Genomic DNA, 71,464 nt, shown 5'->3' with positions numbered 1-71,464 from the left:
TGTGTTGATTATCGAGGACTCAATAAGATCACAATCAAGAACAGGTATCCATTACCTTTGATATCAGGACTCCTTGACCAGTTGAATCAAGCTAAGATCTATACAAAAATAGATCTAAGAGGAGCATATAATCTAGTACGGATCAAAGAAGGAGATGATTGGAAGACTGCGTTTCGAACCAGGTATGGATATTTCGAATATAATGTCATGCCCTTTGGACTCACGAATGCACCAGCTGCTTTTCAACATCTCATGAATGATGTATTTTGTAAATTCTTAGACAATTTTGTCGTCTGCTATCTAGACAATATCCTGATCTATTCTAAGAACGTCGAAGAACATGAAATACATGTTCGTCAAGTATTACAAAAACTTAGAGATGCAGGATTGTACGCCAAGATGGAAAAGTGTGTATTTCACACTACTCAAGTTGACTTTTTAGGATACATCATTTCAAATGATGGTCTCATGATGGATTCTAAGAAAGTCCAAACAATCATGGATTGGAAGATTCCAAGGACAGTAAGAGATGTCCAATGTTTCTTGGGATTTGTCAATTATTATCGGATCTTCATCAAAGATTTCTCACGAGTTGTAGCTCTACTTACAAGCTTGACTAGTAAAGATAAATTCCAATGGAATCAAGAAGCGGAAGCAGCATTTGAAGCCTTGAAGACATCGTTTGTCTCTGCACCAGTCTTATATCGTGTTGATTTTTCCAAGGCATTTTTTATGGAAACAGATGCATCAGATTTTGCCTTGGGTGCAGTTTTATCACAAATGGGAACAGATGACAAACTTCATCCGATAGCTTTTCATTCAAGAAAATTCTCAGCAGCCGAGATCAATTATGAGATCCACGATAAAGAACTTTCTTGCGATCGTGGATTCCTTTCAAGAATGGCGTCATTATCTAGAAGGCGCTTCTAGTCCAGTCACTGTGTATACAGATCACAAGAACCTCGAGTATTTCATGTCAGCACGCGTGTTGAATCGTCGTCAAGCTCGTTGGAGTATGTCTTTGTCAAGATTCGAGTTCATTATCACTTATCGGCCAGGAAAACAACAAGGTTTGTCTGATGCCCTATCTAGACGTTCTTATTTTGCACCAAAAGAAGGAGATGCAGCTTTTGAGCAACAAAGAACGGTCCTCTTGAAACCGGAGCAATTTCATCTCCGAGCAATGAAATCAACATTGACTGTTGATTCAACTTTTCTCAAGCAAATCCAGTCCAGTATGTCCTCAGACCCTCTTGTTTATGATATCGAGAATAATTCTTCCAAGTCTCATGATCCTTCTAAGTTTGAGTTCAAGAATAATCTATTATATTTTGAAGGACGCCTATATGTTCCAGAAGGAGAAGCACGTTTACGTGTTCTTCAAGCACGTCATGACTTTCCAGCAGCAGGGCACTTTGGATATAATAAGACTTTGGAACTCATATCAAGAGATTTTTGGTGGCCACAAATGTGAAAGACAGTCAAAGACTTTGTACAATCATGTGATATTTGTTCAAGATCAAAAATTCCTCGTCATCGACCTTACGGACTTCTTCAGCCATTACCTATACCAGAACAACCATGGTCTTCTGTTTCTATGGATTTCATCACAGATTTTCTAAGCTCAAGATCTTATGATTCTATATTTGTGATAGTAGATCGTTTCACCAAGATGGCACATTTTGTGCCATGTATAAAATCTATCACAGGTGAAGAAACAGCTAAGCTTTTCATTGATAATATCTATCGCTATCATGGATTACCTAAAGATATCATATCGGATAGGGGAACTCAATTTGTGTCAAGATTTTGGAGGACCCTTTTCAAGATTTTAAAAGTGGACATAAAGCTATCTTCGGATTTCCATCCTCAAACTGATGGACAAACAGAGCGCGTAAACTAAGTCTTGGAGCAATATTTAAGGTGTACTATCAACTACCAACAAGATGATTGGACAACCCTTCTGCTATTGGCAGAGTTTGCTTATAATAATACAGTACATTCTTCCACGCAACAAACACCTTTCTTTGCCAATTATGGCTATCATCCACGACTTGATACTTTTGATTTTTTAAAAGTTGATAATCCTGCAGCAGAAGATATGGCAAATCGGTTGTCAGAGTTACATGCAATAATGAAGACGCAATTGAAGGAAGCTCAAGAACGACAAAAGATAAACGCAGATCTATATCGTAAGGAGCAACCACAAATCAACGTGGATGATAAGGTATGGCTACTTCGTCGCAATATCAAGACTACTCGACCTTGTGACAAGTTGGACTATCGTAGGCTTGGCCCCTTTTCTGTTTCTGAACAGATCAACCCAGTTGCATATCGGTTACATCTACCGGAGTCAATGAAGATCCATCCTGTATTCCACGTATCTCTTCTTGAACCATATAAGACAGTAGATATACAAGGAAGAAGACAAATGCCACCGCCTCCTATAGAAGTAGATAATAATGAAGAATTTGAAGTGGAAGAGATATTAGACTCAAGGCGGCGCCGAAATAAGCTGGAATATCTTGTTCATTGGCGCGGATATGATATTAGTGAACGCACATGGGAGCCATCCAGGAATCTAGCAAATGCATCAGCTAAAGTCAAAGTTTTTCATCAATGACATCCATCAAAATCAAGATGAAAATCTCTCTTATAAAAGAGACAAGATTGAGGCAAGATAACATTCAATTTCCTATCCTTGTTTGTAACTTCTTTGCATTTGGGACGCTAATTAGATGGAGAGCCAACAACTAGCAGATTCAACTCAAGAACCTTCGTTTGCTGACCTGCCGGACGAGACATTACGATTGTCACAACCTTCAAGACGACGCAATCGAGATGAACATCTTCAAGAACGACATGTTCTTCCTCGAATAGATGGTGAGATACAACGCGTTTGGTATCACGATTTGGGAAGGGACTCCCGATGTTTGGTGATTTTGCTAGAGGTAGGAACAACTCCAGATGGTGTTCCAAATATTCTATTCGAAGGAAGTTACGAAGGCCTCAACAATGATCAAATAACTGGGTGGTCTTCCCGCCCTGGTATGGGACACTACCGATGGTTGAGAGGCCCTATCAATCATCTTCGAAGAGAACAGAGATCAGAGTATGAGGCGAATACAATTCGTCGCATCATAGATTTCTTCAACATATGATGACCGCTCCTCATGGAACTCGTCTCTAGAAGGGGGGGTAATGTCACGGCCATAATCATGTAAGCTAATAATTACATATAGGAATAGGTAGAAGTAAGTAAAAGTAGATAAAAGTAAGTTAATTCTATAATATTTAATATAGAAGCTTCCTAGAAACTTCCTAGACACTGCTTTGACTTCATAGGTGTCTTTAATTGACTTTTTGGATTAGAAACGTGGTCAACAAGTTGGCCATGTGCCACACATGTTGTTAGCTTGAAGATTAAGCTAACTATGTGGCCCACACGTAGAAAAACTTGCCTTGTAAGTCAAGGCATGTGTCCTACAAAGTCAACACATATTGGAGGTCCTATAGAACGTCACCACGTAGCCCCTAGTTAGATAGTATATATAGAGACAAGAGTGAAGGCTTCTTCACTCTTGTCAACTCCTTTCTTGCTTCTAGTCTAGTTTCAAGGGTCTCTAGTTTTCTTGTCTTTTGGCAATAGCCATTCTAGTTTCTCTTTTCAATATACATACTTATTATTCATATTTTGTTACTTTTCTTTGAGTGAAGGCTTACTTGTTTGAACTATTTTTTCATTGAGTTCTTGTCCTTGATAGAAGGCCACAAAGTCGAAAACTGTCCCAAAAAGCAAAATCGAAGCATAGTCAAGACTAGGAGAGTATTTGTTCAGGAAAACGAGGATGCCCAGCCACAGTATGAACCATGCGGCTGGACAATGAAATATCCCAACAACAATCAAGTTCCTTTCTTTCTGCCCAACCTGCACTTTGTTTTACAATCCCTCTGTTTATCGGCCCTCAAAAACTGAGAACCTTAGCACTACTAGACTCAGGAGCATCTGCTTGTTTTTTAGACGAAGAATTTGCAAAGCGTCATAAGATCCCTTTAGTATAAAAATCAAAACCTGTTCATGTTCAGGTCATAGATGGGTGTCCTTTATTGTCTGGTAGCATCACCCATGAATCAAAACCTATAGAAGTAACGTTTAAAGACCATAGTAGTCATATCATTTTTAATATTATTAGAACCCCATCAAATCCTATTATTCTTGGTCTATCTGGGTTGAAAAAACATAATCCATGGATAGATTGGAGGTTGCGGAAGATGACTTTTCCCACAAAACCACCCAAGAAAAAACCTAGTTAAAAACCTCGAAAAAAGAAATCCTTATTCATTGGAGCAAGAGCGTTTATAAGATCATCTAAGGAAGGCACTCCATTTGTCATTTATGTGGCTCCAACTACCGAGGAGAAGATCTCAACAGCAAGTATACTGGAGCAATATAAAGATTTTGAAGTCGTGTTTCAAAAGAAGAACGCCGACATACTACCGGAACACCGACCATATGATTGTGCCATAGACTTGCAAGAAGGAGCACAACCACCTTTTGGCCCAATCTACAATCTATCGCAAACGGAGTTCGCAGAGTTACGAAAGTACATCGACAAGAATCTAGCCAAGAACTTCATTCGTCATTCAAAATCATCAGCTGGAGCATCCATCTTATTTGTGAAGAAGAAAGATGGATCATTACGGATGTGTGTGGACTATCGAGGCCTCAACAAGGTAACAAAGAAAAATCGTTACCCATTACCCTTGATTTCTAGTCTCTTAGAACAACTTGGACGTGCGAAGATCTTTACAAAAATTGATCTAAGGGGAGCTTATAATCTCGTACGAATCAAGGAAGGAGATGAGTGGAAGACAGCATTCCGTACAAGGTATGGTCATTTTGAATATAATGTCATGCCTTTTGGTCTTACCAATGCTCCAGCGGTTTTCCAACATATGATGAATGACATCTTTCGAGAACACCTCGATGATTTTGTTGTCATCTACTTGGATGATATTCTAATATTCTCTAAAAACGAGGAAGAGCATGAGGAGCATGTTCATTTGGTCTTGGAGAAACTACGCAAGCGAGGAGTATATGTCAAATTAGAAAAGTGTTTATTTCACCAGACGGAGATGGAATTTTTGGGGTTCATTGCGACTACAGAAGGTTTGAAGATGGACCCCAAGAAAGTAGAAGCAATCATATCTTGGGAGGTTCCAAAGATGGTTAGAGACGTACAATACTTTCTTGGTTTTACTAACTTCTATCGGATCTTCATCAAGAATTATTCTCAAGTTGCTGCTCCTCTCACTCGATTAACATGCAAAGATAAGTTGGAATGGGGACCTTTGGCGGAGAAGGCGTTTCAAGATTTGAAGACAGCATTTACTACAGCTCCAATTTTGGTACATCGAGACTTTACAAAGGCCTTCTATTTAGAAACTGATGCTTTAGATTTTGCTTTGGGAGCTGTGCTTTCACAAATGAGTGAAGATAAGAAGCTCCATCCAGTTGCATTCTATTCTCGGAAGTTCTCTATTGCTGAAATCAATTATGAGATCCACGATAAGGAACTTCTTGCTATAGTGGATTCTTTCGAAGAATGGCGTCACTTTCTTGAAGGAGCTGCACATCCAGTAACCGTATATACGGATCACAAGAATTTGGAGTATTTCATGACGGTGTCGTGTTGTAACACGAGTATACAGTGAAAATAAAAAGAAAGGGGAATTTTATTAATAATCAGTTATCTCGAATATTGGGAGCATCGACCAACTCCAGTACAAATACTGAGTGGTCAGGTTCAGTGACTCCGTTACAGTCAGCCGGGGCATACTGGAATGCCCCGTTCGATTCCAATAACGGGAGTCAGCAGGAAGAGAAGGACCAATTCACACGACGGGTTCGAGGAGCCAATTGGATCCAATTTCGAGAATCCAATCCGGGTCCTCTTACCCAATATGAGACCTGTATTGGTGGGGCAACCCAATGCAGTCTAATTATGGGAACATCCAGGTTACTACGGGCATCTTTCCCAATATAGGACCTGAATTGGTCGGGCGACTCAATGTGGTCCCGATTACGGGGTTCGATTCTGTTTCAGGCTGTCCTGTTCTCTGTGCCGTCTCAGGGAACGTTGTTTTCGGTAAATGGATTTCTTAAAGGTAAAAATGGAGGAGAAAGCTTGAGGTGGGAGCCAATTTCGGATCCAAGCTTGAGGTGGGAGCCAATTCCGGATCTAAGACGGAAGATTGAAGAAATTCAGAGGATAAGGTTAGGGGGGATATAGTTTTGGAGTGGTGTGGATTTTTATTTTGGGGGAATGGGAGGTTTTTGAAGATCAAGGGAATTAGAGAGAGGAGCTTCATGCTTCGGGTCGGGGAAGGAAAGACATAGGATTTGGATTTTTCTTCTTCGTAGAGTTTTGGGGAAGACTGAGGCAATCGCTGCTGAAGTCAGTGTTGTAATGGTGAATCGGGATTTTTAAATGAAGTGGGTTTGAATACTCTTGACTGTTTTGTGAAATCGAGTTACGTCTGTGATTGAAGGATTAAAAGGGTGTCTATAGGATTGAGTATGCGGAGTGAATGAAATTTATTGGGTTAATCTAACAAGACAGTCAGTGGATACAAGATCGTAAGTACAAAGGAGTATTGAAGGTTAACAATTTGGGTTGTACGGGGTTCTCTGTAACGTCTAGAGACCTATCGGCTGGGGCAAAAAGGACTCCGACAAGCAGTCGAAGAGCACCCGTATAGATTTACGGTACATTGTTGCAGTCGTTTATATTCCAGCAGTCAAAAACTGATAGACTGCTTGACTATCGGCGAATCTCCATACTACCTTCTACAGCCAGACGCCCGGCGCGTTCTCGAGCAGGAAAGCACGTAATACGACATAAGTGGTGAACCCGACGTGAAAGCTTGAGGTAGAAGGTATTGGATTTCGGTTGATTTTATCTTTATTTTTTATGGAAAACGAAAATAAAAATTTTGAAGGATTTTTGGGAGAAATTTCTGGTGGGGAGTCTTCTAAAGGACAAGGTATGCACATGGATCCGTCTATTGCTAGTTTGTTTCAAGCCTTCTCATTGTCAATGCAGCAACAGCAAAGCAATGATCGAAAGGAAGCTTTGGCAACCAAAGTATTGCAAGCAGTGGTCAATAAAATTGATCAATTTGATGGGAGGAATATTTCAAGGTATTTAAGATGTTATGTTCGTGAAATGGAATTAAATCGGATTTCTGTGAAGAAAATGGTTGAATTATTTGGACTTGCTACGATACCGGAGATAAGAGACCACATTACATCGATTACGGATCGATATGGGAATTGATGGGAGGATTTTTCACATGCATTGAAAGACGAATATTTCTTGGAAGATGCTGATCGCGTTACTAAGAAGCTATTTCTGGGATGGATTGAATGGCCCAATAAGAATTTGCAAGCAACAGAGCTACTAAGGGAATTTGAGAGGCAGTACTCTCAATTATCGAAGGTAGAAAAATTGACATTGGAGCCGAACAAAGTTGATCTATTTCTTCAAGCTGCTGATGGAGAATTGCAATGGAAATTAGAACTTCTTCTTGAAGACAAAGAAGAAGATGAATGATTGACAACAAAGTGGAAGAACGTTGAAGATGCGGTGGGGTTGCTTACAAAAAGAGAAAGGAGGAAGGATAGGAGCAATATTCCGAAAACAATACAAGCACCCAAAGCTCCAGTACGTACAACACCACTAACAATACCTACAGTTCAACCTTCGACATCCTTGTCAAAGAAAGCAGATATGGAGATGGAAGAAATTATACGAGGAATGCGAGATCTTCAAATCAAATTGGCAAGACTTGAAGAGAATACTTCTATAAACAATTCGAAGAATGTTTCAAAACAAGGATATGTACAAAGATGCATTTGGTGTGATGATGCTTCACACACTAGAAAAGATTGCAATGAATTTAATAATATGATACGGCAGGGAATTATTTGTTGGAAAGATGGGAAGATAGCATTGAAAGATAGGGAGGATCTTCTTCAAACCAATTTTGGCAAGGGAGGAATGAGAGCATTGGTTCAAGATTACTTAAAATGGCATGAAACAGTAGCACGAGAAAGTGCAAGTTATGGTGCTAGAGTAGATGATGAAATTGGTGGAAGTACGGAAACTAGTGAGTTTTGGGCTTCTGCCGTTTCTACAATGCAAGAAGGGAAATTACCTCGAGAAGCGTTATTGAGAACTGCAGCTACAATACGAGGAAGAACAGGTTGGGAGGATCTTGTTGAGTGTCTTTCAGTTCATGCATATATTGCTAAGAGCCAACATGAAGCTTTGATGGAAGAGAAAAGACGAAGAAATTTTGATGATACTAGAGAAGGAAATTCTTTTAAGAGGCAAACTCGAGGAGACAAGGCTCGGGAGGCAGCTTCACAAGAATTACCTGTAAAGGATACCTCAGCATCATTGGAAGAAAAAACAACGGAGACAAAAGATAAGGGCAAATCAATTGCTTATAAGCTACTTTCTGACATTGAAGCAGCAACAAATTTGAAAGGGGTGTTGGAAGAACGTATATTAAACGCTAAGGTGGAATTCACATTGAAAGAAGTCTTGGGAATTGCAAAGAAGGAGTTTCATGATGTTATCATTGACAGCATTAAGCGAAAGAGGCAATTAATGAGCGAAACTGGAATGAGTCATGCTATTGACGCGAGAATATGTAGAGATGAAGAAGAGGTTGATATTGGTTACAAGCAACCAATAAATGAAAAGAATGGGTATAATCAGCGAGTACGTTTCGAAGATTCTAGTGACAAGGAAATGGAAACTTTGAGCCATTATACTCGAAAGCATTGGGCAAGGGCAACTACTGAGGTATTGGTGAAGGTAGGAGATATAGAAGAACCAATAGTTGCTTTGGTGGACCATGGTTCTGAAATAAATCTCATGTCTAAAGATCTTTATAAGAAGCAAAAATGGCCAATTGATATGGAACATGGATGGGCAATACGAGCAGCTAATAACACACGAGGCGAATTATATGGAGCTTGTCCAGATGTCAAAATTCGGATTGGGGATGTTGCTACGGAGCAACATTTCTTCGTTCAAGATACAACGTCTTATCCGTTGATTTTAGGACAACCTTATATCACGGCAACACGGATGGAAACAAAGGTACTTGACGATGGTTCTGCTTATGCAAGGGTACGGAGCGAAGATGGGAGGAAAGCTGTACAATTTCTAATAGTACCTCCTAACCATGAACGGAATCGAGATAGGTTGAGGGAGAAACCATTGCCAAAGATTGTTGAAGGATTTAAGGATTTTGGGGAGGTACCACTGTAAAGCGAGATTATGGAGGTACAAAAGAGGAGGTACTCTCGCGAGATGAAGGTGTCTTTGATGCGAGTTTTATTGATATATTGGAGAATGGAAATATTATGTATAAGAAAGTTGAAGATTTTAAAAGAAAAGAAAGAAAAAGATTATATGATATTATATGAACTGTTACGCAAGGATTACCGATTTGAATGGGAAGAAAGGCATATTCAGGCAATGCAAAGATTGAAGAAATTTTTGATGTCACCTCCAATATTGAGGAAGGTTGATTGTAAGTGCAATAGACCAGTGATTCTTACTGTAGACGCTAGTCCAATTGCCGTTGGATGGGCTGTGGGTCAAGATGATTCGAATGGGAGTAGATTTGCAGTTCGATTTGGAGCTAAAGTTTTAAGTATTCGTCAGCGTGCATATTCGCAAGTCAAAAGAGAACTTTGGGGAGTCGTTTCGGCTATGAAAGCTGAAAAGAACTATTTGATTGGGGCTGTAGTAGTAATTGAAACAGATTGCTTGCCATTGCTTGGAATGATTATTAACTGTTCAACGCCAGATATTGCAATGTTGAGATGGATTGCTTATATTAAGTCACTAAATCCAGAATTTAAGCATATCACTGGAAAGGACAATTTAGTAGCAGACATGCTATCTCGAGCAAGATACGAGAGGGAGGACGAAATGGTTGAAGACATTGATGATGTCGGATTGAAATTCTATTCAATATCAAATCTCAACAGAGAAGACAAGCTATTTCTTGAAGAAACTTATGAAGGAGAATTATTGGATATTGGTCATTATTTGAATACCTTGTCTAAGCAGGGGAATTGGTCTACAGAAAAATTCAAACAAATAAGAAAAAAAGCATATGGATTTTTACTTCGAGATGGATTCTTATGGAAGAGACCGAAGAAAGGAATTGGGATGCCACAACGAGTGATAGGCAAAAGGAAAGAAAAACTAAAATTATTAAAGGAGTTTCATGATAGTTTATGGGCAGGCCATAGAGGAATCTGGGCTACTTTTGCTAAACTCAAGGAACGATATTGGTGGAAAAATATGTATCGAGATGTGCTCTCATTTGTAGAGTCATGTGAAATCTGTCAATCGTATTCTAATATCCGACATCGAGATGGTCTTCATCCTACGTATCCTCTGGCTATTCATTTTAAATGGGTTGTTGATTTGGTTATTATGCCGGTTGGGTTATGGCAGATGAGATATTTGGTTTTAGCTCGTGAAGATTTATCAAATCAAGTAGAAGGAAGAGCATTGAGGACAAAATCTACAAAAGGGATTTGTAGGTTTTTGCTTGAAGATGTCATTTGCCGTTACGGGTGCGTAGGAAAAATCACTGCAGATCGTGGAGAATTAAATGCACAAGAAGCTCGTAAGTTCTTTGAAAAATGTGGAGTTAAACTATCACTTACTACTGCTTATAATCCGGAAGGGAATGCGAAAAGCGAACGTGGTCACCCGCCGATTGTGAAAGCATTGGTTAAAGCTTGTAATGGGAAGGTTAAAGAGTGGCCACGGCTTTTGTCATTTGCATTATGGGCTGATCGAACAACACATAGTTCGGTGACAGGATATATGCCAGTAGAACTTATGACAGGTCAAAAACCAATTATGCCGATTGAAGAAAAGGTACTTACTTGGAGTATGCTACCATGGGAAGATGGATTGACAAGAGAAGAACTTCTGGCTATTAGGATTCGACAATTGGAGCAAAGAACGGAAGATGTCCAGATAGCATTGGAAAGGTTAAAAAGAGCAAGGTTACAAAACAAGGCGCGATTTGATAAGCAACATCGATTGAGACCAAAAGCAATCGAGGAAGGTGACTGGGTACTTGTTTATGACAATAGTCTGGATAATCAACATAGTACTTTGCGGAAATTTTCAAAACGTTGGTTTGGACCATATGTTGTAACAACTGTTCATGATAATGCGACTTACTCATTACGGGAGTTAGATGGTACAAAATTGAAAATACCAATTGCTGGGAAGAGAGTAAAAATATTTAAACGAAGACACGCAGAGATGAATATGGAAGACCTTAATGAAGGTACAGAGATTCCGCAGCAAGAAGATGAAAGTGATATGGATAATGAAGGTGACGAAGACGAACTGGACAAAGACGTAGGGGATATATTCTGAATCAAACAGCAATTGGGTAAATTGGTGCATACCGGAGGATGCACAGGTTCAGAGGGGGTGGATGTCGTGTTGTAACACGAGTATACAGTGAAAATAAAAAGAAAGGGGAATTTTATTAATAATCAGCTATCTCGAATATTGGGAGCATCGACCAACTCCAGTACAAATACTGAGTGGTCAGGTTCAGTGACTCCGTTACAGTCAGCCGGGGCATACTGGAATGCCCCGTTCGATTCCAATAACGGGAGTCAGCAGGAAGAGAAGGACCAATTCACACGACGGGTTCGAGGAGCCAATTGGATCCAATTTCGAGAATCCAATCCGGGTCCTCTTACCCAATATGAGACCTGTATTGGTGGGGCAACCCAATGCAGTCTAATTATGGGAACATCCAGGTTACTACGGGCATCTTTCCCAATATAGGACCTGAATTGGTCGGGCGACTCAATGTGGTCCCGATTACGGGGTTCGATTCTGTTTCAGGCTGTCCTGTTCTCTGTGCCGTCTCAGGGAACGTTGTTTTCGGTAAATGGATTTCTTAAAGGTAAAAACGGAGGAGAAAGCTTGAGGTGGGAGCCAATTCCGGATCTAAGACGGAAGATTGAAGAAATTCAGAGGATAAGGTTAGGGGGGATATAGTTTTGGAGTGGTGTGGATTTTTATTTTGGGGGAATGGGAGGTTTTTGAAGATCAAGGGAATTAGAGAGAGGAGCTTCATGCTTCGGGTCGGGGAAGGAAAGACATAGGATTTGGATTTTTCTTCTTCGTAGAGTTTTGGGGAAGACTGAGGCAATCGCTGCTGAAGTCAGTGTTGTAATGGTGAATCGGGATTTTTAAATGAAGTGGGTTTGAATACTCTTGACTGTTTTGTGAAATCGAGTTACGTCTGTGATTGAAGGATTAAAAGGGTGTCTATAGGATTGAGTATGCGGAGTGAATGAAATTTATTGGGTTAATCTAACAAGACAGTCAGTGGATACAAGATCGTAAGTACAAAGGAGTATTGAAGGTTAACAGTTTGGGTTGTACGGGGTTCTCTGTAACGTCTAGAGACCTACCGGCTGGGGCAAAAAGGACTCCGACAAGCAGTCGAAGAGCACCCGTATAGATTTACGGTACATTGTTGCAGTCGTTTATATTCCAGCAGTCAAAAACTGATAGACTGCTTGACTATCGGTGAATCTCCATACTACCTTCTACAGCCAGACGCCCGGCGCGTTCTCGAGCAGGAAAGCACGTAATACGACAACGTGGGAGCCAGCTGAAAATCTTGCAAATATGCCACAAAAGGTACAGGAGTTTCATCAACGACATCCCGATAAACCTAAATCAATTCGATGATAGCTTCTTTCTGAAGCTTGTTCTCACAACAATATAAGAAAAGGGGAAAGCACCAGCAAAATTCATAGTTGATGTAGTTATTTTCTCCAAGATAGATCGTAGTTTGGTCTTTTGATATGGATAGCCAAGAGATAGATACTATGCCAGTCAGAGTATCGCAACTGAGTAGCTCACGAAGGCGACTCCGAGATGAAGAACTACATGTACCACGATGACGACGGAGGATACCAAGTAACCGATCACTAGTGATCGTATTTGAGATCGAGCCTGCTTACGATGGTCAACCAGAAGGCATGTTTGCAGGACAATTTCACAATGAGGACACGGAAGTTCATGCTTGGTCAGAAGTCGAAGGCGTGGGCCACTACCGTTGGCTTCAAGGGTCGATGAACCACTTGCCTCGTGAACAACAGTTGGAGTTCATAGCATAAGTTATGCGACAGATCTTCATTTTCTTGCGTTGGTACTGATCAACAACATTGCTTCTCAGAGACCTCGAAGCCAAAGGAGGGGGTGATGTTAGGGACATATTCCTTAGAACTTTCTAGAGAGAAGTTTCTAGAACCTTCTAGAAAACAAGCCTCTGGAACCTTCTAGAAGAGAAGCCTCTGGAACCTTTTAGAGAAGTTTCTAGAAGCTTCTAGAAAGGAAGTCTCTGGAACCTTCTAGAAGAGAAGTTTCTAGAAGCTTCTAGAAAGGAATCCCCTGGAACTTTCTAGAAGCTTCCTAGTTAATAGAAGTAGCTCGAGAAGTTTCTAGAACCTTCTAGAAAGGAAGCCTCTGAAACCTTCTAGAAGCTTCTTAGTTAATAGAAGTAGCTCGAGAAGCTTCCTAAGTAGGAATATATATAGGGATCGAGGCTAAAGAGTTCTTCAGTCTTGACAACACATCTCTTGGAGTTCTAGCTCACCTTTCTGGTGTTGTTCTTGTACTCATCTGTTTAATCTAGTTCTGCCACTTCTTCTTGAACTTCTTGTTAGATTTCAAGTCTGTATTTTGTGTCCGTGACAATTACCAATGAAGATTAATATAGTTATATAATGATAGTAGATGCTTATAAGAGAGAAAATGCTAAGGCTCTACTTTGACTGCCTCCTATAATGACATTGAAGACCACTTCACCACATGAGATACAATTTCGAAATATAGATGATGGAAATAGTGTATTTATATAGACAACAATAAATATGTTGGATAATAGAGTCACTATTATTTTATAAAAAACTATAGATATGTGATAGATGCAAGAGTTTTTAATAGAGACTAATTAAGCGTAAAAAACCAATTTTTTTTCCTTATAAGGAATAAATATGCCAAAATCTTTTAGTGCATTTCTAATATCAGTTTTTCTAAAGGTCATTATGACTATTGACATGGACTAGCACAATTCTTGCCTCATATCAATCATAAAAAAATTATTTATTTATTTATTTATTTATTCATATTAATATATATATATATATATATATGATGGATGGACAACAAAATGGGTAATAAATAAACCATTGAAATGGATCTAATTAGAATAAATATTGTTGATACCAATCAATAGATAGTAGAAATATTAATAATGATATTGGCAATATCTTAAGAACAAAGTAAAAGCATATAGTATCCTATCCTTCTTGATACCAATTTCATGCATATTATGCAATGGGATTTGCATATACAACAAATAATTCAATAAAAGAATAAAAATAAAGAATAAAAATATATATTTTACAACCTTATTTTTTCATCAAAGAATAAAAAAATATTCTATTATGAATTCTATATACAAAAAATAATAGATATCATATAACAAACTAATAATAAAATATTAAATTAAGGATTTAAACTTTTATTCAGTTATTTAAAAAAATACACTTTAAAAGAAATAATATATTTTATTTACATATAATTTCAAATTTTATTGTTTTTTTTAAATCTTAACATATTTTTCATTCCTCTACTCACAAAGTGCTCTAAAAACACAACATTGGGATGCGACAACCTGTCTTAGGTGTTAAAACATCCAAAATCAAGTCCATATTTTAAGTTGTGATATTAAGGATACAATTGGTATCATCCACATGTGGATTGAATTTGGTTTTGTTCAATGAGATCATTGTAGTTGGATGTGCTTCTGAGCCTCTTGACAAAGTGATACATGCAGCTACTTTAACAACTATCATCATGTAGTGATTCCAAGGATGCAACAAGCTGAAGGCTCCATGCCTTCTCTTTTGCACCCATGCCCAACAAGCTATGTGGTGCAAGTAGCAACGTTGTTGGAGTAGTTGATGAAGATTGCATTGCTTACTTCTTCAGAAAATAGACAGTTGTTTTAAACCCGCTTGGATTAGAAAGTGGTCTGCTGAGGATGTGGTTCAGCAGTTGGAATCTGAAATTTCTATGTTGACAAGCCAGCAACAAATTGTAACAGAAAGTAGATCACCAGCACTAGTCTCATACAATACACCTGCAATATTGATTTTGTTTACGTGTCAATGCCAACAAAATGAACACCAATAACAATCACTTGTTCAAATTCAGCACTTGGACTCTCGATTTCACAAACAAGATTCACAAATTTCACAGTTGGAAGGTGAAACCAAGTTTCTTGGAAGAGGAGAGCATTCTAGCAAGCGGTGCTGCACCGGTCAAACTTTGAGCCGTGATTCACAAAACTGATTAGCCTGTACGAATTTGATAGGAACAGGTCAACATAATCCTGATTATGTTGACGGTATTGCGGCATCCTGATTTATAGTTTAGTGTTAGTGAGTCTTCATTTGGGATGACCTATGTTCTGAAATGGATTCACCCTTGAATACAATTAGTTGTTTAGAGGATTTGGCTTCACCTCCAGTCCAACTTCCAATCCCTAGCTGAAGCTGGACGTGGGGACTCGCGATTCAATGAGTCAGTAATCTTCTCCATTATTCCAGAACTATGGTACTAATTCAATTCACTGTTGTGCCAAGGCTGTGGACTCTGTGAAGATTATTATCATGTACCATTGGCTGATTCGAGCTTCAGAGTTTGAAGGTGTGCACAACTTTTTCTTGTGATAGCATGGAATCATCACAGAATCATAACAGCATTAAAAAGCTCCACATTTTTCACAACTTCAACTTTCGTTTGTAAGATCATGAACAGTTTTTACGTCTGTGATGATGCCTCCACAACGCGATGTCAAAACAACCATTCTCGAATTCAACAATGACGTAGATCCGCACATGGAAGTGGGCACACTTAGTAGAAATACAGCTACAAACATAAGCACCTGGCGTGAACGACGTGCTTGCAGTTATGTTCACAACGCAAACCGTGTCCGAGCTATAAGATAAGCGAAGCGTACGAGAGGGTTCTTTCACAAAATCATGGTAGAGGTTTAAGCGCATCCCTGATGCATGCACTATTCTACAGAGCTTAAGAATACGCCCCAGCTCGTCCAGGAGAACAACGAGTCTCCCACCTTCCATCGCGTCTTTGTCAGAGTTGTGAAGTTGAGAAATCCAGTGTAGTGTGCACCCATCAGCATCGCTTGGTGGAGATAGCTGCGGCGCTCTTACAACCTGCGTTGGGATGTCTCAGTTTAACAGCTTGTCTCACCATGGAACAACGACCCGTTCGGCAGCACCATCTTCCTCAGATTCCACACGAGAAACTGCTACAGCCCAGACTTCCTAGTTAGATACTAGAAGGAGGAGATGTGGTTTTAGCCACATAAGTCTCGTTGACGCGACCCCACATACGGAGCTAATCATGTACCCGTTTCGGTTCCAGGTAAAGAATAAGAGATGAGAAGAGCAATATAGGAAAGAGGGTTGGTGTAAAGCTCTGTAGTTCGATGCACGGCGATAATTATACAAACATCCGGAGAGGACTTGTAAGCTAGCCACGAGCCATGCCAGGTCGACCTTGGACCGACGTGAGCGGCAGTCCACCAAGCGATGGAATTCTGTCGATCGCCACCTTCCTAACGTACTCGAACTCCTCGTTGTTCAAAACATGCGCTATTCGCCGTAGCATAGAGTTCTTTTCTGCATTATCTGCGGTTGACAACTTCATGATACCCAGATATTGATGAACTTCGTGAGGCTTTAGCCCTTCAAGCAAGTAGGGCAACAATCTAGAATGCGAAGCCTCCATAACTAAGAAAGCCTGCGCTACCATCGGCTGTTGCTTGCTGGTCCCGAACCCAGCCGCCTCCAGCAGTGGGAGTTGCTCCTTCTCTTCTTCCTGGAAGTGCTCCTTCACGTGAACCTGTAAATCACAGTTGTTATTTCAGAGCGTACTTTAAATTGGAAAAAAGAGGTTGTGAGTTGATTAGGTTGTCAAGCAAGAGCATGAATTCAATGCGCATTTCGCTCGAACGCAGCGTGACAAGCTTGGACCAGTTTTGATGTTTATCAACTTTCAGTACTCTATTGGCTGAACATCAGAATAGTGACAGCTACCCAACCTGCGAATCTTGTAGTAAGGGTATGAAGGTGGTAATTGTTTGACTCAAACTAACCTCAAACGCTTCCACACGGCCAGCAAGAGCAGTTAGTGCTTCCCTATGATCAAAGTTGCCCTGTCTCAAGCTCATAATGCCTTTAATATCCTCCCGAATTCCATTCATCACTGGTAAGTCTCGAGCATGATCCTTTAATGCAGACTCAGTCAGCGCTGGCACATCAATAACAAGATTGAAGGTTTTAAGTTTTGTGAAGCAAGTCAAGCACATGAATCCGAAATCAACTATCAGTTTTTCACCTCTTTATCAAAGCAAACAAAGACCCTTCCAACTCAAACAGTCACTTCTCTGAGGTCACGCGCACAAGAGCGGAAACAAGTATGCAATTGGCTTAGTTTTGCTGAATGAAAAAAATGTGCAGAATAGTTAAGCTCGGCTAAAACGTGGACAAACCATATGTAAAAAACTACGGAGAGCTTAACACAACCAAGAGTCTTCGTTGATCATGCACCTTGGTCTGCCGTTTCAAGCGCTGGGAAAATAACTCTTTCCTCCATCTGAGCATGCTCTAGCAATAGCTCCACCAGACGACCATACACTTTGGGAAGCTTCTTCAATCGCGTCACGAAAACAGTTCTTTGCATCGAATCCATTGAGGGGCTCCTGTTGATCCCATCAAACTCCTTAACCAGCTTCACAAAGGCCTTCAAATGCCAGATTATGCTCTTGTGTTGCAGAAGAGCCAAACCGACCATCGGCTGGGAGGGTTTGTCTATGGAGGACTGAACAAGTATGGTTTTCGTCAAATCGGTACCCATTTGCACAGGCTTGTAGCATTTGAAAGTGCACATGGCGGATTTGTATGCGGACAACCTCGTGAAAGAAGAGTTTATCTCGAAGCCTCGGATGTATGTGACAAGATCCATCAAGGAAAGAAAGGGTATGAGGTAAACATCCACGAGGGTGAAGTTGGAGCCCAGGAAATGTTTGCCCTCTTTGTGGTGCAACTCCAGCCCATCGTCTAAACACGCCAGGGATTCATTCAACCTTGCTTCCAAGGAGTCCTGTGCGTAGGGGTCCCCGTTGTGCAACGCGTCCTCAATAACATTACTGAATATGTCTCGGATATAGGAAACCCACTGTGCGACATCTTTCTCTAGTCCACTTGGAAGTAGTGGATTCTCGAAGTTTTCTTCGATATAGGTCAAGATCGAGTCAACCGAGCCGGTGATTTTGTGGGGTCCGTGCTGGAAGACAGGGAACTTTCCATCCGGACTCTCAGCAGCGAGATTATCTCCTTTGCCGCCCATGAGATCTTCTGGCATCACCAAGGAGGTTTCCGCAGGCACACTCTGCGTCGATATCAATCATAATGTCAATACTGTTACTTCATCCATAGAACTGCAATGAACATCCCAAATAACCACCGAAGGTTCTAATACGAAATGGTCAACTGCCGAACCAAACCACGTCGCGTGGTGACAAATTAACCTATTCTGTCTCTAGCACAAACGAATTTTTGTTACCACCCAGCTGAAGCATGTTTCAAAGTTCTTCAAGGACGCGTACAAGCTTCATATCATGCTTCTGTACCTTCTCCAGAAGAGCAATGCGTACGCGTTGTGTGTATGGACAAGTGATATCTCCAACTAGTTTTACTTTTACTTCATCTGCGTCTTTGTTTACTTGGACGCATACTGGCGGGGACACCCGAGACGGCATCACAACAGAGTGTTTCGAAGACTGCACGACCTGGCGAACCTGCTTTTGGCAGCATCCTCCCATTGTGTGAAGCTATGATAAACACACAGTTTTGCCGCCGTTCGATGATGCTTTCTGACTTGGTGGACACCTTGACGACGTTGGACTCATTAAATGCTAGTGAGCCACCAGCCGATGCATGTGGCCATTAAGTCAACAGCTTTCCTCTTTCCAGTAGAGAAAATCCTGGAGTATGCGATGAGTGCTTCCACGAACGACGGCATATACAGCAGCGTTTCAAAGCTTCAATCTTGGTGCACACAACTAATACTGTAGCTCCATCACTGCATCGACCTACAACAAGCTACCAGGTGAGGAATCGCCTGCATTGTGAAGTGAACACAAGTGAAAATCAACATCAACCCAAAAGCAAAGATATTGCAAACTGCCAAAAGATGCGACTACATTTGTTACCAAGACACAAGACAACCAAGATTAAAAGATTACGTGCATCCTGCGAGAGATGAAGAGAATCTAGCAGAGAGATCAACCTCTAATGGTCAAAGCTCGAATAAAAAATCGGCACCTCATCATCAAAAGGATCTCAACAAAGTTTCCCCCGCAAACTTGTTCATGTACCAACCTTCCCAAGTGATGAACGTAAAAACAGTCGAATTCTGAGCATCACTGAGTGAAACGTCCGTAGTTTCCAGAGACAATCTTGAAGGACTTCAAGATTATGGTAAGAGATGACTTTCAACAAGCAAGCTGCTCTAGGGGATCTCCGAGGGAAACTAAAGCTTTAGGAACCCAGAGAGGAGTAAGGCGAAGCGGGCGTGTTGAGACTACTGCCTACGGATGACCACAAACACAAGCAGAACTGCAACCTCCCAAAACAGCTACCGAGACTGCTCATAGACTAAGAAATAGAGGGAGCGAACTTAGGTCTTTATACATACATATGGAGTTCCTGAATCGACACAAATTGCATTCTGCGGCAACCTTGTCAGGGTTAAGTCCACCAACGATTCTTAATCGTATGAATTTGTCTAACGAGACGTTACGAGATATATCCATTGACTCTAACTCGCCCACGATGCCTTTATGCCTTTGCAACAGCGAAGCTAACTGTAGCCTCGTCTCTGCATCTTGGGACATGAAATGTCCTCGTCCTTTGAAGCTTTGATTTGTGGGGGAAAAGTGATTCAAAGCCCTCACTTGCTGCTGCTTGAGCACAGTATGCAGACAAGGAAAGATGGGAAGACACAACCAGAGCTCAACCATCTACAATTACTGGAAACCTGCCACCTCATGGCCGACAATTGAGACACCTCTGCCTTGCAAAGAGGATGAGTGACGTGCTCGCACCCCATCATCGCTCACGATACTTCATTTACACGAAAACTCGACGCCTTATAACTGCTAATCAACTCGATGTGAGTAGGTGAGCAATTAGCGACCGCCGCAAGCAAACTTCTTCCGAAACCCCGAAGTGCTCTCGGAGGCTCACCTTGGTAGAAGGAACCTTGAGAACTCGATGCACCTCCCCGTCCAATTCTTAGCTTCCACCAAAGACTGGCGACGACGAATTACCTCCAATCCCTTTCAAACGCTTCCTCCTCGACCTCCTCCTCTTACTAGTCTTACCCTTTCTAAATTCACGATAAGTTGCTGCAAGTCAAGCTGCGTGACGACTCTGAAAATCATGGAAACATCACATAACTGTCAGCTCGATCGAATCGAGGCTCCGAACGGAGTGCGATCTCAGAGAGGAGAAAGATTCCTGGCTGGTGAATTGGACCAGGCTGCTGCCCCCCACAGAGCCAACCCGCGAGAAACACTCGTGGGGTGATTCCCATAACAGCACAAATTCCACGATACCAGTTGCTTCTGATTCGCTTCAAAGCCGTGGCGACAGGATCATCCTGGTTTCTGTTTCTTCTGATTCATCTTCTTCCACTGCTTCTTCTTCTTCTTCTTCTTCTTCTTCGTGTGCCGATGGTTGTGGTGGCGATGGTGTTCTGGTTGCCATGACTCATGGAAACAGCATCGAAATCCGAGACGGACCATTTCTTCCGCCGCTGGTCCCTCTCACTTCCGCGGAAGCCCCCCCCCTTGACGCCACAATTATCATTCATCCATCTGGATGATAACAGATACTCGGGTAGGTACTGTCTAGTCACGAAACGGGCCTCTCAGGAGTTCCTGCCACGTCGGCTCCGACCTCCGGTCGCCGGAATCTTCACAGTTTTCGTCGCCTATTCCGGCGAACGTTCGTTCGTTTTCTTCGTTCGCGGGGTGAGTGAGTGAAGAGCGGAGAACGCTGTTAATTTCTCCATTCATCCATCCCATTGATTAGACCAGATTATGTGGATGAGAAATCCCCTTGTGTGTGTGTGTGTGTGTGTGTGTGAAATAATGCTGGGCTCCAATAATTTAGACCAAGATGGGATATTAGCGACCAAGAAGTATTTGAGACTTTATAAATTTTAATATTTTTTATGTTTATTTTTTTATTAGATGACACTTTTATAAGACCAAGTAAATAATGATTGTGTTGGATCATTGTTGGATCTAATTGTGAGTTCTATTTATAGCATTATAGTCAATGATGTTGGTTTTTATTTCAAGCAAATTTGGGTTGTGACATGTAATTTTATTTTTACATGATGAACTCTTGTTTGGATAACCGAGATTCATCTATTTAGATATCAATTCAAATATGATATAAAAAATTACATGTGGGTTTCTTGTGTCCGAGAAAATATTTATCAAAAAGTAAAAGTACAAAAGTTGAATAAAAATGAAATGAAGTCAGCCAAGTTGATCCAAAGTATGAAAGATTTTGTATAAATAGAACCTTGATTGAGTAGATGTTAAGCTAGAGGAGGTGGACAAAAAATTATGCAAGGAAATATATGCTTAAGAATATAGGTAGTCCCCAGAATTAGTTTATTATTTATTTATTTTTGTCTGCATTTCATTTTTTGTATGTTTGGATAAATGAAAGTTGTTATCAGAAATTGCAAACACTATGAGAGTTTTTATGATGGATTGTGAGGACATGCTTATAGATTCAAATTTATAGATTTTAAATTAATATTGAGTGCCTTTGACTAATTCATTCAAGCACAAAAGTAGGAGCATTTCTTTGTCTAAATTCATCTAATGTTAGAATAAAAGTTACTCTCACATTGAAATTTTCGTACTATGTTATGTTTAGATGAAATAAAAACATCTTGTCTTTTTATCCTTTAAACTTAATAAAGTAATAACTTATGGGTTTATGTGATTGGCTCTTAAAACTCTCAAGCTCAATGAAATGAAGAAAGAAAATAGAGAAATGTTTATGAATGAATAAATAAATGCTACGTGTTATTGCTTCAAATTTAATATCTGATGGACTAAAATTCAGTTTTGAAATGGTTTTTTGCTAGATAACTAATCATAGACATTGATTTACATCAGTATAATTTTTTAGATATGAATCTTTCTACGTTGAAATAGAATAGAATAAAAACCATGAAGAGTTTGTTCATCTAGATGATAATTAGTCTCAACAATCCACTACATCAAACAATTTAGTGCCAAAAAGATGAAGTCCAATCTTTTTCTTCATCTTTTTGGCACTAAATTGTTTCTTCTTAGTTCATGACCTTCAAAAGCTAAAGCGAGGGATGTAATAGGACTTCCAACCATTGACATGTTGCAACGTGCCTTTGAAAAGCATTAAATGTTGAAATTGTAACAATTTCAATTTTAATTTCAAATTTTAAAACACAAACGTTTGTGTTTTGACAAGTAAAATTGAGCTTCAAATGTCATATGTGGTTGAAGTTACTATGTGGTATGGTGATGGTCACATTTTGCCCTTGTTCCCAATAGAATGAGAGACATTCCAAAAATTTATTCTTAAAAACCAAAAACATTCATTTAATTGTCTATATGTTATACTAAGTTTTTTTTGTTGCTATTCTCATGTAAAATAATACTAACACATAGAATTTGTGTTTAATTACATTACAATAGACAATACTTAGTATAACATATAGACAATTGAATAGCAACAAAAGAACTTAGTATACATATGCTCAAATAGAATTTGTATCTATAAGAATGGTTATGAAAATCAAAAAAAATGTTCAAATATCCAAAATATTTAAAAACATTGATGTATTGTATCACAAATATTGATATTAAATTATTTTATACATAGGTTTTGTTAAATAAAAGTATATGCATGATGTGAGGAACATGTATACAAATAGAATTTTTAAAATGTTTAAAAAATGAAGAAATGAAGAACAATTGTATTGTGCACCATGATTAAAGTTTTGAATTATATATTAATTATAAAAAATACCAAAACAATAACAATTCAATGAGATATCTTTGTATTTTATATTTTTTTATAAAAAACATTTCTTGGATTGTTGAATAAATACGTTTTTTTATTAAGTAGATTTTTTTTTCTATCCAGGAAAATAACTTGTATTTATCTCTTTGCAGAATTTTATTGAAGAAGTGAGATTTCGAATAATATCTAAAATTCAATGCCAGAAACTCTTAGGTACAAGTTTTCAACGTTATTTTTTCACTGTATGTTTCAGAATGCATTTTATGCATTGAAAGGATTAGATTAGAAGTATTTTACAACCATTAAAAATGCAATGAAAATATAGGCATCATTTTCCTATGAAGACGAATTGCTCTTGTGCATGTAATACTTTTACATGCAATATTTTCATGTGAGATTTATAAATCACTCATTAATATTCTTTTAGCAACTTTTTTTGTTTAAAATTCTATGATAGTGATTGATAACAAATGTTGAAAAAATGTTAAATTTTTACTTTTATGATCTATTACAAATTACTTATTCAATCACTTGAGATTACATCAAAAAATGAATAAAATACATATCACTTGTAGTTTTATAAGATATGCATAATTTAATTATATCAGATAAGCAACAAATGAGAAACTCATTCTTGTATGATTTGACAGAAACAAATACGTCAACAAAATGATAAGTAAGAAGAAGATGGAAGCAGATATCTAAAGCTTTTTCAAGAGCCATAAATTTGATCATGACTACTTCAAAGAACTTAAGGCTTTTGTGCAACACAAAGAACTTTTTTTCTCTTTCTCTTCCAAACTTAGCATTTCATATTGTATATTTCCATGCAATAAAAGAATTAAGTTTTTATATATATATATATATATGTTGTTGCAATTCTTCCACGTATGTGATATTTGCACTTCCTTCCTCCCACTCTTCCATTCATCGTCTACACCATTTCCAAAACTCCATTTCACTTTAATGTTTTAAAAAAAGAAACAAAAGAAAGTTCCAATTTGCAATACAAAGTTGGAAGTTTATCAAGATAAGGAAGCATAACCCAAAACCTCAACCTCCCCCCCCCCCTCAACAAATATCACATTCCATTCTACACCACATTCCCCACGAACCCAATCACTGGAATTTTTCTCCATTGAGTTTTAGGATTAGGATTTAGGGCTTAGCGATACGACGATTTTGCAAGCCTCGAAGGCAACGATGTAGCGTTGTGAGTGAGATTGCGAGGAGTGGTGTGTGGGTTGTTTTCCTTGCGCAGTGCTGGCTGGGGATTGCGTTGCGGGATTGGCCATGGAAGAAGCGGCGGTGGACAGCTTGGTGCTAGCTTTGTTCAATGTCGAGGCGGTGAAGTTCGGAGAGTTCAAGCTCAAGAGTGGGATCACGTCGCCCATTTACATCGACCTGCGAGTGATCGTCTCGTACCCGGCGCTGCTGCAGCAAGTCGCCCAATCCGTGTGGGCTACCGTCTCCGGTGTGGAGCAAGATGTGATCTGCGGCGTGCCTTACACGGCCCTGCCAATTGCCACTGCGATCTCGCTGAAGCATGACGTGCCCATGGTGATGCGATGCAAGGAGGTGAAGGCTTACGGCACGAAGAAGGCCATCGAGGGATTCTTCGTGACCGGGCAGAAGTGCTTGATTATTGAGGATTTGGTTACCAGCGGGGCGTCCGTGTTGGAGACCGTGGAGTCGTTGCTGGCCGCGGGGTTGAAGGTCCAAGATGTGGTTGTGTTGATTGATCGGGAGCAGGGAGATCCCCAGACGCTGCAGAAACATGGGCTGAGATTACACGCAGCGCTGAAGCTGACGCGGATTGTAGACGTGCTTGTGCGCCATGGGAAATTGACGGAACAAGTGGCGTCGTTGAGCAAATTCTTGGCGGAGAATCAGACCACTGTGAGCCTCCCCTCCCTCGCGCCAACCCCTGCGAAATTGAGACGGTTGCCGTATGGAGAGAGTCCAAAACTCTGCCGGGAAGAAGCTGTTCGAGTTGATGGAGAGGAAGCAGAGCAATTTGTCGGTTGCGGCTGATGTGAACACTGCCTGTGAGCTTCTAGCACTAGCTGACGCCGTTGGACCAGAGATTTGTGCATTGAAAACCCACGTCGACATCTTGCCAGACTTCACCCGGACTTTGGCAGCTAGCTTCGTGAAATCGCCGACAAGCACGACTCTCTGATTTTCGAGGACCGAAAGTTTGCTGATGTAGGCAACACGGTGACTATGCAATATGAGGGAGGCATTTACAAGATAGTCGATTGGGCGGACATTACAAATGCACATGTTGTGCCAGGGCCAGGAATTGTGGATGGTTTAAAGCTGAAGGGCCTTCCGAAGGGGCGGGGACTACTGCTCCTCGCGGAGATGAGCTCGAAGGACACTCTGGCCAAGGGTGATTACACCCGAGCGGCCGCTGAAATCGCCGCAGACACTCCCGACTTCGTCATAGGGTTCATCTCAACCAACCCTGCGGCGTGGGTGGGCGGACCCATCAGCCCAGCGTTGGTCCATATGACTCCTGTCGTTCAGATGAGCGCGGGTGGAGATGCCCTCGGCCAACATTATAACACTCCCAGCTCCGTCATCGGGGAAAGAGACAGCGACATCATCATCGTTGGACGAGGCATCATCAAGGCTGCCGACCCTGCTGCTGCTGCGAAGGAGTATCGCAAGGCGGAATGGACAGCATACGAGGACAGTCTCCAAGGTTAGAATTGAAGCGCAATTTGTAGGCTTTCCGCCAAGTTATCTTTCCTATCTGCATGGTCACTAAACCTCCCACACCCGCAAACTTTCCAACGATTCAAAGCAGCGAGCATGGCATTGTGTGGCTGCTGGAGCTTTGAGGGTGGGGCAGAGTTTATTAGCTTCCTGATCAATATGGTTTGTGTACTTGAAATTGAGAAGACCCAGCTTGTTTCAAACCAAGTTCAGTTCAGCTTAGATATTGTTACCAGTACTTTCACAGGCGCTGTGATTGACCACAAGGTCTGAGTTGAGATGTCAGCGGAGTTTTTGTTCGGTATAGATTCATTCTCCTTCCAGAACGGAAACTGGTGACTTCAATTCCCGTCTCTTGAGAAATCTCAAAACGTTGGGAGTTGCTGAAGGATAGTTTTCCTGTGGGTTTATAGTTGTATAGGGTCGCATTCGGGGCGCACCATTCATTCACATATATATATATATATATATATATATATTGGCGATTGATTGATTGATTGGTTGAGAGCATGCCCTGTGCCCTAGAGTTTTGTATGTAACACGAACAACCTCGCTGAATATTAGAGTCCTTCAATTATTAAGATGTGAAGGGAAGGGATAGGTGCAGAAATTTTCTTCGGAGCAGTAGAGGTAAAATATAAATTTCGAAGTGATATGTGAATCAATACTACATCATTAACAATGAAGAGTTATATAATTACTCACAATGACATTGTCAAAAGAACCTATCTATTTTGTAAATTATACGAGCAATAACTGATTTCAAAAACGGATAATCCCAAGGAAAGACATGTGATACTGAGGTGTTCAACTTGACATTGTACGTGTAGTCTTACAAGTAAGCGAATAATCACAAATTAATGATAAAATGCACCAATCGTCCAAGACGCGGGGTTACCCGGTACATTGTGGCCTTCAGTCCATTGCCCACAAAGTAAAAATTAACATTGCATCACAATACTTGTATACATATATATTTGGTTTCACAATCGAAATGAAGCCTATATAGTATATAATTACCGTGCATGCGCAATATAAACTTTATTTCCGCGTTTAAACATCAGATGAAGTGAATGTATACATAATAACTGATGATATGGTACATTTTTCTGTCCAGTGATCTTTCTGATACAAACTCTACAAACCTCTTCAGACAACAGTACTCAAATATGATTCCAAGTGACCACTGATTTGTGAAACTAGAATCCACGACATTTCAACATCAATTACACCAATTTTTTGTGTACTTCACGATGTGTGTGGCAAGGAGAGGAGGGAGCCAGGACCTTCTGAAGAGACTAGAGGACGCACAAATAGAAAGGCGCAGAAAAGATAAACGCGGTGGGCACATTGAGGATTTAAAACTACACAACTACCTCATTCCCTGGTTTCACTATTTACCGTTCCGAGGCTTGTCACCTGGTTGACCAAACAACTGTCGCTCATGAAAAAGTTCTATCATAACCGACAGTATCCGGCTAAGTACCAAGTGAAAAAAAAAAAAAAAAAAAAAAAAAAAAAGGATTAGGCACGTCAGATGTAGTGAAGCAAGCTTGTTCAGTTTCGCACAGATCATTGACACATTCAATTCGACATACGTGAGTTTCAGAGACGAAGGAGATCTCCAATAGAAGCATGAAGGAGTACGAAATCTTGCTCAAGAACCGAGGGGTTTATGGTGCAACAAGCAATGACCTACCAACCCGAATTCCGAGCTACAAAAGATAAGAAATGGATCTAGCTGCCATGTAAGAAAGAGCAGCAGTGCGAAAAGATGGTAGGTGTCTAGTGCGAGAGAAATGCCGTCTGACGCCCTCGTGAAGCCACCTTGTGCCCAAACCAAGCCGACTGGACAGTTCAAGTCCACCTGAAATGACCCATGACAGCGACCCGTGGCCTGTGTGAGTGCAGAGAAAGACTCTACACTCGATGAAGTGTGCCCTTGAAATTTTAAAAAGAAAAGAAAAGATATATGTACCCCAATTCATCTAGAGACTGAGCTAGTACTCCTGTAGGAAACGAAAAAAAAAGAAAAAAAACAGAAAAAACAGAAATCATTGAAGTAAGAGTCTAGAATTTGTACTGGACCATTCGAAAAATTCAAAAACATTTCAGCCTCTAAATAAAAAAACTGAAGCGCTGGAAACGACCCAAGATTTCAGACTGGACGTGAAGAAGCATAAACAAGACAAGAAAAGCAAAAGGAAATCAGCCGCGACAGATTTGACACACACGAGCTAAACCAAGCCTAACGTGCTTCAAAATCATGGTAAAGAACCAGAGGAAATTGAAATGAATCCTTAAATGTCAATCGTCCTATAGCTTAAAACAGCTACTACGTAATCAGGCTAGAATCGCCACTACATGTGCTGGAAGAGTACAATTTAGACAACTAGATCTGTATCGTACTCAATCTAAGGTTTCAATTGGTGAGAATTTCAGGTGTACCCGGGGCAATGTCAGCGCTGACTTTATTTTCTTGAGCTGCCGCAGCTGGAGCCTGTTCAAATACCATACCAAATACTAAGCGAGCGTGGCCGAAAAACTTGAAACATTTGAAACCAAGAAGTAGTTACATATACCAATTTTTTAGGGGTCCACTCTTAAGAAACAGGACATCTCGCCAATGAGATCCTTCATCTACGATCGTATTGAGGTAGGACACCAAACCAAAACCATGTAGAACCTTGTAGATGCTATCAATCGCATACTATAGACACCAAACAAAAAGAAAATAGTCTCCTATATGAGAAAGTGATGTACCTTAGCCTGGGGATTCTTTGTTTTGCTGTCTTTCTTGGTGTCCTTTTTAACATCTTTCTTAGGAGCTTCCTGGGTGAAGGGAAGGAAATCGGTGCCGAGCATGAATGGTTGCAACACCTCAGGCACCCTCAAACCTTCTGGTGTTTGGTAGTTCTCAAGAATGCAGCACAGTGTTCTTTCAGTTGCAGTGAGAGTGGAGTTAAGCAGATGACAATAGTTCTTGACTTGATCATTCATCTGCGTTGTACATAATAAGAGGGTTATTTCATAGCATTGAGAAGTACTACACATACCAACCATTAGCACTTGTGCGCCAGTCAGCATCAAGCAAATACACATCGAAAGGAGTTGTTGATAAAATTTACCATCGGCTGTAGAATGCAATTCCACCAATTTCCACAAGATTCCAAATATCATGAATAATAACTTAAGTGACTGAAAGGAAAATAGAACTCACTTTCTTTTGGCCGTAGCGAATTTCGAGATTCCTTGATTGGAAATCTGTACAATTTGAGCACGACACAAGCTCACGAAACGTCTTGGAAGCTGGAAACCATGCCTCCAAATCGTATTTCTTAGCAGCACTATCGTTAAGTGCTCCAGAGACGATGGATACCACTCGATAAGGAAGACCCAACTGCAAAACATCATACAACCTGATGAGTCATAACATGGTCACAAAAGATGGTCTAATAGTACACGAGCAAACTTTTCATGTAAAGCGGAGAAACAAAGAGCTGGCAAGTGACAAGAAAACAAAGATAAGATCAATGCACCTAAATACCGGGTAATTTAAGAAAATGTCGACAATCCTGACCACCGACAAGTGAAATAAAGTGTGAACGAAAAGATGAAATTTGAAGAACGTTGTTATAACCAGATTGTTCTTCGCAAGCGATTTCTGCTAAATTCGTCATTATCATAATCATCATCGCCAAGTGAGAGTAATATAATTCGGTACCTGTTGGTAGAAGTCTTCTGAATTCTTCAACATTTCTTCGTGCATCTTCCAAGATTCGTCGTCATTAGGGCTGGTAATACAAAACTGCTCCACCTTCTCAAACTGATGTACTCGAAATATTCCAAGTGTATCTCTTCCGTGAGAACCCGCCTCCTTTCGGAAACAGGTCGAATACCCAGCATACCTACACGCAACCACAGAAGATCAATGATAATCCATGCGGAGGAGAATATCTTCAACACATGGCAGTCAAATCACCAATTGTTAAACTCAACGATCAACACAAATATTTGTGCGTATTGAATAATATGACATCTGTGGAGCTGTTACTTTCGGCGATTTCACTTGAATGGAAAGCAAACTGCTACATAGTTTCGAGCAGCAACTGGAACACAAAACCAAGACTGCGGCACGACTTGAATTAATTCTAATTATGGTATCAGCTACACATTTCAGTCACACGTCACTAAAAACAACGCATTTAAAAGGGAGAGTTGTTACTTGATGGGTAATTGCTTTGGGTCCATCCAACTGCCACGATGCAATGCGCACAAAGGTTGCTCGGCAGTAGCGATGAGGTATTTATCATCACCTTCCCCAGTCACCTGTAGCAGACCAGTGTCATGCGAATCAATAATCCACGAAGCTGAATATGCTCTTCTAATACATTGATCCTCTCTCGTCTTTCAACAAACTTAGAAATTATCATACTCAAAGGAATGCGAATGGAAGATAAAGATGGTGCTAACCTTGTAGAGCTCCTCGTCAAACTGCGCTAATTGAGCACACTCTGCCATCACCTCCTGTCGCATGAAGAAAGGGGTCTGCAAGAGTGTATATCCTCGCTTGATCAAGAAGGAGAGGCCAAAATTGATGAGAGCTTGGTTCAACATCACCCCGTATTGTTTCAAAAAGTAGCCTCGTCCTCCAGCAACATCAGTACCTGCAGGAATTTGAAAAGCGACGTAGAGCATTTATATTCCTAAAATCTTATCTTCATGTGAAAGAAAAAACTCGCAACACACACCTAAAATAGCGGCATTTTCGATAAGGGAATTCGAGGAATTGATACGGAAAGCGATATAGATGCCTCGGTCACCAACAAAGTTCGGCAGATTCTTAATACCTGCTTCAAGCTCAACAATTCCCAATTTGTTCACGAGATCCACATGGTTAAAAAGGCCGGCTTCTTCTCTAAGAGTTCCCCATTTCCGAACGACCTGGTTATTGTCCTGTTCCACAAAACCCACACTGGAAATTGTAAACAGCCATTGTTTGAGTAAGGATACTGAATTAAACGCTAGAATCCATCCTAACAGATAAAGGCTCCTGCTCTCTCAAAAATCAACCAAGAACTCCGTCCATAGAAACCAAAATCGACCCAAAAACTCCACGACGCCTACCTCATTGTTATCCACAGGCACGGAGTCGTGCACCAAGTTGCCAACCAAGCGCAGCTTAGCCTCCATGGCGGCCTTGCATTCCACAGCTTCCTTCTCCTTGGCAACTTTCGCCTCCTCGAGACGGGTCTTCTCCGCGAGGAGATCCGCCGGATCTTCCTTGGCGATCTTCTTTTTCTTAATCCCATCCTGCACCTTGTTCACTTCCTTGCGCATGTTCTCCACCTCGAACTGACGCTGGCGCCATTCCTTGTCGAGCTTGATCACCTCGTCCACGAGCTCCACGCTCGCGAACCGGCGTCGCTGCGACTCCCGGATGCGCTCCGGGTCGTTGCCGCGCTCCTCTCGGAACAGCAGGATGTCCAACATTGTGGCCGGCGTCGAGAGAAAGCAAACCCACAATTCAGAATCGGAGCTTGACAATGGGCGATGGGAGGAGGAGGGGAAACAACGTCGTCGTCGTCGTGCTCACAACGCAACTCTCAACACTACACCTCAGATTTAGGGTTTAGGGTTTCCGAGGGTTTCCTAGTTGCAACAGCAGCATTTACTTCTCTGGCTTCTCTGGATTTGCTTTAAAGGGACAAAGGCACGGTTCTCCTTTTCGCTTTCAGTCCATGTTGCTGGCATTTCTGCACTTTTCTTTATTCATTTCTTATCTACTTCTGTGTTATATATATATATATATATATATATGTGTGTGTGTGTGTGTGTATTTTCTAGAATAAATAATAATATATGCTAATTTACGTTTTAACATGACAAAAATTAAATTTGTGTTTCCAAAGTTGTTTATGAATCTGTGTGTCTTTCAAAAGTTATTCGGGATTTCAATTGCATTGTGTCCTGAATCATGTAAACTGATTTAGAGTAGTACTTACAATTCTTTAAATATGCACAATCTTAGTGAACTTGCATAAACTAAAGGATGGTATAATGTTGGTCAATGTTGATATTTTTTTAATTCTTTTTAAGCTACCTGATACAATGATTTTTTCTGTATTATGTCCTGTTGAATAAAACATTGTCTTCAATTGTAAAATCTAAATAAACTACACTATTAATGTATTATATTTTGGTAAATTTTTCTAACTTGTTTTATTTTCAATGTTAATTAAAATTTGAAGTTTAGATGTAATCTGAAATACTTTAATGAGAACCTTTAGTCTCATCTATAAAATTGATGCACATTTTCATTCATTTCTTAACATACCTAAAATTAATTAAGCATATATATATATATATATATATATATATTCTCATGATTTATGATAGTATGCTGGATACAATTGTGGTTTGTACAATGATGTTGTACACAATAGAATCAATGTATAGATGGTTACATATCTTGTGTAGAATATACATAATAATGTATAGATGGATTAATCCAAAGTTTGGTAATATATTTGCATAAAACTTACAAAATATTTATAATCAAAAAGTACGTTTTATTTCAAAACCTAAATACTAAAGTGCTATATTTCCAAAAATATAATTTATCCATATTGTTAAAGTTTATTTCACTTTTTTGTTGCAAATTAAGATATACTAGACAAAGCATTCAGCACTTGTTTTACAGTTACTTGGAGAATGCATAGTATCAAATACAAACTGTGACTCAAAATTAATTTAATTAAATATAATGATAATTCGAGATTTCTTTTTTCTTTTTTTTCCACCGACTATGACTGTAATTTGTTAAGAGAATATAAACTAGTTCTTAATAACATTGTTTCTAAAAGGAATCCAGCATTGTAAGAATTATTTACTAAAAATCTTATAATTAGTCTTCATAGCTAAAACATTTTTTATGAAAAATAATCAGAAAAGCTGGTCATTTGATCTTTTTATAATCGAATTGCTAATAATTTTAAAATTAACACGACTATCTTTAAATTAAACATGTAATTAAAAATATTAAATAGATTAAACAGGAGGTGTAATATATGTGCTTTTAAAACTGAAAATGATATTTTTGCACCTTTACACTAATTTATAAATTCACTTACAAAACAATTGTGTGAATACAGAAAAACATTAAAAAAAAAAAAAAAAAAAAAAAAGACAATAAAAATTCAGTGATTGTCATCAAATTCAAATAAAAATAATTCATTTCGTGTATCACTTTGCAAATAATTTAATGTGCACTGTTTAATGTATTCTAAGGATATTTTTACATTTTTAATATTATTAAAAACACAGTCTTAATGATATCCTTAAATTGTGTTTATTTTTATTTTTCTCTATATTATTCTTTACATTTGAGTATTATTTATTTTTTCTATTTTAAGGATATTTTCTTTAAAATAATTTTAAAAATTCTTATAAAATTTCACAATATAATAATTTTTTTCTAAAATTCAAAAAACAACCAAAAAAATTATAAACCTAAAAGACATGACAATGTATTCAAAATAAACATACCTAGTCCAATATACAATCTCCTATTCATCTTCTACTTGATACATATTAAATTGAATGCCTTTTATAAATTAATTTCAATAAAAATCTTTATTTAATCAAATCAAGGAAAAGCATAGATACTAAAGATAAAACATAGCATTATTCAATGATGAATTGTTTTTTGAGCATATAATATTCTACAATTTTTTCAAAAAATTTATATTTTTTTTCTTACAATAACATTATTATTATATATAGCGAGGAGTTTTAAGTATTAAACAAAATATATTATACCTTTAATATATTCACTAAAGGTGACCAATTTATTTTGCTATAAGTTGAAAATTGGTCAAAAAATGATATAATGTTTTAAAAAACAATTGCACAATATTAAAAATAAAACATTTGTAATTTTTTAAAATAAAACTATCAAAAATGATGTATATATATATATATATATATAGCATAAAAAATAATATAAATAAAAACACATACTTCTTTACATCTTAATAAAATAAAAAATAATTTGACATATTTAGAATTATTTAAAAAATCTTATTATTTTGATAGGTGTTAATTAAAATTCTTAAAATATTATTATTTTAAATAACTTTTCATCATACTTAATTTTTTTTATTTTATCATAATTACATATAACTAATTTAATTAGAATGATTTTTTTAGATAAATCTCTAAAAGATAACAATTGGCTTTATATAATTTTACTATTTAGAAATGAAAAATTTTCATATTGAAGATATCTATAAAATCTATTATTGTTAATTAAATTGCAAATATAAACTTTAGATGTTACAATGGCATATACTAAATACATAAATAAAAATTATTTAGACATGTAAAAGAATAGATTAGCTAGATATTATATTTTTAAAAATTATTAAATTTTAAATATTGAATAGTTTTTTTATATGTATTTTAATGTACTATGTGTCTATTAAAAGTATTTTTGAAGATTTGCTACTTAGATATTTCATCTCAAGCCTTATGGTTTGAAAGAAATTTCTTTATGAAATTTTTATTAGTTAGATTATATTTCAAGGACATAAACATCCAAAAGAAGTCTTAAAATGACACTACACTCTTATATCACCAAAAGAGAGAAAGTAAACAATTAAAAAATAGATATAGTATTAAAACTAAAATGACTATTGTCAAATGCAAAAAGACTGGAAATTCTTGGATCAAAATAATACATAAAAAAGACATTGACAAGAGTGAAGAAGACATCAATTTTATCCCTATATATACTATCTACTAAAAATCTATGTGACAATGTTATGTAGGCGATATGACATACATCTAACTTACATAATACATTTTGAATTTAGATGGTGAGTTTTCAACACAATCGCTACATGTCTAAGTTATAATACAAGTGGCTAAGTGTGTAATATGTGGCCAACTTGAGGGCCAAGTTGTCAGTCTACCAATTACTTATAAAAATGTGTAAAGTCTATAGAGCTTTTAGAAAGCTTTTCAAAAAGATATCAACAATTTAACCTACTTCCACTAACTTCTACATAATTCTACTTATTTAAGTAACTATATTAGTGAATATGGCTATCCATTATAGTATATGGATGCAAGATTAAGGCCATTTTTAGTCTTTCTAATATCTTTATTTTATTGAAGTAATATATTAAAGCCCATGTACTTTCTTTATATTTAATAGTAAAAATTCTAACATTCTCTCATTCCAAAAATAAACATTTCTTGCTTTTGGTCTATAAAGGAAAATCACTTATTAATTAAAATTAGTAATATGGTATTATTTAAGATTTTCTTTGGACATATGGTAAGATTATAAATTATAAATAAACAAGCAATAAGAAGAAAACATAGAAAAAAAATAAAAATATAAAAATATATCACAAATAAAAACTACTAGATTTTATATTATAAATAAGAATAATAATTGTGTTTTTATTTTAAAAAATAAGGCCTCATGGCCTTGGCCTTATCTTCCTACCATCTTCTAAGGGGCCCAAACCTACATGAGACCAATGCACCCATATCTCTATTTATTGTTATCATGTTATTTTTGTATAATAAAATTTACTTTTAAAACTTTCTTTTTGATCAGACAATAGTAATTGAATACAACTAACTAGGTTAGAAACATTGTCATGTCTTCAAATATTATTCTAATTCTTCATACTAGCTTCAAAAAGTTATTAAAAGAATATTTAAGAAATATTTAGAAAAATATACTAATACTTACTAGAAAAATAAAATAAATAGTAAATAATTTCTAGTATTTTTCAGATAATAAAATTAATATTAAATTTTGATAATTATCCTATAGCTAGAAATATAATTATTATTATCCAAAAATAATATCAATTTTATGTATTAGTAAAAGACCATTGGTTTTGCCAATGCATCTTCTACCGATTAATTATTATAGATAAGAAGGAAAATTAAAAATTAAAAAAACACATTAGACATTGGTCTCAAGAATCAAATAAGAAGCAAAAAAGAGACAAAGACCTAAATGTCTGTAGATGCAAGATCGTAACTATCTTCAATTACATCAGTACTTTATTAATATTTAAGCCTTAATTTATGACTTTCTTTTAGCTATATAGTTATAAATTCTTTAATTTTTAAATTTTTAAATATTTTATTAAAATTTTATCTAATTATAAAAATTATTTTACATAAAATTATTTTATTTTATTTAAAAAAAATAAAATACATTTGAACTAAAAATAATTTATTTTAAAATATAAATTTTATAAATTAATGTGTAGATTTATATATTTATATATTCAAAAATTTATATTTATATCTATATAAGTTATATATAATTGAACTTATATATATATATATATATATATGTAATAAAAAAATCCTTAAAATTCACCGAATTAATTTATGTTTAGAATTTAATTTTTTAATTTTAAAAATAAAATAAAATAAATTTTATTAAATTCAATTAAAATCAATAATTTTATGGTTGGGTCTTTAAAAAAATTCTTGAATTGATGTGATTAATAAATAATTTCTAAATATTATTGTATCTTTATAATTATTTAATTTGAATTTAAAAATATAATACTAATTAAAATTGATACATTATTAGAGTAAATTTTTTTTATTTTATTTTTACATTTTTTTTATCATAATAACTCTATTTCAATTGATTCAATTGTGAAGAAATATTATGTCACATTAAGAATTAAGAATTAAATACATTCATTTAAAAAAATACATATAATTTCTAAATTTCTTTGATATATTGGAAAAAGAGATGGTTTATTATTTCATAAAAAATTAAAATATGTAATTTTTTAGTCTAAATAAAATATTAAAAATAACTCAATTATATAAACTCGTGTAATAATAATATATTCATATATAATCAAATTAAGAAAAAGTATAAAAAAATATATATGTGTAAAACTAATAAATGTTAAAAGGATTATTTCTAAGTACAAAGAAACCAAATAATCTTAAAGTAATATAAAAGTAAAAAAAATATTCAATAAAAATAGAAAAAGATCATATTCTTCTCTCTATTCATACTATCTATCAAAAAGGCTATGTATTGGCTTTTTATAAAACACAAGATTTTTTAGATTAATTTACAATTAGCAAGAAAAAAATTATTTTTAATTTTTAATTATAAATATATTTTAAGCATGATTTCATATCCAACTAACATATTAAAATACATATATAAATCTGAAATATGTTTATAAAATAATAATAAAATAAATTATTTATGTTAAATATTTCTAATATGTTTTATTTACTTAAGTAGTATGGATATTTATAACACTATGCTTCCATATTCTATTTCTCATTTTTTTTAAAATTAATTCTTTAATCCATTATAACAAGTCATTCTGCTCTCTTTCTTCTTATCTTCCTACTGCACAAATTTAGGTCTCTTTTTTCACTATTATACCCAAATCTAACAAAATTAAGTATTCAAACTCCCACCTTTCTAAAAAAAAACAAAATAGCAAAAAAATGTAGTAAGTTATTAGCTCCAATTCTAAGAATACTACCAAAATATGGTACCAATAAAATACAAAATATATTATTGAAAAATACTAACAAAACCTAGATACAAAAAAATTGTCAAAAATGTTTCATACAAGACTATGTGCAAGGCATTATATACTAGAGTTAGATGCCTCAATTTAAGAAACCCGCCTCAAGCAACAAAATGAAAACAATTCATATCAGACAACACAATTTAGAATGACAATGGATGAACATATGAAATCAACAAAATACCAAAATATGATACACTATGGTGCCAATATGGCACAACAAAATCCCAAAAAATATCAGTACCAAATACTATAAAAACTAGATACAAATTTCTGTCAAAAATGTTACATGAAAGACTGTACGCAATGCTAAACGATAGAGTCAGATGCCTCAAGTTAAGAAACACACCTCAAAACAAATTAGACAACACAACTAAGACAGTTCATATTAACAATGCAATTTAGAATTACAATAGATTGACATGTGAAACTTAGACATCCTCAGCTACGAGTGAATTGATTTAATTGAATTGGTTGGCAAGAATCAGACGAGCAGGAGAATGGGAGTTTGTTTTTATGTATCTTTCAAAACAGTAGCTCTGCACTCAAACAGACAGAACATAGACATGTGTGCGAACTACTTCACCAGGATGATAGTCACATGAATCTCTTGTTCGTTGCATGGTTAACAGTTGGATTGCTTCAGTTTTATTCAGATTTTCTTTTCTTCCTTCCTGAAAGTACAAACACTGGTGTAACGTGTCAAAAATAGGTCTGGCTGAAATGAGCGTGTTACCCAAAGACTTTTCCACATTCTGCAGTGTCTTCATGTACTTTGATTGCTTTTAGCAACAAGCAATTGGGGTGTAGATCGTGCTCGAAAATGCTGCCAAACCACAAACCTAAGATAGTATTGCTGAAGATTTAGTTAGACTAGTTGTTGTTAATTTAGTCTAATTAAAGTAGTTGTTAATTACTAGTCTAATTTTCAACTTCCATCAACACATCCTTTTCTTGAACTCGCCGTTCTTTGCACATTTAGGTCATGTTTGTAGCAGTATCAGTTTATCTTGTGAAGGATTAAGCATTTCCATTTCACGAATGCTCCTTTCGATACATTAGCAGAAAGGCTTGAGAGGAGTGTACGCTGTTCGGTACTACCATAAATGCAAGCATCTGATGCTACCGACAGTTAGTTGGAAATTGTGCTAACATTGAAATCAGATATGTTTTTTAGAGCAAATTGCATCCCCTGGAGAACAGAACTGGATGCACATACCAAGACTGCACTTTCGAGGCAATGTGAGAGAAATTTGAGATGAAATGATGAACAAACAAATTTGCTGACGATGTGGCATCACTCTAATGAAGGAAAGTAGCTGTATCAGAAAACGGAGGCACAGCATTCGCCATGAGCTTAGCAAGGTGCCGGCAATCTTTTTATCATTGAATTCGTAGGAACCAATTTTGAGGTTCAATTCAAAAATGAAATGCACCGTAAAATTTGCTCAGATTTGAGCTGGGCTGCACGAATTAAACGTTATTCATACCAACAGAATGATTGTCACCGATCATCGTCTATCTAAATCAATTCTATCGAAGAACATAATGCAAGTCCAGTTTGTGTCATGTTGTTTACTAGTAGGCTGCAATCATGACGCCCTGACGAAACGACGGAGGCAAGCTTCGTAGATCCAAAAATGTATTCTTAATGATTACTGGTCGTGGATCCAGTCTCCGCGATTCATGTATACATTCGTCACCAATTCCCATCTCACATAAGCATGTGTATTTTTAATGTACAGGTCTCGTGAAGAATCGTCAAACGACGCGGAGCTAATTGGAGACTCTACTCCGGATTTGGACTTTGCAGAAGCTATAGGTACAGGCCGGAAAGATGGAAAACTCGCAATCAGCTAGTGGTGAATCGGATGCTTACAACGTCATCCGCTGGATTCCGAGAATAGGGCAAGTGTAAAGCGCAACCCGTGCCATCGTGCACGAGGCCAAAGGAGACTATCAACGGGCCGTAGACTCGGCCATTACTAGAGGAGGTATATGGGGGAGCGCCTCGAATGCGATACGAGATTCAGAGTTGTTCGACAAAAACATCGTCCTATCTGACAAATGGGAAGAGGACAAGCAAGCAGCGGCTCAGTTGCCTACCGATCTCCACAAGGAGCACCTGTTCGACAAGGACAAACTCATGTATATATACGACGACACGCCATCCGACGACACTCTAGATCTGTTCAGCTTATCGCGGGATGATATTCCGACAACGTCCTCGCGATCGCATCTGGGTGGGCCGAGTTCACCTACTCAGACGCGATTACCACGGATTTCGCCCTCGCCCCCTACCTAATTGTCTACAGCAGGAAATCGGCCCAGTGCCGCCATCTTCGTCACCACATACCGGTTCCACAGTCACGACAACATCTTCAAAGTGACGGAGCTTTATGACACGAAGGGGTAGGCTGTCGAGACGACTCTTAGCGGGTACAATGCGGCCGCGAAGAGTCTCAACGAGGAGAACAAGAACAAACGTATGGAGCGTAACGGGGCTATGATCTAGACTGTAGGCATGTACTCGGGACTATGTCACTGTAGAATTCATTTGCAGTATTCGCGTGAAGCAAATCTATGAACCTTAAGTAAGGTGAGCTTTACAACATGGTGAAGCTATCTGGTATGTGTTTGTGAGGCTTGTTTGTGGGGCTCCACGCACCATCGTCAGTCTCCGAGCTAAACTGATCGATGTCTAGTCCACCGAAGCTCTGAGTCCAGTCTGATCCAAGTCTAGTTCCGGCAAAGTCTCGTCGACGTCTGGTCTCATCGATGCTTGCAAGCGAGCTGTGGAGGAAACTTGCAACCACGTTTTGAGGAGTCTGAATTTACGTTTGTGTAAAGTCTGAGTTGTGTTTATATAAAGAGTGAGTTTACTTGTGCATAGTTTCCATATCAAATGTGTTGGAGATGTTTGGAATGTGTTTAAATGATAAATGTTTTGTGAACTTTATTGATGATGTTTTTGGATATATTCAATTTTGAAAAGAGAGCAGTACTGCCGCAAAATATTGCTTAAAAGAATTTCATATTGAAATTTTAAAAATATATATATATGTGTGTGTGTGTGTGTGAAAAAACTTAATCCTGGTATTAAATCTCAATTAAAATTTTAAAGATATTTCCAAAATGAAATTTTTATTTTTTGAAAAATAGCTACTATAAATTTAACTAATGAGAGTTTTAAAAAGTGGTGAATTTTTTAAGAAAATTTCAATATGTTTTATGTTATATATTCTATTTGGTATTTATTCGTACAGAGATGTATACTAGTTTACTCACAAGATTATGTTAAAAAAAGATTACAATCAACATTAGTAATTAACTTTTTTATTTTAAATGATGTAACCTCAACATTGGATAAGACATTGACTGAATTAAAACAAAATTCATAATATCACCAATTTTAAAGCTTACAATAAAAACTACTATACAGGTTATAAATAATAACCCACACCCAATAAATGTTTTGTTGCATGCTACAAATGCAGTTTGATACATACTTGTTTCTTCCTTGTATATACATATATGATTTACTCATCAATGATTTTAACACATGTTGTTGTTTCCAATGAAATATCAATACAAAACTCAACAATTACTTTTAAATTATAAGAATATTTAAATTAAAGTTGTATATGCAATTATGTATCAGTTAAATATCTTCCAAAAAAATATATGTATATTTTTGTATATATATATATACATATTTATATGGATCAAGTAATGTATACATTTTAGGATACAACTTTCTATTGTTATTGTACCATCTCATGAATTTAAAATACAAACTTTTTTGAAATTCTTACATTGTAGTATAAGACATTCCCATTGCAAAAATTGCATAATTGTAGTTAGTGATGTGATTTTATACAATCATAATTATTTATTTCTGTACAAGCACATCAAAGAGGGATGATTTTGATTTTAATGCAATTGCATGGAGCTTTGCTTATTTAAATTCATTGTGAAATTCAGATTATTATATAGTTGACCAGTTGAACACCCTAAAACCTATTAAAGTAAACTATTACAAGAAAAAGAAAAAGAATGAGAATCTATTGATATTCTAATTTAGATAGAAACACTATCAATCATTATCTTAAATGTGAGGTTTTTTGAATAAATTAAAATGGTTTCACATGAATTTGCAAAACGATATTAACTCGGGAATATGTAAAGATTTATTTCAATGAATTACAATTTTAGTTACAGTCGGTACGTTGTGTAACTGTCATAATGTAAATGATTTATCACTAATTATTTCAATTATGGATGGACGTCAATTGTGTTTATATATGTACGTATATTTTATAGCATTGAAAATAAATGTACAAATATCACAACCATATCAATGTGCAAGCTGCAAGTTTTTATTTTTCTTAAAATATTTTGAGTGTATTACAATTTATCTAGGATTTGATTTGTTGTTACAAGTTAAAATCAATAAATATGATTTAAGAAGTGTACAGTAATTTTAATAAGTTAATTATATATTTTAATTCAATTTTCAATTTAATAAAAACATATATGTGTAATATTCAATAGTAAACATATCAAATATATATATATATATATATATGTGTGTGTGTGTGTGATTATTGCAATCAAAACTCTGCTTTAAAATATAAAAAGATTACACTGTCTGCGCATTTATTAGTACTATCAACAGTTTAAACAAAACAAAACAAGCCAATACTCCAAAAAGATGAAAGCGTTCTCAGTTGATGAGCAAAACGGAATTCATCCACTGCACAGCAGTGTGACTAGAACATTTGAACATTTGAACAATTAAGTGGGTACCCTCAATCTGACATCAGCCCTAGCACGAAATTCCAAACATCGATTGGGAAAGACTCAAAGGAAAAACACACACAAAAACACAAAATGGAGGAAATATATATAGATATCTATAAAAAAAAATATATATGTCTATAAATATATATGTCAGTCAAAAACTTTCCTCCATTCCCAAGACGTGCCTTGGAAATGGAGTGATAGAATCACACACACAAGGTTTGGATTCAAACCCATTCTCGTTTTTTAATTCTATGTTTTTTTTTTTTTTCCAATCAAAACAGGTGTGTGAGTGTGTGGATACAGAAACAAGCGATAGTTATTCATATAAATAAATGAACATACAAATACACACATATGTGTGTAAGTGAGTGAGAGTGTGTATGTGTGTCTATACATATACGTTAAAGCGAGCGTGTGTGTATGTGACGAGACGTTTTCACGCAGTATTTGACGATGAAGAAGACCAGAATTTGAAAATTGAAGGACCACGAAGGCAGAGATAGGCGGTGAGGCGGTGGTGAGCCAAAGAGCCGTAGAATCAATCGGGCAGTGCCGTGGAGATTATTAGTCCGTCTTCCTTGCGATCTCGCTCGCCATGAGCTTGCGCTGGAGCTCCAATTGCGATTGGGGTGGAGGTCGCCGTCTCTGTCTATGTTGAAGGCGATGCCACAGATTGGATCCTGTGGGCTCAGGGGTGGCGATCTTCGCGTACTGCTGCACGATCCCACGCTGCATGTGTACCAGCGACAAGAGGAAGAGGATGAGGAAAAGGAGGAGGAGGAGCAGGACCATCTCCATGTTTTCAACTTGCACTGCGTACCACAATCATTTGCCAGCTCGGACCCCCTTCAAAACTTTGCCGTAAATCCTGAGAATCGAAAAACCACCAGGTAAAGGGCACCTGGTGGGTGATCCGTAGTGTAATGGCGTCGCAATAGGCATCCCTAGTTCCAGATGCCGAAGGAAGGCGAACTGGCTTTACCCAGTCAGCTGTCCCTAAGGGCAGTGTAACCGCCGGTTTCGAGATTTCATGTTGACGGCGCATTCAAACGGGGGGACTTATTGATGAAGTGGGCGACTGCGCCAAGGATGCACACACATCGATCAGGTGTTGTGAAGACACTTTGGAGCTCAGTTGCGAAAAGGCTGGAATAGTTTAATGGAGGGTAATAAAGTATTCTAATGCCCTTCCGCGCGAGTTTATGATCTCCACCGGACGGTTCCAGATCTAGACCTTGATCCAAATCTTTGTTGGATTCTAGGACCAATGGACGAGGATCGCGTCCACGGGACGGAGATGGGCCTGGTGATTGTTCGAGTGGGGCGGCGCTCGGTTGCTTGGTGGAGGCGATGCGGAGGGTTAACCTCAAGACGGTAGGACGATTTGAAAATTTCTGACTGGTGGACGGGGACTTCATGGTGCTTGGGAGGACAGATACTGTCTTAATCGCACGCGCGCGTTGCATTGACCGTTGGATGCAGAGTCGCCGGGACCGCGCAGCCTGGAATCCAGGCCGCGCAGACGCAGCAGCCTACTCTCTACGCCTACATGGGGAAAAAAACTGTGATCCACTCTGGGCGTACCATTACTCCAGAGATTTGCCAATTGTTGCGTTATTTGGATTGTCCTTGAAGTGTGTGAGACGACGTCTAGGTTCCCGCCATCAATCATAGTCTTCATGGCTGCTCTTACTGTGTCCTCTCCATCTCACGTCGCCTTATTTCTCTCCAGCTTCAACACTTGGTTACGCTGGCTTTCATGCTCGAGGTCAAATTCATACTTTCATTGCAAGTGTGCGGCGAAGTAGAGAGCCTGTGCAGTGTGTATCCGTCCCACTACATAAATTGGTCTACTCCAGATATGCGAAGCCTGCTTTGCGGTTTTCTCGTTTTGTGAGCCCTGTTCTGGAAGCGGTTCGCGGCAGTTTGCAGCTGAGGGCAATTTACCGAGGTTCATAGACTCATCGTAAAAGTCCGAAATCTGAGGTACCCTGACTAGTCCTGCACTGCCACTGTAGTCGACACATGACGTTTGTTTTTTAAACATGAGACGTCTGGTGTCGGTTCAGTTTTGCTGTACTGTGATAGATGCTCCTGTCAAGTGTTGCTGCGGTTGCTGTGGTGATCGTCATGTCGCCACGAGCGGATTGCTTCACATTTTGCGGTGCCCTCCTCGGTCTGTAATTCTATGATTGCTTGCTGCAGAATTTGCGTTGCGAATTAAGGATATCAACGTTGCAAGGTGGGTGCTACCTCATTAAAGAATGGTAGACGGTCAGGACGAATCCAGAAGTGAGACTCCGAGAGAAGAGGCTCCAAACTCCACACCTCTTTACCCTCCGGCTGCTTCTACAGTGCCAGACAACGAAGCTGGAGGAGCTCGCCGCAAGCCAGGCATCAGAAGGGTTCACAAATGTCAAGATCTTGCTTTCCTGGCCGTGTTTCTCGTCTTCTGCATTGGTTTCATCGTGGAGACTAGTTTCGGGTTCAACAAGGGGAATCCTCGTCGGTGAGTTGTGGTCATCATGTGTTTTCGATAAGCTTGCGGTTACTCTTCGGTGTTGACGCTGATATTTCCTTAATCGTCACTGCTTCTCATGCAGACTCGTGCACGGATTAGACTACAAAGGCAATGTCTGCGGCGATAAGAAGGCAACCCCAGGATCTCTGGAAGGACTTGGAGTTCTTTATTGGGTGAATCCTTCCCAGTTGTTCCTAGCAGGCGAGAAGGCCACACCATTTCGGGTCACTAATGCTAGAGGCATCTGTGTCAGGGATTGTCCAGTAGCCGGAAATGCTACCACGTTGCTTTGGGTCTGTGACTATCCGGAGGGATCAATGCGAAATATCTCGATGGCTCAATGGGCGAAGCGAAGCTATAATTATTTCGACTTGTTAACTCCCGACCAACAGGCGTCTTCCAAAAGGCTTGAAGGGCCCTGCTATCCTGTACTATTTCCAAGTAGTAATGGTATAACTGCAACATGCAACCTGGCGAGAAGTGTTTAATTAATGACATTTATGGCGAATGTCGTTGTACTTTTGAAATCGCGGGATTAATGATTTGAATTTCTGGATTTATGAGCAGTATTCTGGAGGTGTCAGCTGGAGCCCTTTCCATTGAATCAGACTATGCAGCTGTGGACGAGTCTCAATGGGTCCGCAGTTTCCTCTGGACCTCCTATTGTTATAGCGGTCGATCGTGTTTTGACCACTTCGATAGCTTCTCTAAAGGTAATTGAGCACTCTCCTGAATTTTCATGACAGTATATCTCTCCTAATTTGACTGCATTCAGACACTCCCAGAGGAGCTCCTATTGATCGTCTAAAACATGAGATTTAGTTAACTGTCTTCCACTCTTGAGCAGTAGTGCCTGCAATATATCTTGGCTCAACAAGAAGTGTTAATGGATTGCGCTCACAAGTACGTGCTTGAATGATGCAGCGATATATTGCAGACTTGGGAAGGTCGTGGCCTGTGTTGCTTTTATGTGGAGGCTTTGTCCCTCTTGTTCTCTCCGTGCTATGGGTTGTTCTCTTATGCAACTTCCTCCGACCAACGGCGTGGATCTCTTTAGCACTTCTTAATGTACTGGCCCTGCTCGTCACTCTATACTTTTACATCAAAGGTATGTCTCTGAATCCCAAACTACCTTGTTAAGCTGAAATAATCTAGAGAATTGCCGAATTCAGTTTCCATTTGATTAGTTATGTCAATTTGGTAGTTGCCGGCATACATGCCATCATCGAGTTCTCATAAGTAATCCTTGTTCCTGTTTTCAGTGGGCTGGATAGGTGCGGATGCCGTGAATGCTGTTATTGGGTTCAAATCCTCAGACTCTGACAATTGGGTCTCCTCAAGCGTAAGTCGCACTCTTCAAAATTAATAAGCAGTAGTCGACAAAGTTGAACCCTCAAAAGAGGACTGTCATCTATTGAAGGATTCAAATGATTGTTATTATTTCTAGGGTCTCACTTTGGTTGATTAATTCAATTTCAGGAACGAAGCCACTTAAAAATAGTCGCAGTATTCATCACATTTGCTCTTATTTTGACTGTCCTCGTGACGGTTGCTCTACTTCACCGCATTTCTGCTGCTCTGTCAGTCATGAAGGTGAGCACAGCTTACCATCTGCACTGATTCACATAATGATTTCTGTCTCATCAAATAGTTGTACCAAGGCTTTAAAGCTGATCCTCGATGGGCTTGCGTAATATCCTTATTCGATACACTGCAGGTGTCCTTACAATCCGTGGTTGCGATTCCCAGTCTGCTCATCTACCCTCTCATCCCCTTCTGCATCCTGGCTATCTTTCAAATATACTGGGTAGCTGCGACGATGTATCTTTTTAGTGCAGGGGAAGTCAAGCCCACAAGGTTGTGCTGTGGTTTTAAGTTCCAGCCCAGAAAACACATAATCTGGGCGATTTTATTCCACTTTTTCAGCCTCTATTGGGTTACCCAATTCGTTATAGCGAGCACCCTCACAACTGCCGCTGGCGCCGTCGCTTCCTACTACTGGGCGAAAGGTGAAACTGCGGTAAGTCTCCCGCCCTATCTTCGGACAAGAAAAGCCTACTTTTTCTAGTAGACGAGTCCCCCTAAGTGTTAGTACTTGTAACTCAAGACAATTGAATCTTTGGCAGCTTTGGAACGGAGGCGAGGGAACTAGCTGGAAGGGCATGGGATGGCTACCTGTGATTTCCACAGGGAAACATGTGACGAAATTCAACCTCGGGACAATGGCACTTGGATCATTAGTAGTCCCGCCTGTCGAATTCGCTCAATTCATTCTTCAAACGTTGAGGTCAAGACTAAGATCTGCCGAGATGACCATGCCCAATGGGGCAGTCATTTCCACGCATGGAAGGCCTGGTACATACTGCCTTGGCTGCCTTGACAGGACGCTCACTCATATCAATCGGAACGCTTACATAGTGGTAAGCTTACATCTCATTGAAACATACACCTAGTTAAGTATTATTGCATAAAACAAAGTGACGATACCTCTGAACATTTCGAGACTGATCCGTTTGCAAATTGGTAGACTGCAGTGTCAGGAAAGAAGTTCTGCAAGGCCTCGGAGAGAGCCACGTCGCTGGTAACAAACAACCCATCTAAAGTGGGCAATGTGTTCATAATCAGCGATCTCATAATTTCACTATGCAAGCTCTGCGTTAGCTTAGCGTGTGCACTCTTTGCCTTCTCCATGCTCGACTCACACCGATACAAGTCTAGTCTAAACCGGGTGTCATCCCCACTTTTCCCAGTGCTGGTGAGCCTCTCCTACTTCCCCCGAAGACCTTAACTCTCACAATTACTTCGAAATTTATAACAGAACTAGTGAAAGAGAGTCACATTCCAAACTGCTGACATGGTAACGGTGCGTCGTCTGTCTTGGCAGTTCTGCTGGGGATTCGCATACACTACAGCATCTCTCTTCTTCGCAGTTGCGGAAATCGCTGTGGACACTGTCCTTCTGTCCTACTGCATTGACGCTGAAGAAAACAAAGGCACTGCTGTTTTCGCACCAGCCTCGTTAGCGGAGAGTCTCAACACCTTCACCGAGAGCGAGGAAGCCCGGGCGGCCGAGAGGGACTTCCGAAAGAGGCGCAGTTCGTACTATGAGGAAGACAACGATCACGACGATAATGGCGAGAAGAAGGACCGATCTGGGGATACCAGCGACAGCGATTCAGGCAGCTCCCGAAACACATGATCCGAACACAGCCGCAGTTATGTCACGGTCCACCATCGTCGAACTCTAGCAACTAAGTTAAAGAACCAGTCGCCGACCCTCCGATGATGAACTCCATGAGTCCTTGGAAACATGAAGATACCAGAAGTATTGGCGAGGAAGGTGCTGCAGGTTGTGAGAGGTAGCTCATTCTTTTCTCTTCTGTGACGCCTCCATTTTCCGACCCATCAATGCAAAGGCCGAGTTGTTACTGTTCATTAGCATCGCATGGGAGCGATCAGGACCATCGATGAGATCAGGTTTTCCAAGTCTAGAAATGTTTTGGTCTCAGAATAGACGTTTGCTGTCTGTCGGCATCTCTGCAAGGGATTCTTATCCCACAGATCTATACCTTACTCTCAAATCTAGTAGGATTAGTATTATCATTATTATGAAGATTTTTTGTAAACAGCACGTTTAATTTGTAATGGTGAAAAAGCAGAATTTCCGGTACAAAGCCTTTTTGACCATCCGTGACATGTGTGCTGTAAGTGCTTGCCATTTTTTGAAAATGAAAGGAAGTTTCAATGTATATTTAATTGAATCCAGGCCAGCTCTTCGATTGTAGCCAACAGCGTACTGCTCACACCAACATTTTCCGCATTTAGCTCAGCAGCAACTAGCCTTACCTGTGTCAACGCCTGTTACATTCAGAGAGCAAGATTTCATGCATTAGTGCATCAATGCTTGTTGCACGTCCGTGAAACTTCACTGCTGAATTCATAGTTGTTGACATGGTCATCATTGTCATGACTTCTGCTAGCGATGGTGCAACTTAATACATTAAGCTCCACAGTAGCCTCTGCATCAACCCAGTTTCTTCATTTAAACGCCTTCTAATCCTTCTATTAATGTCTCACACATTCACCATCAAGTATTTGTACGAATGACTTCAATATAAGCTCTTTTCTTCACTGACAATTTCATTCTGGTGGACTTGCGGCAGAAGCAGAGGGATGTACAGATTTCCTCCCCCGAGCAGTGGACAAGTCTATTGGCTCAAGTCAATATAGTTGTCATGAATACCTCCACCGCTCTCTACTGCTACCATAATATAAAGTCCCTGGCGGAAACAATAGCTGCTTCGTAAGTCTTTGATTGCTTCTGTGTCGTCCAAAGAGGCTAGAGCACTGGAAGTTGTCGGAACAGTGTCGATCATACCGAAGCTCTCGAGACCAAAAAGCTCACATGCCTTTGTCATGATGATTGAGAGGCGATTCCTGAGCATGAATCCAGCAGCGCCGATTCAGCGGAGATTGCACTGGGTGGTGCAGACGCAAGCGGAACGTGCATACATGGGTGTTGCTAAAGCTAGCAATACGGTCCTCTAAGCCACAACCACCGATTCATTCGGGGAATTCTGAAGCAAGAAACAAGAAAATTGTGAATCAAGAATGGCAGAACCGCTTCCCTCTAGATACTCTGGAGAAATCTTCAGATCGGCAGAGCGTTCGGAGTGTCAACGTTGTCGTAACGCTGCCCGTCACCTGAACTGTTGATTGGGGTTGAACCAGTCCCAAGTCCACAGAAAATGGAGTCTACCCTGGGCGCCATCTTCTTCGACACAACAGATCATTGAAGGCGTATATGAGCTTTTCACATTCGATCCATCAGCCGCCTATAGAAGTGGCTGTAGAAAACAGGATCTACATCAAGTGTAACTCGAAAGAAGTATGTGATACACCTCAAACAATACATTTGTAGTGCATTTATTCGCTTAGATTCGAATCGCCTGATCAATGCTATTGAGGGAGATAATTTTGCAGAATGATTATAATGTGTGGTTGTGTGCAGGTTGAAACATTCGTTTTCTTGGCGTGGCTTTTCTTTACTTTCTTGAGTGGTTGTTGCGACCTCCTTTGTCATTGGTTCAAAGTTTGATGTCGAGGTGCCCTTGCAACTCACTCAGAGGTGGTAAGTGACACTGTCGAGGTGATAGCGTCTTCTCCAAGTGTGGTTTTTGGCATCTTAATTCCGGCCCTTCCTGATGAAATTGTGTTACAGTATATTTGGTCGCATTTGATTGTGCTTGAGGATCCTTTCTCCTTTTTTTGTTTGCAGCAAAATTCCAAGGCCTGGAGCTCTATTATCAAGGGTTAGCTAGAATGGCATGTTATTTACTTCCTTAAGTTTGACCTTGAAGGATATTGTTGTAGTTGTAAGAATTCATTCAAGTACCCCATTTTCTTTAGGTCTTTATTTTAGAATAGAGCTTGATTAATTTAGATTCTTCTTGATTAATTTAAATTACTCTTGAATGAAGATTTAAGCCTTTATAGGCGTGATATTTTGTTGTGTAGCATTGCCTTGAGTAGAAAAAAGAGGACAAGGAATAGGAAGAGATGTAAAGAAAAGGTGATGAATCATCTTTTATATACTAGTGAAGGTTCTTTTGAGGAAAATACTTATTAATGGATTTTCCATTTCAAAAGCTCTTTGATATTGTGAACCTCTATATTATATGACATTTATTGGAGAAGCATCTTAACTAAGGATTTTATAAAGATGTTTTCTTATTATTTACTAGCATGGATGTATGACACTTGAATCTCATTTTTTTCTATTTGTTCATAATTCTAGTGATGTTAGAATTTCATATGCTTAGTTCTCACATGCAAAATTAGATTTTTAACTAATTTAATGGAGCTTTGATTATTGTTGCGTAGTATTGTTGCTGCCTTCATGTCATGTCCTAGTTTGCTCATTAGTGTTTTCATCTACATTATTTTCCTTGCACCATTTGATAGTATTTGATATTCTACTTTATTAGTAGAAAGTGTAAATATAGATTATACTTTACTGCTCTAATGTAAGAGTGTTTCTCCTATATTGAATAATATCCTTATTATTGATTTTTGTTTATCTAAAACTTTGCTTCAATTTGAATTAACATAAGCTATGAATTTTTCATCTAAATTCATTGGGCAAAAGATGCCATAATCAAATATTCCCTAGACATAGTAGAGGATCTACTTTGTTGCTTCAAAATGTAGATGTTGTAGCATCAATATGAACCTACTTAAGCAACTAATTGCATATAAGATGTTTGGCCAAGTATTCATAAGATAGATGAGATTTTTTATAAGGCTCTAATAAGTTGTTTCTTCAATATATTCTGCATCCATGATTGAGTGTGATTTGGCACCTTTTTCTATTAGTATAGTAGATGCTATTCAATCCAACATGACAAACTTCTCTTAAAAGTTTTGTAAGTACATCTTTTGAACAAACAACATTTCTATTGCTAATTGTATCAACTTAATTTCTATGTAAAATATTAATAATCATACTTTTGATATTTCAAATATTTTTTTTAATTCTTTTTTGAGTAATTTTATTTTCAAAGAGTGATTCTCTCTTATCAAGAGGTTATCTATATATATAAGTACTATTCCCATGAAGTCTCATTCGTTGTAGAAATACAGGTTGTGATCAACATTGCTCCTAACCATGCTGAAATTTGTTAGAAAATCATGAATTTTTATAAACCATGCTTTGCTTATTTGTTTTAGTCCATAGATGGCCTTTATTAAGAAACATACCTTATTTTTGTCTTCTTTTGATGTAACTAATTCTTATATAAGTTCCATGTAGACAATTTTTCAAGATCTCTATTAAAACATCAACCTTGGCATTGAGACACTTGATGCTCTATCTTTTTTGTATTGCAATTGTTATAAGAAGTCTAATTGTAGGCCATTTTACAGCTGGAATAAAAGTGTTATAGTAATCAATTTTTTTTTTGTTCAAACCCTTATGCCATTAATTTGGCTTTTAATTTTACTACTTTAATATCAATAGTCATTTTTGTTTTGAACACCTACTTCAATGTTATTGACATTTTGTATTGCAAAAAGTTTACTAATTCTCATGTTTCATTTTTTTTGAATGTATTCTAGTTCCTTATTCATTGCATAAATCTATCCTATGTATTGTATTATTTCTTCTAAAGAAGTCAATTCTTTGATGTAGACAATATAAATATAATCTTCTAATCTTATCAATTTTTTTATGTGAGATGAGTAGCAAAGTATTGATGTTTTTTTTTTTAATGGTTGGCTTTGGTTGTACAACCGAGGTATATTGAATGTTGAATGTGGTTTGTTGAGAGTGTTCTAGTATTAGTGTAAGAAGAATCTATTGGCAAAATCACTTATTTATTTTGCTATGATTTTTGTGGTATATTTAGAGTAAATAATCTTGTAGTATTTAAATTCAAATAAGACAATGTAACCTTGGTTTGTTATGCTTTCTATTGAAAATAGATTCTTGGTGACTTCTAATATATAAAGGACGTTGTTGATCCTTTTTACTTTACTATTACATATGAATAATATATTTTTTCTTTTCTTAATTGGATGAATCTACCTACCAATGGATCATATATTTGAGTGCTCTATATTTTAAAGTTCAAACATGTGTAATAAGTGACATGTTACATATTTGCTAGCATTTGAATATAGATATGAATTGTAATCTTGTTGTTTAATGTCTAAAGACATCATGGCAACTTTGAACATATCTTATGCATTTGGAGTTTCTTTATGTTTTTTTTCTTCTTAGATTGCATTAATATGTGACTTATTTTCTTATTGTTTGAAGTCCTAGAAATCAGTCTCTTCAAAGGTTGATGATGGAATTCTTGAAGAAAAATAGTCCTATTCTTCACAGTTATTATAGTTTCTTCTTCACATAATTCTAAAAAGTTTTGGTTTACATTTGGCATTAAAGCTCTTCTTGGAGTATCAAGCTTCAAAAATGAATTGTTTGTCATTCTTAGATACATAAAATGTGCCATAGTACTTTTTGGGCCTTATTATGAAGAAAGCTTTGTATTGGGTATAATTTTCTTTTCTTTAAGCTTATTTAACGAGTAGTTTTCTATACATATGTTCAAAGGTGGGAAGTTGGTCTTGATATATCACAAATTAGATAAAGAGATTATAAATTTTTGGCAACTTGTAAGCATGATTTGTATAACTTGCCTATTTGGTACTAGATTACTAATGGTAGAAAGTAGAGTAATTAATTCCTTCACTATTTTATGAAAGCTTGTATTGAGGTTCCTTCCATCATTTTGATATTGCTTACCTTGTTGTTAAGAAGTAATGCTCTTGATCTATTGTGCTTTTAAAAAATGTTCTTAAAAGTCTTCTAAGAGGCATCTAGCTCATTCAAATCTGATATATACTACAATACATTGTCTTTTAGTGACATAATAATAATTATCATGGCTTTGTCTTTTCTTTCTCTCTCTAATTTTGGTGATATTTTTTCAAGTTCTACAACTAACAAGAAATTTTAGGCATATAATGTACCATTACTTCTTTTCTTTTAGGGTCATTGTCATTTTAATCTTCATCACTCCATAGTTGGATGTGCCTTCTAATTTATTGGACTTAGGAATGCAAAATGATCCTTCTATCATTTTCTAAACTAATACTACCTATATGTCTGACTATATACTTGTTTGTAGATGTATTGCAATCCTTCTTATATATTTGATGTAGCTTTTATTTTGGCAAATAGAACAATATTGCGTACATATCTTCAATGTAGCTTCCACAATGTAGCCCTTGATTTTGCCAAGCCATCTCTTAGGCAATTGTAGTACTCACTACTTTAGTTGATTAATTGGCTCTTGCTCTTAGGGTTACTCTCTTCATAGAAAACACTTAATGCCTTGCTTTGATACCATGTAGAAACATGATTTATATCTAGTATAACTCAAAAGAAGTATGTAATATACCTCAAATAATATATTTACAATGCATTTATGTACTTAAATTCTAATTGTGTGATTGATTCTATTAAGAGAGATAATTTTGTAGAATAATAGGCTCAATATAGTTGTAGCTTTATCCATTAAGTGGCTCCCTGTTTACTAGACTAAATAATTGAAAAGCCCTTGTGGCCCTGTTGAAACGATTTGATCCCCTTTTGAATGGATAACACTCATTTTACTATCAGGCATGTAAAAAGGTGATAATAACAACAGAAGACCTTGGGGTGCTTCCAACTCAGTTCAACTGATTCCACACCAGTCTTTGGAGATGGGTTTGATTGGAACCGCTTGAGGAGATTTGGGGAAGATTTGCATGACAACAGTGAACAGCAGAGAAATGGGTTCTTATAGATCTACAAGCTCTTAAGTAAGATAGACCACTTGTAGGGCCGAGGCTAAGAAAATCAATTTCTCAATAGCCTCTTGGCTGTGTTGGCCGGCACATTGCACACGCAACTCAGTGGCGAATTTAAAACATTACAGTGGGTTGAAACCAACAAAACTGTATTCGAATACTTGGTCACAAATAAACATCAACATTTCGAGATCGACTCAATTATTTAACCATCTGGCGTACATTCTCCATCAGTCATTGTGAGTGAATAACGCGTTGATCGACATGGAGTCTTCAATTACAACCAGAAGAAAGAGCACCACCTGGGGCCATGCTCTCCCTCCCCATCTTTCGAAGATAAAAAAATGTTCCTTAAGCAGCTGTGCGTTATCTTTAAGCCTCCTTGGTAACGTAGAATCAACCACTGTACAAAATTCTCGGCGTTTAACAATCGAAAAACGAACTTCAGCCTCCATTGAATTGCCAGATGCTTGACATGACTTCAAGCAGCCGAGACTCACCCCATACATGCAAGCCATGCGCTTCCTTACTAGTACCTGGAGCTCACGTTTTGATCCACCGTCTTGCCGGAAGCTGTCGCAAACTTCACACCCCAATTTGATTCTATAAAAGATCGTTGAAGTGTTTTGCAGATTGCAGCTTGCAGGTTAGCAGTGCGACGGGGGCTGGCGACTTCAATGAATGGTGATGACCAGTAGCAAAGCCACCTTCTCACACAAAACCAATATTCTTCTTTGTCCACATTGTCCTTCCGTGGTGACTCCTCTTCCAATTCTTTAACACGCAACATCGGCATGTTCCGGCATCTGTTCCGATGCCTTCTTCTGCAGTACCTGGTCTGCAGACCTGCGATGAGCTGCGGGTTAACACATGTGAGCACTAAATTCGGAATGAAGATCTCTTCAGACATAACAAACAACTCTTGCTCTGCCAGGACTATCTCCATGCAATCAGCAGCATGAATGTTATTGGGTTCCATTGCTAACACTTTCTGAAACAAATCTCGTGATTTTTTCCATATGAGTAACCTCCAACAGTTGTCGCTGCCATTTTTTTATCTCAGAAATACTTTCAAACGTATCCTTTGCTCGCAGCCAATCGTCTATTACCACTTCTAGATTCCATGCCAGAGACCGAGCTTCCACATTCATGTCATTCGCCCCGAGTCCCTTCTTCACTATTTCTAAACTTGTGCTGACGTGATTCGATCCAAGGACAAAGCTCCAAGCCGAAGATATGCAACCGCACAATCAGTATGCACATAGAGGACAAACTGGTAATATATTTATTGTTGTTGCTCATTTGTAAATACTTGTTGCCAAGCCAGTTTCAAAGCTAGTACATCTACCAAACCACTTCTCACCCGAAGCTATGATAAATCTTGATCTCGTCAAAACAAGACCCAATATCCACGAAACACTGGTCTCCAGTATTGTAGACCCATGTCCCTCCCCGTAGAGCCTGAATGTATCGCCTTTTTGGCAGACCACAGTTCACCTGCATCAAAGCAACGAACATAATTGTTGTGTAAAAAAAGCTGATGAAACCCACTTTCTCAACAGTTCACAGTTCCAAAATCCTATCCAGTGCTTGCAACCCCGATTTTCCAATCTCCCCAGATTTTGGATGCTCCTATTGCCAATCCACCGTGAGGTCAGATTAAGGCTTGAAAAGTCTTCAACTGTGCAGTGCATGTCTTGCAACATGGAGCCGCCATGTTGGAATCCACTCTAACTTGGCGACACCAACGGAGATTTTAGATGGACTGAACCTTTATTGAAAAAAAAAACACAACGTGGTCGGTTGCAACAAAAGCTGCTTCCGTAGTCTGTAGAAAACGTGGTTGTTTATGTGTATATATATATATATATATACATATATATGGCTAATTGAGGATTCAAGTCCATAGTGTAGACGAGGAAAAGTGTCGTAAGATTGGCATCTCTAGATACTTCATTATACCTTATAAACTACAATGCAATCACATTTACTATTATTGTGGGATTCAACAATCTTAAACCTTGACTTTACCCTATAAAATCTATGTAAATGTTTTCTGCTTCTAGGCAATAGCAAGCTAGAGGGAGATATTTTGGGCTTGAGAAACCAGCACTTCAATTTTTTTTTATGGGTGGATGAAAAGAACATACGGAGCGTTTATCTTCAAATAGTAGTTAAAGAATATTTTGGAAGTTTGTTGAGTTTATACAAATCTCACATCAAAGCAGAAGAGTTGTGTGTTAAGTTTTTGTGGCAATTAGGCTGTCTTAAGAAATTTAACGGTGTGGGTTTTCGGTGGCATTGAAACATCGAAGTTTAAAGACTTTATTCATGGTTGTAAACATCAATATGACAGGACTTCTAAAAATTGAAACAGTTCCTTAAAATAGCATACATGGAAAACAGTGAAATGATTTTACATCACCACATAAATTCAATGGAATATATATATGTACAATTCTAAATCAACGAAGAAAGGGATTGGGTAACAATGATCAATTCAAACAATGACATGAAATGACAATTCTAAATCAAAAAAAATAATATTATAAATAAGGCAATTGATGTGACATTAAAAAGAAGTACCAAAAATGATGCACACAGTGGAGAGTGACTAAATGTGACGACTACAAATAATTTAAAGGAAAGTTCTCTAAAAGCAAGGTATGAGACAATATTTGTAAAAAGTAGTAAATAAAAAGTACTGAAAAATGTCAAAAAGAAAGTTATTAAAAAAATCGTGTCCAAAATTGATGACCTTAGGCTGAAGTCTAACTTCTTTATTTAATACAAAAGATAAATTAATAAAAAAAATGAAATATTATATCAAATTAGAAAAAGATTTCATACTTTTTTGTGAGCCCTGAGCTTGTAAAATATTTGATTTGATTTTGTAAACCCCACAAAATTTATCAGTTGCATTTAAAAAAACTATAAATACAAACAATAGTTTTTTCTGTATAAAATACATATGTAAAATTTATAAATAAAAATGCTTTACTTTAAAATATTGGTTAATATTAAAACATCATGACCCTAAATTTCAAAATAAACATTCAAAATTCAAATCATAATAATATGAGTTTTACTTATTCTATCTACATTATACTTTAATAAAATAATAATCAATGCAATTTAAGTCCAATTAACTTAACATACATACATGCATGCATATTTATATTCGTCAAATACTCTCCTCACTTGGTCTGCAATTTTAATTACAATTTTTTGGTTTTAATATACATTTTAAATTGAATTCCGAATTCTTATGAGCTACAACTTTCAATCAAATTCAAAAATAAAAATGTTTATTAATAATGTTAATGGAGATAAAAAAGAAAAGAAAAGAAAAAAGATTAATCTGAAATTGAAATTAATTGCTAAAATTCCTCAAAAATGCTAAAATTCGATATTCTCAGTACGAAGTTTTACATGTAATATCATGAAGAGTCACAATTTGTTAACATCCATCAATCTCTTCATGTAATCTTCATTTACATGATTATTATCCACGATGTTTCGTAAAAGCAATAACAAACTTCAAAAAAAATGTATAGACAAGGTAAAACTACCCAAAGAATACACTTGATCCAATCCCCATCCGATAAATTTTCACAATTTGACTAAAAAGCTACAATTCAGAGTCAAAGCTGGGATTCAGGAACAACCAATGCATTAATTTGCATGAATGTTGTACTGATTGCTTTCAAAAAAAAATAAATTAAAGAGCAATACTAAAGGATCTTAGAAAACTGAATTTTTCTGTTCTTTTTAGAAGTTGTTTACTCCAATTCTTTTCACATACCAAGCTCATCTTTGCTTTTGCAATGCCTTGTATCTCGTCTCCGGAGTTCCAGTGTACTGGGTTCAACTATACTGCGCTGGGATGAAGAAACAGGCGAGCTTGTAGATACCCACCAGGACGACTTACTTCACAAAGAATCAAAGAGTTTGTCCCACCGTCAGTTTCACCAGAAGAGTACACAACCATCTGTCTCTGCAACCCTAACTCATGCTTCAAGCAATGTTAAGCTTGGCTTGGCAATCAACCTCAACAAAAAGAGATATCTGTGGAGTCGAGAGTGTCAAATTACTCGTCAGCAACTCCCGTTGGATAGAGTGCTCACGCCATTCAGTACAAAGAGAACCACACCATCACTGGAGATCACGGAGTTGAAATAATCCCTCAAGCCGTCTTCTCCATTCACAAAACAAACTGGGGTAGTATGATCACTGTCTAAGTTATACCACACGCCTTGCAGCTTCCGAATTGCAACCCAGTGCCTGGCCTGCCACATCCCTAGCCACTTTCTAGTGGAAATATTCACTATTATGCCCAGCAATCTGTCGCCATAATCTGCGATTTCTGTGAGTAAGGTCTCGGCTCCATTACGCCGATCGAACCAAACAACCTCCTTGTTTCTAGAGTTAAGTGCAGAGATCAACACGTTTGCATCATAGTTTCCTGTAATAGCGTTTCTGTGTGGCTTGAATATCAGAGAGAGTGGGTTTGGCATGTTGCGTCCTTCGAGATCAGTGGGTAAACCATCCGCGATGGAGTTGAGCTCGTTTCTGCTAAAAGAGTTTTCGCCCTGTACAGAACACGAGGAGTGAGCAAGGAATCAAAGTCATTTGAAGGATAGAGGGAAAGAACTAACTAAACCTTTTGCTTCAACGGAGTACTTGACAGTTGCTCAAGGATGAAAACATGTTATATGCCAAGACCATGAACTCATATCCACAACAATTCAACACGAACATTTGGTTAGGAGGCAAATGATCGATTTGAAATGTTTCGCATCTAATCCGCCTCAGGCTTGGATCTTGTCATTGCTGAACCTTGCAGCGAAATCTACTCCTCAAATTTTTATCAAATTGCAAGAATCGGAGCATAAGAGGTAAGAGAAAAGCGGACAGAGCCCGTAAAAGACCTGGAGAAGATTATTGAGGCAGTGCAGCAAGCAGAACTGAAAGTGCTGTCTCTCATGGTACAGGTTCCCGCTGCCATTGTTTGTGTCTGTTGCCATACTTCAGCAGCAATGAGGGGATTACGTGTCAGACTTTCACGACAATCGTTCTGTCTTGGTTTCAAGATCCTCGTCAAGATTCTGGGTCACCGTCCTCCGGCGACCTGAAACGGCGACACATTTCCAATAATCAACACAAGTGAATGTGGAATGAAGTCTAAATTCAAACGCTACACTTCGAAAGCATCAACTTACTGTCACGTATGCAGCAACCATCTTCACTTGACATCCATTGGCTCCGACAATCCAAGCACAAACGCCATGATAAATACTAAACTTTAATATCAAACCAATTTGCTGATAAACAGACCAACTCCGCAAGTACACATCACTACAGGCAATAACCCCATTCTTCATGATCAACGAAAACAAGCTTGTTACAGTAAAAGACAGAGAACTTGGGCGGTCTCTCTGTAAAGAATGCTGCCATCGTAGAAAGACAATGTCCCAAAAATCCCGATCGCAACATTAAGAAACCAACAAGCGGTAGCAGCGATACCACGTCCTCCAGCTGCACATACATCTCCACACAGAATCGGCAGCGAAATGAAATACCTGCTGAAGTCCAGCTCCTCTCTCAAAGCCATGATCCAAAACCCACCACCAGCACTTGGTCCCTTGCAAATTCCGCACAAACTAGTGAATCCCTCTCGCGAATCAAACGAGCTGAATCCTACCTTCCGTCCGTCAGTCCTTCCGTCACGCAACGACACTCTGGAATTCGCTCACCTTGAACAAAAACCTAATTGAGAAGAAGACAGTAGTGCCAGCGCTTGTTGGGTCGCGTCAGAACCAAAATCACTCACCCACTGGTGGCGGCGACAATCTCGTGGGTATGCACGCACGATCCTGTTGGGGGGCTTCTTGGTCTATCGAAAAATTGCAATTGGCAATTGGAATTGGAATTGCACAGGGGCGGGGGGGGGGGAGCTGCCTTGCATGCGAGATTCCTATATCGCCCCCTCACTCATCGTTCCTCCCTCGAGGCCGCGGTCCGGCTCCGCGCGCAACACCGACTCTCGGCTCTGGATGGATAAATTATTAGATTAATGAACGAATTTTGTGGATGAATGAACGCATTCGTGAATGAACGTCTGGATGGATTGATAAATAGATGAGAACCAGTGGATGGATGTGCGTCGTAACCACACTTGAAAGAACTAAGTTCCATTCTACTTCAGAAAAAGTAAGTGTGAAAGAGTGCGTTTTCTTCTTTGGAAATATCTCATGTGGCCATGTCTCTAGAATATTTGAGTGTTTTTACTTAATTATTAATTTATTTTTTAAAAATAAAATTTGACAGGGCACTAGTGAAAAAAATTGGACCAGTGAATAGAATTTTCAGTGATCTTAAATTACAAAGAGCAAGACAGTTGTAGTTTATTTGAAAATTGCAACTAATATATGAACAGATGATGGAGTAGCTGTACGTAAGCAAAATGAGACTTGGCCATTTCATAAAAAGGACAAAAAAAAATTACCAAGAGAGAAGAAAGTATACACAATATATATATATATATATATATATATATATTCCAACAATACTAAAGATTCTTTCAAAGAGTTGAAGCCACTTCCAATCATGAAAAATAAAACATTGCATCAATAATTTGTTCAACAAAAACTTGTTTCACACACCAATACAATCAATTCACAACACAAACACAGAAAACCCAACTCCCCTCACTCCCCACACACAACACCAATCATCCAAGTATTATTATTTAAAATCCCCCCCCCCCCCCCCCCACCTTCCCATGCATGTGGTGTCCTCCTCCTTGTCTTCCATAATAGGGTTGGACATAAGCAATGGAGGAGGATGGGGACCCAGTTCCGAGCCCATCAGTAGGACCTCACCTCACATTTTCCTGCCCAGAATTACACAGGTTCAGGGGAGGGGGACATTGGGAGACAGAGAGAGTGAATCTGCATCGGAATGTGAGGTTCAAAAAGTATAAACCCTCCTCCAGAAAAAGAATATGCCACCCCATTACAAGGCAAGGGATAGGGAAGCATGGGAGCACCACCACAGAGACTTCCCTTGGTCCCCTTTCATTTCCCATACCCCCATCCCCCATAAAAGCATTCACCCAGACACAAAAAGGAAAGCATGGCAGCCACATACACACACTGAACCAAACCCCCGGGGCGTACGAAAAGGGGAGTCTATGCCCGTGTAACAACCCCCCCAGCACGAGACCAACCGCCATTATCCACATGTCACAGTGACTTTACCTTTTCCACCATAGTATTTCACTTTTTTATTCTACTTTATGAAGGCCCAGTTGTGCTTTAGGGCACACAGCTCAGTCCAACGAACAGAGAAATTGGATGATTATCATCCAAAGGCGCCATCTCCACGGTCCATCCCCTGGTCGCATCGACGGTTGAGATGAAGCCTGGGGGAGAATCCACGAAGGATTCACATGAACGGAGGGTTGGGGAATCGTAAGCGGAAGGTACATTTCCCGGGAAACACCGAAGGAGGCACGAGGGCCCCGCAGTGTTCGATGGACACGGGCTTGTGTTCTTCTGCAGTTGATTTCGGTAGAGAGCTGATTTTGCGCCCCCAGAAGATTGATTATAAGCGTCGCCTCTGCTTGTTCTCTGATCGTGGGTGTTGCGTCGTTTGCGCCTCTGACGACCGTGGTGCGCGGTTCCGGGCCGCTTCTCTTGCAGGCTGGCTTCATAAGTGTGTTGGCTGGAGAGAGAGAGAGAGACAGTGAAGAAGAGTCTTCGGGAGACACAGAGAGCGAGAGAGAGAGAGAGAGAGAGAGAGAGAGTGGGGTTGTTGCTGTTTCTGGGAGGGACTTCGGGAGGAGATTGACGGCGCCTGGCAAGGTGAGTGAATGGATTTGTGTTGAGATCGGTAGGGATGCTGGATTTGATATAACTGTAGGGATTTGCTGCCATTTTGCTGTTTTTTCAGAGTCGCAGATCTGGCTTGGGTGTTGTTGTTGTGTGCAGTTTTTTATGTCGTTCCCCGTTGTGTTTTGTTGTCCTTGAACTGGGGCTTCTTTGTGATTCAAGATTATTTATTTATTTATTTATCTGTTTTTGTGTGTGTGTGTGTGTGTGCACAAAGATGAGAGAGCCACTGTAGGTCACTGTATCCGAAGGTTGTCTTGTAGTGTGTGAAGTGTGCGTCGATTTTTTAATATTTTTTTCCACTCTCTTTTTGAGTGCATTTTTAGTGGTTGATAGTTATGTTTTTAGTGTTCCGAATATAGAAGTTTCAGGAAGACCTGTTCACACTCATGTGAGGGCGTTTCATGGCTACTAGAATTGAATCTTATTGTTTCGCGGTGTTTAGTGTAATTCGGCTCCTGTCTAAACTTTTTTCTCTTGTAAAGCTGGGGAGCCCTATATCGTGAATACCGTTTTCTTGATTATTGGAAGTTTCCACCAGTGAGTTGTATTTCCATCCATTTGGAAATGCGTTTGATTTTACTTTGAAGTTTGGGGTTGAGCTAGACCAGTAGATGTGTAGTAGCTGTTTCCTGGATTTGTTGCATTCGTTTTAATCCATTTGGGTCGCAATGCATCATGCTGGAGAATTGTGTCCCAGTGGTGTCAATCTAATGTGTATGCGAGCTAAGATTCGATTCGGATTAGTATTGTTGTATTCCTAGTTTTTTTAATATATTCAAACTGTATAAAACTTTTGTTTATTTCGAGTTTTGCCTTGTACGCGTCTTTTAAGATTCTGCTTCGGATAGCCTGTTCCTGGATGGCGCATCGCTAGGTACTGTTCCTACCAGTGAGTTAAAGTTCACGGTAGCTTTGGAAGTTACCAAGTCGTGAAGCCAGCCAGGTTTTAGCGTGTTGTCTCGTGGTGTGAAGCACCTTGTGGGTTTAGATAATGAAAACCCACTTTGGGATGTTTTTCTCTTATTTGTTGCTTTTCAATTTGAAGGCTCGTTGCTTATACTTGCGTCAAAGGCGTAAAAATTTCGCATTTCATCACTAAGAAGTATGACGTCTAACGGGACTGCAACGTCTAATGAGGCTGCGCCAGCTAAGCAGCCCACTTTCAGGAGTTCTCCATTGAACGCTCGCATTCTTTCCGGCATGGAGCGTCGTACGGTGGCTGCTCACCCATGGCACGATTTGGAAATTGGTGAGTTTGCCCGCTGATTGTTTCCGTTCCTTCGATATTTGCATTGTTGACTTGACTTGAGCTTTGTTTAGTTGGGATTATATGGTCTCTTACACAAGCTTACTCATCCAAGGGCGAGCGAACTCATATATTTTTACTTGCAATATGTCCCTCAGGTCCTGAGGCACCAGCCATTTTCAACTGTGTAAGTTACACCGACAATTAGTTGAATGCATACAATGTGCCTATATTTAGTATTATGCGCTTTTGCGTTGTTTTAGTTCATGTGAGATAGGGGTTCCCGTTCTTAAGGTTGTCCTCGCTTTGTAAATAGAAAAGTATGACTCCATCTACTGATTACAGAACTATACACATGCACACATTGAGTGAAAGATAGCACTTCGGTGTGCACTGAAGGCAATTTAGTGATTTAGTTAGCATTGTCCTAGTCAAAGGGGTGCTCCATCTAGCAATGGTTGACATTATGGGTTACATCCAGCCATTAGGACAAGTAGATTTTCTGGGAATTGATCCCTGAGATTGATTTGGGAATTTGCTGAACAGGTTATCGAGATTGGCAAGGGAAGCAAAGTGAAGTATGAGCTCGACAAGAAGAGTGGTTTGATCAAGGTTGATCGTATTCTGTATTCATCTGTTGTGTACCCACACAACTATGGTTTCATCCCCCGCACGCTTTGTGAAGACGAGGATCCCATCGATGTCCTCGTCATCATGCAAGAGCCTGTTCTCCCTGGATGCTTCCTTCGGGCCCGGGCTATTGGCCTCATGCCCATGATTGACCAGGGTGAGAAGGACGACAAGATCATCGCTGTCTGTGCTGACGATCCCGAGTACAGGCACTTCAAGGACATCAAGGAACTCCCTCCCCACCGTTTGGCTGAGATCCGTCGGTTTTTTGAGGACTGTAAGTCATTTTCATGCGTTCATACCTCTGGCGCACTAATTTATTTTTTTTCGGTAGTTTTTTTTGTTTTTTTTGTTTTTTTTCCTCCCTGTGTATGCTGCTGTCATACATCATGGATTTTAATGGGTTTGTTTTAGGTCTATTAATATGGACATTCACTTCACTGACTAGCACGCAACCATTGTTACAGACAAGAAGAACGAGAACAAGTCAGTCGCAGTGGATGAGTTCCTCGGCCATGAAGCCGCGATCGACGCCATCGGACACTCAATGTATGTCAACCCAAATCGGTCCTTAATTGTTTTGCTTGTTGTAAACTGGTTCAATAATGACTTGCGTCAATTTATCCAGAGTTGACGTTCCCTATTGAAATTTTGGCTTGTCGTATTGGAGCCTTCATGAACTGACCATCTAGTTTAGGGTCTATCTTGGTTTGAGTTAAGGTTATCAAGCACTGGTAATGTTTGGATCTTCTGGACTCTTTGCAGGGATCTATACGCCTCATACATTGTGGAGAGCTTGCGCCAGTAGGAGCCCGGCACTGTCGCATGTCTATAGCATGGAAATTAGATATTTGTCCGGTCATCATTATTATTCTGAATTGCCTGTAGTCCTGTGACTACTACATCGTCACACCGACGCACAATTTTTAGTACATATTGATAATGTACAAGCCGAGTCTTTGATCGAACACATTATTTCCCTTCAATCCGCTTTCGGTCCTTATTCATGTCCTACGTTGTCGAATCCTTGGATGACGAATACAAAATTAAGATTCCGCTAACTCACTTGGTTGAACAACTCCATGCTGCGGGTTCATGGGCATGTTTTCCAAACGAAGGTTATGCATTCGTTTAAATGAGATTGAGTATGCACCTTCTGGGTATAGCTACAATGAAGGAATATGAACTACATGCGAGAGCAATATCACAACCTCAAGCTCAAACTCGTCAGCTCGACTGTGCGCATAGATCTCAAAGTCGACTTCTGCGCCTGCATCTTTGCTTAATACGGGACAAAAGTGTGCATTTTTACATGTGAAAAATGCATATTCATTTTGCAAGTACTTTTGCTCCTTGTGTTTCAAATTAAAATTTTAATTATGTGTTTGTTATATAACATAACATAGTATATGTGCAATCAAACTGTCAATGGATATGAAAAATTTTAGTGGAGTTTCTCTAGTACAAAGTCTCTTTTGTCCATTTTTAAAGATAGACAAAGTGAAAAATTGCATTAGAGCTTTTTAGAACTTTTTAAGGTAAACAAAGTAGTGAATGATTTAATTTGCAAATAATTCAAGTAAAAATTATAAATGTTGTATATTGTAATAGAGTTTTCCAATAAATTTAGATTGATTGTTAAACTCTTTAAAACTTGGATGGTTAAAGCATATATATTGAAGATTAAGTTGATTGGAGAGTAAGTTGGTTATGTTATTTTATACCAAAAAATATTTTAATTTTGAATAAATTGGATTTATCTTTGAAATAAAGAGCTATTGTTGTTGATAAATTGACATTGATGTTGGAAAAAAAAAGACGGTCTATACCAAAGAAAATTAAAAGCTTTTTAACTAATTGGTAAGTTTGATTTTCTTAGATTTGTGTACTTGATGTTAAATTGTAGATTGAAATATGTGTAAATTTTTAAGCAAGATTAATGGTTTAATTAATAATTATTAAAAATTTGAAACTACTACAAAGATTGATTAGTGTTGATTAGGATTTAATTAAGATTTTATTAAGATTGTTAAAGTTTGTGTAGTTTGCTTAGGATCTCATTAAAGTTTGTTATTAATGTTATTTATAATTTTTTTATGATTTTTTTTATGATTCTTTTAAGGATTTTTTAAAGATTCCTTTGAGATTTTATTAATAGTTGATTAGGATTATTAAGGCTCAATTGGAGCTTGTTTAAGATTTTATTACAATTTTTAGATTCTTTGTTTTTTGCAAAATTCAAGTTTGTTTTTTATAGCCAAGTGTGAGATGATTCTTAAGAAAGACAATACATAATACAACACCGAAGACATCAATATAATTCAAAACTCTTAAACATCTAAACTTTAAATTTTAAATAAGCAAATTAATAAAACCATAAACATCGATGTAATCCTAAATTCAAAATCTTAAACTTTGATTTTAATAACTACATATAAATTATCATTGTCAAGAGAAATATACAAACCATCTATTATAATTGTGTCTAATACTTATTAAGACTTTAATTTATTGATTTCTTACTTAACACATCTATTTCAATTTATAAATATTTTTTAATCATAATAAACACTTAAATAATCAAATAAAATTTACAATCTTAGTATTTTTACTTTTAAATATTATTATTATTATTAATATTATTTTTAAAAATTCTATCAATTAAGATGTATTGATAAAATGAATGATATGTTAAATAAAATCTAAAAATTTAAGTTGTCAAAAAACTAATTTTGTCTAAATAGCCTATATATTATTATATTTTTATATGTATATTTTCAAAACTTAATTCTATATTTTTTATTAACTTATGAATATACTCTCTATTGATTTTTAACTTATTTTGAAAGGTATCATTTTAAAATTTAATTGACTATTTCTTTTGGCAATGATGTGAAGTTTGAATACCTCTCTATATTAATGGTAGTTAAAGATGTGAGGTTGCTCAATTCATTTAATTATGATGTCAAGCTTAAGGACCTCAACATAATTAAGGTAGTCATAGATTTGAAGTTGCTTAATTCATTTGGTAATGATGTCAAACTTGAGTACCCTCCTATATTAATGGTAGTCAAATATATGAGATTGTCCAATTCATTTGGTAATGATGTGAAGCTTGAATACCTCATTATATCAAAGGTAGTCAAAGATGTGAAGTTGCTCAATTCATTTTACAATGATGTCAAGCTTAAGTATCCTTCTATATTAAAGATAGTTAAAGATGTGAGGTTGCTCAATTCATTTAGGAATAATGCCAAGCTTGAGTATCCCTATGTACTAAAGGTAGTCATGGATGTGAAGTTGCTCAACTTATTTAGCAATGATGTGAAGCTTGAGCACCATCTTATATTAAAGGTAGTCAAAGATGTAAGATTGTCTAATTCATTTGGAAATGATGTCAAGTTTAAGTATCCTCTTATATCAAAGATAGCCAAAGATGTGAGGTTGCCTAATTCATTTGCTAACAATGTCAAGCTTGAGCACAATCTTATATTAAAGATAGTCAAAGATGTAAGGTTGTCCAATTCATTTAGCAATGATATCAAGCTTAAGCACCTTCTTCTATCAAAGGTACTCAAAGATGTCAAGCTCGAGCACATTACATAATTAAGGTAGTATAAGATTTGAGATTGCTCAATTCATTTGGCAATAATGTCAACTTTGAATGTCCTCCCATATTAAGGCATTTTAAAGTAAGAAGACTTCCTATTGATATTGGTAATAATCTTAACCTACTACAATATTTTAGATAAAGTATCTTTAAAGAAGTCATATACTCTAATTCATTTGGTATTATGACTTGAACATCCTTCTAAAGGAAGTTTGAGCATTCTTCTAAATCAAGTTCAAATAATATAGCAATTCTAAAGAACATATTTGGCAATCTTTTTATAAAGAATAATTTTTTAATTATAAGACATTTAAACTCTTAAACATTTTTCAAACATCTATTTCATATTGCATTTACAATACTTTATCTACTAGTTGTTTTAATTTGTATCCTTTTGATATATCTAGTAGAAAATATTTTAAACTTAGAGAATGCTTTACCAACACAAAGAAGATGCTTAGTATCTTACTACAATTTTGGGAGTAAACATATCAACAATATTATATAAAAATCCAAGTGATGAAAAAAAATCACTTCTTCTTTCATTAATATTGTTTTTATTTAAGTTTTTGTCAAATGATTCTTCCAACTATAAATCAATACAATTAAATATACAATTAGATTAGAATTTTTACATTAAAAATATACTTAATGTACATATAAAACTAATTATAATATAGGATTAATTTTTATAATATTATAACTTTATATCAATATTCATTTCAAAAATATAATAAATATTACATAATATATAATTAAATAAAAAATCTAAACTTTAAATGTAGATTATTTATTATTATTATTAATTTCCACATTTCATTTAGATAATAGTTAAGTAAAATTATCTTGTTTACTAATCCATAAAATGGATCTGCATTCAAATTTTACATTTTTGTGTATTTATATTCCATATTCCATGTTGTATAGTTGATTATGTATTCTTATTATTCTATCTTTGTTGATCAATGTATCCAATATAAATTCTACATCTTGTTCAAATATTCTTTTTAAACTATTTGTCTATAATTACAAGGTTCTTTCTTTTGATATGCCTTGAGGACATACATCACTACAAAAAAAATAACATATGTCCATATACATAATATTTTCTTTAACTTTTAAATTTTCAAATTTTACTCTTAATATCTTTCAAATCTTGTAGTTACTATTGTTTTCATCTCCATCTAACTCTCTTTACTTTTTCAACTTTTGTAAAGCTCATTCTTGATATCTCAATTTTTTGTTCTCTCTTAAAAATGCTCCCATAACTTTTAAACTCAATTGTAAGCCATTGTAAGCTCTTATAATTTTTTTGCCAACCTCAACAAGTTTATTGGATAAATTTTCTTAGCCATAAGAATGTGTGATAAATAACTTCAAACTTGTTTCTTCATCAAGTTCTTCAATATTTATCTTACAAACTTCTTTACCAAAATACTTTATTATTTTAGAATTTCAAGTTGTTGCATTTAATGTGCTACCATTTAAATGTCATCTATAGGTACAAAACCTTCAATTTGACTTTGATTCTTTACATTATCAAAGACTAAGATAGTATTATTCTTCATTAAGAATAATTTCAATATTTTTTTAGCTTCTTTTATATCCTTTGGTTTTGATTTGACTTTAAATTGTTCTAAAATATTGCAAGAAGTTGTGTAGAAATTACTACCACTTTCAATGCACTCAACAAAACATGAGGCCTTGTACATATGCTTCACATCAATTAATATAGCCTTTGCTATTGTCATCTTGTTTATTTGACATATTCCAATAAGATACAATACCTTTATTTTATTTGTACATTGTTGTATTATATGTAATAAATATTATGCTCTACCAAAAGTTTCTTTGTCTTGTAAATCAATTTGCAATTAGAAAATTCATCCATAAATCAACTATAAAAATCAAAATAATGTATTTATTACATTTAAACCTCGTCTTATTAACTTTAGCTTATAGTAAGACATGTAAACATTGTTATAGAATAGAAGAGTGTTTATAAGTTTGAAATAATATTAATACAAATAATTCAATACATATTCTCTATAGTTTTTAATACAAGTCTTACCAATGACAATCTATTATGTATTTGCTGAAATTCTATATTTTGATTACAATTGTCTTTCAATGCTCCAAAGTTTGGAGCATTTTTAATGCCAATTTCATCTAAGTATTTTTTCTTTAGTAATTCCAATTTTTCACAAATATTTTCAAACTTTGGCTAATGTAAAGGATTCAACCTTTAACATTCTTGCATAAGCTCAATCAAGTCATGACAATTTGAAGATAAGTTTGGTCTTTTATTTTTTTCAATTCTTTTTAATATCCCTTTCATTTCACAAATATTGCAAAATGGATCTTTTCTAAAAGAAGCTTTGAGCATATCATTGCAAATGAATAAACATTAGCTTTAGAAGGACACATTGTCGTTGTTTGAAATTTATTTTTCAATGCTTTTAGAGCCATATATCTAAAACTACCATAGATATAATTATTTTTTGTAGCTTTTGGTTTTCTTCCAACTTCAATTTTGGACATTCTAAAATCAATCACTTTCACAATAGCATGTCAAACAATCTTATTTGTAATCTTTGACTCTACAATATTAACCAAAATATTTTCAAGCTTTAGATCGTAATGTACAATATGCATGTCATGCAAGTAACATATCTCATTTATAATTTGATGGATAATATCAATAAGAAAAATATTAGATACTTCTAATATTTCTTCTAACATATTGCTCAAATTATTTTGTATTAATTCTATTCCAATATACAAATATTTTTTTTATTCTTTTATCAAAATAGATTCAATACTTTGATTGGTGCTATCTTTCATTTCAAAATAATATGTTATTAATTTGGAATAGCTCAAACTTACTAGAATGCTTATTTCTTTGATGATCATTTTATCAAGTTTAACATCTATTTTTTTAATTGCATTCATAAGTCCCAACCACTTCAATTCATAAACTTCACCATAACTTCTATCATTTATGTATTTTATAATTTTAAGACTATAGTTTTAACAATAGTTTTAAATCATCTAACTCTCTACCTTTTATACAAAGTAAATCTTACAATCTTCATAGTAGATGCTATAACAGGGCATGGATAAGATATTTGTATTATTTGCACATAGAGTTATGTAGGTGGAGTCATTTTTGAGAAATTTCTAGAATTTAGGTTGGGATGGTGGTTCATGTGGGATCGACCATAGAGCCTTTCAGAAAGACTTAGGATAGTTATCATGGTAGGACCTACTTCTAGAATCTTCTAAAAGGACAAATATTTTGATGGAGTCCACTATTAGAGACATTTTAGGAAGTTCCAAGATAGTTGAACAAAATATAAATAAGGCTAATTGAGGCTATTTGGGCATTTGATCAAGTATGGCTTTAGACTCTTTGTTATAATAAAGTTAGGTTTTTTTGTTTTATTTTATTTGATTTTATTTGATTCTATTTTTTCAACTTAGTCATATCTTTTAAGATCCATTCTATTTATTCACATTCAATTTTAATTTAGTCTCTTTGGTCTTACATTGTGTTGAGATCTTTGTTCTTATGGATTTGATAAGGTTTTAGATCTTAGAAAATCTGATCCTATTTCATTGATATTAGAGTAGGTGTTAGTTTGTTCTTTGGTAGAGTGTTGATAGCCATTGTTTAATTGGAAGTCAATTATTGTGATCACATCGGGTACTAATTTCGA

At 37.3% G+C, this 71,464-nt stretch overlaps 5 protein-coding genes, 1 long non-coding RNA gene and 1 pseudogene across 11 annotated transcripts; 4 read left to right on the top strand and 3 right to left on the bottom strand.

Moving 5' to 3' along the window:
* Positions 1-16,013: 16,013 nt before the first annotated feature.
* On the bottom strand, positions 16,014-21,038 carry LOC112290829 (uncharacterized). Of its 2 annotated transcripts, none has more exons than XM_024537566.3 (5): positions 20,495-21,038; positions 18,877-19,338; positions 17,795-18,635; positions 17,341-17,495; positions 16,014-17,087 (listed from the first exon to the last, which is right to left on the bottom strand). In XM_024537566.3, the coding sequence occupies exons 2-5, from the start codon at positions 19,066-19,068 to the stop codon at positions 16,716-16,718; spliced, it is 1,560 nt and encodes a 519-aa protein (XP_024393334.1). In that variant the 5' UTR covers positions 19,069-19,338; positions 20,495-21,038; the 3' UTR covers positions 16,014-16,715. The 2 variants fall into 2 exon arrangements, with proteins under 2 accessions (XP_024393334.1, XP_024393335.1); XM_024537567.3 differs by having other exon boundaries at positions 18,877-19,367; positions 20,495-20,989.
* A 3,451-nt stretch (positions 21,039-24,489) lies between these two features.
* Positions 24,490-26,287, top strand: LOC112290606 (uridine 5'-monophosphate synthase pseudogene; annotated as a pseudogene).
* Positions 26,288-28,303: 2,016 nt separating this feature from the next.
* Positions 28,304-31,726, bottom strand: LOC112290605 (serine--tRNA ligase). The gene is made up of 8 exons (XM_024537058.3): positions 31,193-31,726; positions 30,916-31,021; positions 30,539-30,732; positions 30,291-30,394; positions 29,790-29,973; positions 29,286-29,465; positions 28,829-29,065; positions 28,304-28,565 (listed from the first exon to the last, which is right to left on the bottom strand). The coding sequence occupies exons 1-8, from the start codon at positions 31,556-31,558 to the stop codon at positions 28,488-28,490; spliced, it is 1,449 nt and encodes a 482-aa protein (XP_024392826.1). The 5' UTR covers positions 31,559-31,726; the 3' UTR covers positions 28,304-28,487.
* A 6,983-nt stretch (positions 31,727-38,709) lies between these two features.
* Positions 38,710-40,563, top strand: LOC149987966 (uncharacterized). The gene is made up of 2 exons (XR_016505925.1): positions 38,710-39,042; positions 39,423-40,563. It is a non-coding gene; the product is annotated as an uncharacterized LOC149987966 (long non-coding RNA).
* Positions 40,564-44,210: 3,647 nt separating this feature from the next.
* Positions 44,211-48,678, top strand: LOC112290269 (choline transporter protein 1). Its single transcript, XM_024536390.3, has 11 exons — positions 44,211-44,469; positions 44,689-44,992; positions 45,087-45,454; positions 45,572-45,717; positions 45,929-46,112; positions 46,267-46,346; positions 46,484-46,597; positions 46,722-47,024; positions 47,131-47,424; positions 47,532-47,759; positions 47,889-48,678. The coding sequence occupies exons 2-11, from the start codon at positions 44,748-44,750 to the stop codon at positions 48,201-48,203; spliced, it is 2,277 nt and encodes a 758-aa protein (XP_024392158.1). The 5' UTR covers positions 44,211-44,469; positions 44,689-44,747; the 3' UTR covers positions 48,204-48,678.
* Positions 48,679-57,946: 9,268 nt separating this feature from the next.
* Positions 57,947-60,390, bottom strand: LOC112290550 (josephin-like protein). 3 transcript variants are annotated; one of them, XM_024536921.3, is made up of 3 exons: positions 59,944-60,390; positions 59,293-59,492; positions 57,947-58,953 (listed from the first exon to the last, which is right to left on the bottom strand). In XM_024536921.3, exons 2-3 carry the CDS (start codon positions 59,386-59,388, stop codon positions 58,459-58,461), a joined length of 591 nt encoding a protein of 196 aa, XP_024392689.1. In that variant the 5' UTR covers positions 59,389-59,492; positions 59,944-60,390; the 3' UTR covers positions 57,947-58,458. The 3 variants fall into 3 exon arrangements, with proteins under 3 accessions (XP_024392689.1, XP_024392690.1, XP_090111507.1); XM_024536922.2 differs by having other exon boundaries at positions 60,195-60,320; XM_090255381.1 differs by lacking the exon at positions 59,944-60,390 and having other exon boundaries at positions 59,293-59,541.
* A 1,624-nt stretch (positions 60,391-62,014) lies between these two features.
* LOC112290549 (soluble inorganic pyrophosphatase 4) lies at positions 62,015-65,121 on the top strand. 3 transcript variants are annotated; one of them, XM_024536920.3, is made up of 6 exons: positions 62,015-62,229; positions 63,407-63,508; positions 63,664-63,692; positions 64,052-64,412; positions 64,603-64,684; positions 64,901-65,121. In XM_024536920.3, the coding sequence occupies exons 2-6, from the start codon at positions 63,460-63,462 to the stop codon at positions 64,941-64,943; spliced, it is 564 nt and encodes a 187-aa protein (XP_024392688.1). In that variant the 5' UTR covers positions 62,015-62,229; positions 63,407-63,459; the 3' UTR covers positions 64,944-65,121. The 3 variants fall into 3 exon arrangements, with proteins under 3 accessions (XP_024392688.1, XP_024392687.1, XP_090111506.1); XM_024536919.3 differs by having other exon boundaries at positions 63,305-63,508; XM_090255380.1 differs by having other exon boundaries at positions 62,474-63,508.
* The last annotated feature ends 6,343 nt before the right edge of the window (positions 65,122-71,464 follow it).

The sequence above is a fragment of the Physcomitrium patens genome, chromosome 13, assembly GCF_059467195.1.
Source record: "Physcomitrium patens ecotype Gransden chromosome 13, ASM5946719v1, whole genome shotgun sequence".
NCBI lineage: Eukaryota > Viridiplantae > Streptophyta > Bryopsida > Funariales > Funariaceae > Physcomitrium > Physcomitrium patens.
This window is presented reverse-complemented; position numbering and strand designations above follow the sequence as displayed.

Coding starts and splice junctions, on each gene's coding strand:
- LOC112290605 (XM_024537058.3), bottom strand. CDS start 31,558: ATGTTGGACATCCTGCTGTTCCGAGAGGAGCGCGGCAACGACCCGGAG. Junction 30,733..30,915: donor AATTGTTGAGCTTGAAGCAG/GTATTAAGAATC, acceptor AAATTCCTGCAG/GTACTGATGTTGCTGGAGGA. Junction 28,566..28,828: donor CAAAGAATCCCCAGGCTAAG/GTACATCACTTT, acceptor GTATTTGAACAG/GCTCCAGCTGCGGCAGCTCA.
- LOC112290269 (XM_024536390.3), top strand. CDS start 44,748: ATGGTAGACGGTCAGGACGAATCCAGAAGTGAGACTCCGAGAGAAGAG. Junction 44,993..45,086: donor AACAAGGGGAATCCTCGTCG/GTGAGTTGTGGT, acceptor CTTCTCATGCAG/ACTCGTGCACGGATTAGACT. Junction 46,113..46,266: donor TCTATACTTTTACATCAAAG/GTATGTCTCTGA, acceptor TCCTGTTTTCAG/TGGGCTGGATAGGTGCGGAT.
- LOC112290549 (XM_024536919.3), top strand. CDS start 63,364: ATGACGTCTAACGGGACTGCAACGTCTAATGAGGCTGCGCCAGCTAAG. Junction 64,413..64,602: donor CCGTCGGTTTTTTGAGGACT/GTAAGTCATTTT, acceptor CCATTGTTACAG/ACAAGAAGAACGAGAACAAG. Junction 64,685..64,900: donor GACGCCATCGGACACTCAAT/GTATGTCAACCC, acceptor GACTCTTTGCAG/GGATCTATACGCCTCATACA.
- LOC112290550 (XM_024536921.3), bottom strand. CDS start 59,388: ATGGCAACAGACACAAACAATGGCAGCGGGAACCTGTACCATGAGAGA. Junction 58,954..59,292: donor GCCTCAATAATCTTCTCCAG/GTCTTTTACGGG, acceptor TGTTCTGTACAG/GGCGAAAACTCTTTTAGCAG.
- LOC112290829 (XM_024537566.3), bottom strand. CDS start 19,068: ATGGGAGGATGCTGCCAAAAGCAGGTTCGCCAGGTCGTGCAGTCTTCG. Junction 18,636..18,876: donor GCATTGCTCTTCTGGAGAAG/GTACAGAAGCAT, acceptor ATATCGACGCAG/AGTGTGCCTGCGGAAACCTC. Junction 17,496..17,794: donor GCTTGAAACGGCAGACCAAG/GTGCATGATCAA, acceptor TTGATGTGCCAG/CGCTGACTGAGTCTGCATTA.